General features: G+C 35.7%; 1 long non-coding RNA gene across 1 annotated transcript; it reads left to right on the top strand.

Annotated features, from left to right (window-relative positions):
• The first annotated feature begins 21063 nt into the window (after positions 1 to 21063).
• Positions 21064 to 51298, top strand: LOC121140912. The gene is made up of 5 exons (XR_005877861.1): positions 21064 to 21445; positions 42205 to 42364; positions 42667 to 42702; positions 44691 to 44786; positions 50813 to 51298. It is a non-coding gene; the product is annotated as an uncharacterized LOC121140912 (long non-coding RNA).
• The last annotated feature ends 20791 nt before the right edge of the window (positions 51299 to 72089 follow it).

Genomic DNA, 72089 nt, shown 5'->3' with positions numbered 1-72089 from the left:
GACTAGTTTCTAGGCAGCTTTTCTTACCATAAGTTATCTCATCTATCTTTTGCCTCTGGACTTTTTCCTTTTCATACTTCTACATATCTTACTTCTACAGTTACTTTGTGGTTGATTGTGTGACTGGGTGGCTTGTCCCAATCCTGCTCCTCTTCACTTTTTGTTCATTGAACTTTAATTCCTCTCTTCCCCCTTCTATTGATTCTATCTGCCTACCAGCCCTGCCTAGCCTTTCCCTTGCCTTGCTATCAGCTCTTTATTCGACCAATGAGGTATTTTAGACAGGTAAACTAGCACAGCTTTGCAAAGTTAAACAAGTGCAACATAAAAGAATGCAACACATCATTACATAATTAAATAAATGGTTCACAGCATAAACAAGATACAGCATATCTTAAAATAATATGTCAGAATGCCAAAGAGCTATAGTAGTAAAAATCAGATAGCACTGGCATAAAATCAAATACATCTATCAAAGGAATTTAATTGAAGACCCAGATATAAATCCATACAAGTATGAATATGAATACTTATTTTGGATAAAGAGGCTAGAAATGCACACTGGAATAAAGACAACATGTTCAACATATAGTGCTGGCCAAAACTGGATGTAGTTAAGTAGAAGAATGCGAATAGATTTATCTTTATTACTCTGCACATAAAACAAGTACAAATGTATCAAAATCCTCATCATAAATCCAGATACAGTGAAAGTGATAGACTAAAAACTTGGGAATATATTGAACATATTTGCACAGGAGACATTCGTCTGAACAGAACAATGATATTGTAAGCACTAAGATCAACAAATAAAAATAGGACCTCATGAAGCTTAAAAGATTCTCTGAGGCAAAGGACACTTATTTGAACACAAAGGAAAAATATTTTTACCAACTCCATATCAGATACATGACTAATATCCAAAACTAGATGTCAAAAAAAACAATAAAACAAAACAAACAATACAACAAACAACAACAAAAAGCAAATAACACAACCGAAAATTGGGAACAGAACTAAACAGAATTAGCAAGAGAGGAATCTCCAATAGCTGGTAAACACTAAAATAAATGTTCAGCAACCTTAGCCATTATGGATATGCAAATCAAAACTAGTTTCAGATTCCATCTCACATCTATCACAATAGCTAAGATCAATAACACCCGTGACAGCACACGATGACAAGGATCTAGAGACAAACAAGCAGTCCTCCGTGACTAGTAGGATTGTAAACTTATATAGCCACTGTTGTTGTCAAATACAGCAGTTCCTCAGAAAGGTGGGAATGGATCTATCCCGTGACCTAGCTAAACAACTCCTGGGCAAATACCTAAAAGATGCTCCATCCTACCACAAGGACACTTGTCCCAACATGTTCATTGCAGCTCTATTAATAATAGCCAGAAACTGGAAAAAACCTAAGTGTCCTTCAATAGAAGAATGGATAAATAATGTGTGGTACATTTACACAAGGGAGTATCCCTCATCTGTTAAAAATATCAAGCTGGGTGTTTTGGGGCATACCTTTATTCCCACAATTTAGGAGGCAGAGGCAGGTGAATCTCTATGAGTTCAAGATCAGCTTGCTCTATAAAGGAGGTTCCAAGAAAGCCATGTTACACAGAAAAAATCCTGTTTTGTAAAACCAAAAGAAAAAAATTACATCATGAAATTTTGCAGCCAAATGGATGAAACTTTTTAAAAAATCATCCTAAGTGATGTAACCCAGACCCAGAACTATAAAGATAAAGAAAATGTGGTATGTAATCATGTCTAAAGGGATATTAGCTTTTAAGCAAATAATAATGAAGCTGCATTTGTTAGATGCAGAGAGGTTAAATAAAGAGGAGGAATCTGGGAGTTGGAAACCGATTTTGTGAACAGACTAATATCAGGTGGGGGTGGAGTGTGTGTGGGAGAGAATGTGGGAATTGTTGGCTGGAATTGGAAGTTAGCATTGGAGGGTCATGTGGAAACCTAGTGTAGTGACAGCTTCCTGGAATCTATGAAGGTGATCCTAATGAAGAAACATAGTTACAGAAGATACAGAATCTGAAATGGCTAATTCTTCTAGTTTGCCTAGGTTTCCAGTCGTGGAACTTGGTTTCATTTAATTGAGTTGTTGGCCAAGGGATTCCATGAAAATGCCAAATCAACCTAGGCTGTAACTAAGACAAAACACCTCTCTCCACAACTGACTGTAAGGCCCTATTGCCAATAACAGCACTCACACAACTCCTCAGACATGGTGAAATTGAACTGATGTATATGTGGTTCCCTCACAATTATATTCTAGTTTCTTTGCTGAGGGAAGGTACTGTGTTGGGCACAGAAAGAAAAACATGAACACAGACCCAGACTCAAAACCTTTAACCAGAAACATGATCTGCTTGAAAAATATGCTAGGGCAATGATGGCAAACAACTTGTGGAACATGCCAGCCAGTGTCTGCTTTGGTCAAAAGCCCACTCCATAAGACAGAGCAACCTATACTCTGACCCCACCTTGTTAACCAAAGATCAAGCACTAGATAACCTGGAGAACGTGGGCAATCCAAACACAATAAAAGTAATTTCTAGTAGTATTCTGTTACACTCATATATCAGTGCCTTTTCTGGTCACCATCGGAGAAGCTTCCTCTGGCAGCAGGCGAGAACAGATACAGAGACCCACAGCTAGATATTATGCAGAGAGAGTCTAAATTGGAGGTGTCCAACAAATGCCTTTCCTCAGGACTTGGGGAATGCTGTGGAAGAGGAGGTGGAAAGATTGTTAGAACCAGAGGGGATGGAGGACACCAGGAGAACAAGGCCTTATGAATCAACTAAGCAAGTACATACAGGCACACAGTGACAATAGCCTCAATCACAGGGCCTAGTCAGGCCTATTCCTGGTACTCTTCACATTTTTATAGCTACTAGCTCTTTATTTTTGTGGAAATCCTGACTGTGAGAGTGAATGCTTCTTTGACACTTTTTCCTACTTTTGGGAATATTTTCCTCCTGTTGTCCTGTAGGATTGCACTGTTCAACTTTGATATGATAATGTTTGTTTCATCTCATTTTATTTTATTTTGTCAGGGTTGGTTGTTATCTCTTAGAAGTCTGTACTATTCTAATAAAAATGGGAAGTCAGTGGATCTTGAATGGAGAAAAGGTAGAGAAGATTTTGCAAGTATAGGGAGAGTAAACCTTAATCAGGTTATATTATATGAAAAAATAAATTTCTGATAAAAGGAAAATAACTTAAAACATTGTTTCCCCCCTCTGATATATAGTTCTTGAGCATAAGCTGTGAAGATTGCAGGTCCTGCTCTAATGTTGAAAGACTTGTGTTGTATGTTACAAGGGCATGGATTATATTCACTTCCACATTTACACACCAGAGCAAATTTTAGTATTTATTAACATGACTATGTTTGGAACAAAAGACTTTCGTGAAACTACTACCAATACCAGTATCCAAGCAAGTAGGACTTCTATTCAGCAGAGTTTTTGTTGTCCTAATAACCATTTTTCCTATGTCTTTTAGCATTGGTAAGGGGTTGCATTGAAGGCTTCACCACTACCTATGGAGACACTGGCATTTAAAGGTAGTTCATGACTAGTAGACGGGGAGAGTCAGTTTTCTTCAGTGAAACCTCCTAAATTGCCCATGAACCTATACTTATGCTCATAATGGATTGCAAACTGGACTCAATGGACTACAAAAAAAAGAAAAGAAGGCATGACATCAGAAAGAAGAGAGCAAGCAGAGTATCTAGCAAGAGCTGGAAGGGGAGTGGAGAAGGGATTTGAGTAAATGACATTGTATATATGTATGGATTTCTCAATGAATCCCCCTTCTAAAAAAGAATCTTAGAAGGCAGTCATTACCAATCCCTCTAATTTTTGATAAAAATGTTTTCCAGCCATTTATCAATTCCAGAAAGGAAAAATAATGATATTAGTATCATCTTCATTTCCTTCGTAAGAAAATGAATATAGATAAATACGAATGACTTGCCTAGGTCATGAAATAGTTGGCGGCACTGATGTACAAAAGAAAACTGCACAGCTTCCACACTGTAGTTTTAAGTAACCAATCTACTGAGTGCTGTTCTTGAAAATAGCAATTTTGCATTCATTTACAGTCTTCCTTTTTATTCCAAAAGCATAATTTGCGATTTTAATCATGCTAAAACTAGGTAGAAAATATGGTCCAGGGTAATGGTGACAGGAGGACAGGAGGGGAATATAGATAAGCAGTTGTCAATAACAAGAAAGATAGCTGAGCATCCAATAATGGAGGTTTTACTGGAGAGGTATCAACTGCAATTGGATCTACTTAACACTTAAATGAAAAACTAATTATACATCTAATTCATAAAGCATAAATAACTTTGAGCATACACCTGACTAAAGTGGCCATTTAATAGGTGATCATCTTCCTTCACTAAACAGCAATGGGTTCTTTAAGCTTAAGCACCTTGTAAAATGCACCTATGATGGTAGTGCATGGTCAGTTAAATCATGGGCTACTGGAGGTCATCTCCTTAAAATTATACCCTTACTGCCTGTCAGATTTTACCATTGGCTTCCTGAATTTATGGACGGATCACCGTTTTCTTTTCACAGCATCCATTTTGAGTTTGGGCTCCATGCTTTTTGAACAAAAAAGAAATCTTTAGGACATTTGTGTATATCTAATCCTAATCTGACATCTGACAATTGGAAAATTCTATTTACTACAGTGCCTACTAGCCATTCTTTATGGTTCTGTTCTTAAATGCTTGTTATCCGTTTTGCAGTTACCAGTATAATTTATAATGGAAACAGACACTATGAATTAGATGAATCTGTTGGACACTTAAATATCTTCAGTGAATTCTTTACATTTTGAGTAAAAGCCCAATACTTTCTCCAAGCCTCTGAAGCTGCCATGGTGGAGACCTGAAGACCTTAGGTACACTTGACTCATGAAGCTCTAGTCTTCCAGTCTTCCCCCTGATTACAGAGTAGGTCTCAAGCTTATCCTAGTTTTGTGGCTTCCCATTTCTCTTTCCTCTCTGATACCTTTTTTGCACCTGTCTCTTTCTTGCCAATTCTGTGAATCATCAGTACCTCAGAAGTGCCTAAGCTTACCCTCTTTCCTCCTCTCTGGTACTCATTTTTCACTTTTTACTTAGTTGGGGTTTTTTGACATTGTTTTAAAGGTAACACTTAAAATGAGCTGAAATCTTTTGTAGCTTGCAATCTGGTGTTTGTCTATACTACCTCTATTCAAATCCCCCACTAGAATTTCCAGTCAATGAAGCTACAGATTTGGCCAGGTCAGCTGTCTGAATCTAAGTTTCATAGCTATGAAAGTCAACACACAGTAAAAATATCACTGAGGTGAAAGACATTTTAATAAATGTTTAGTGCATAATTTTTGTCAAACTCTGAAGGCTTCAAACTCATGAATGAAGAAATGATATGCTATAGGGCAGGTCATATATTCTGAAATTCACAGTTTCCAACTCAGTAAGTGGTCACTAGAGGTCAAGACTGACCCTTCCCAGATGCTAATAATTCCTTGATCACAGGTATATTGCCAATAAAATACTCTATTTCCCTTTCTTCTTTTCCATCATGTTGTAAAACAGCCAGGGACTCTTATCAGATTGACCAGATGGGACAGCCTGGTCATATGTGTACCAGAAGCTATAATCACAAGCCAAATAATGCAAATAATCCCCTTTTCTAAACACAGAGCACAGACACAGATACATTGCTGTAGTATAACCCCAGTATCCATAGTAATGAAACGAGAATTTGAGAGAGGCAGATTAACCCTAAAGTTAAAGAGTCTGAGAACGAGGAATGCTTGCACACATGTAGTTTCACTGCAACTGTATTTTTAAATTTTGCATTGAAAACAGATTCTTCTATCAACAATACACCTAACCAAAGTTTCACCTGCCTCTATGCCTACCAGCTCCCCACTAATTCCTCCCTCCCCCATATCTATTCCCCAGGATTCTTCTTCAGAAAAAAAGCAGGTATCCAAAAGAGAACAGCCAAACAGGACAAAGCTAGAGATCCAATAGCTGGCAAAGAGTAAGAATGACAGCCACTCCAATTGCAAGGAATCCAACAGAATCACCAAACTATAAGTCATGACATGTATACAGAGGACCTGGCCCAGACCCATGCAGGCCCAGTTCTTGTAACTTTACTCTCTGTGGGTATAGCGCTCTGCTTAGTTCTCCTAGTGTCTTCTATAACTTCTGACCCCTACAGTCTTTCCTTCCCCTCTTCCAAGGGATTCCCAGAACTTCAAGGTAAGCATACCAAAGGAAACTTGCAAATACAGACTCTGTGGGTCTCAGTACCTACTCACATCTACTGTTCAAGGAAGCGTCTCAGATGACTACTTGATGTGGTTCCTATGTACGACTCTAGCAAAACATCACTAGGAATAATTTTATTGTTTTTTTTTTTGTTTTGTTTTGGTTGGGAGGCAGTCATGTTTGATTCTACCCTAAGTCTCTCAGCTATCTACTCTCCAGGTTCCTGGTCAACTAGGGGGAGTTGGTCATTGTTGGGGCTCAAATGTAATCGGATATTGGTTGGCCACATTGGTTCTGTGCTACTATTGTCCCAGCACATTTTCAGGCAGGGCAGATTGTAGGTTGAGGACTTTGTGGTTGTGTTAGTGACTAGGGTTCTCTTTCCACAGTCTGCAGAATTCCTTCCTCTGCTAAGAGATTAGAACATAGGTGTGAAGTCTCCTTTTAGGTACCAGTTTAAAGTCTCTATGATCAACGAGAAGAGTGTATGTTATCTGTGGCAATGAGGACCCACAGCTACTTTTCACAGAGCAACCCTCTATCTTAGCATCAGCCTACATTGTTTAGAAAGTATAAATAAATCTACCTTACAATTCAGCTATGCCATTCTTGGGGCATATGTCCAGAGGACTACATATCCTAGTCCACAGATACTTAAGATTCCTTAAAACAAACTCATATATGGACTCATTCTCTCACCCAGTGTTCATAAAAATTTGTTAACTAAATTCCTTGATTCTTTGATTATGATTCTAGAAATTAACACATATTAAAAAGGAAGCATTTATTACAAGCATGTATTTATGAATCTTAAGTCGTATAAATCTTTTGTGAGTAAAACTTGAAGACAATTAAAGCACAAATTCTGATTGTTAGAGTTTTTTAAAGGCCAAAGTGAATATGTATTCCTTATGAATACCCTTCAGTAATAATAGTATATCAGTAAGTTTTGAGGCAATATGCCATGTAATATTTATTTCAGTTCTTAATATGCTATAGTTAGTTACAAATATGTATTTTCCCACAAGTTTGGGTGAGACATATGTTGATCTATTAGAGAAAGTGTAAATAATAAAAAAGAAGTTAATTGGTCAAAGATTAGGCAAATTTACTTGTCATTTACAGGGCCTGTTACCTACGTTTGTTACCTGTTTACCAAAATGATATAATTTTGATCTGTGGAGTATTATGCTTCAGGAGAAGTATCTCAAAATACAATTTCTGCTAACTAATGGTCAGTGAGAACTGAGGGACTTAAAAGGCCCAAATTGTATCCTTCCTGGAGGACTCTGGAAAGAGCAATTAAAAAACCATGTACCTAAATTAGATATTGTTTTTCAACATGTAGAATTTCCTGGTTCCCCTGTTTACAAAGCTTGTTAATATGGACTTTTTGTTTAGTTCTAATTTCCCATGTAATCATTAGCTCTTGCCATGCAACAGAGGCTGCTTTGTCTTTTGACCTACTTTGGTTGATCTAATGAACTCCAAAGCGGCTCAGCATTACTTTTTAGAATTTGTGTGCTATCTTGCTTGTAGCTCAGGTATAAACAATGCTGAAACTTATCAACACTATTAATGTTGAAACCAAGGCATACTATTAGAGATCTCTTCTATTAGGCATGACATGCAATCTGTTCTCCACAATGGTTGAATCTCACCTTTTTCTCCTGTATTGTCCTTTGGTATTTATATTGTATTGTAGATTTTAATAACAGCAAATGATGGTATATTACATCACTGTAGCAACACTCGCCACTCAGTGTTTATCAAGGTTTTGTTTGGTAATTCAAACATATTATATTCTTTTATATTATCTACTAATTTTTATACTTAAAATCAGTTCTTTAACTGAAGTGTCCAACAAGAAATATATCAGACAACTTCTCGTGCCTAGTGTGTGACCACTTTAATAAGCACACAGTGAGAGGATTTTATCTCAAGACTTTAAAACTCCCAGAGTAACAAGAGGTTACATCCTTCTGTGGACTTCCCAGTCTCCATACTATGAGAAAATAAGTCTTTAATTTATAAAATATGGCATTTTAATGTACTATTGAACAGGTTATTGAGCAGGGGGATGTATTTGCTTCATTAATTATTCAAATATGATTACAACTATTTCCTAAAGAAGTCCCTCACAATTAAATGAGGAAATGAAATACTAATGTTTACTAAACTTTGAACAGATAATAATGTTAAAATATATTTTTTGAAAAAAATGGGAAATGAACCTTGAGTGAATACACATCAGTTACTATCTCTTCAATTTTAAAATGTTAAATTAGTTGTGATCTTACTTTTACTTTTGTGGAGGAGAGTGCTGTAGATCTCTGAGGCACTACGTACCAGGAACTACATGGACTTACTTTGAGACTCTATGAGAGGCTAGTTTTTAGAATTTTTCAGGATAAGCTACATGCTGTGTATGTGACGGATCTATCCCCAGTTTCTTTGGGTGTTTTGTTAAATACTCTATTCGGTTTTGAAGAAAGATCAACCATGTAAAAAGAAGAACCATGGTGTCGGAGAAACTGCCAGCCATCCTACCCATGTGCTTCTATGCCAAGAGACTGCTGACAAAGAGACACCTAACCAGAGACAGCAATGAGGAAAGGACAACACAGCAAGGTCAGCCACCTGAGTTAATGGGACCTTGAGAAGGGGTATAAAGTCAAGAGGAACTTCCTTAGTAAATGAATCTGTAGAATGCTCTGCTGCTCACTGACTCCCAGTGCCTGAGTTGTTCATGATGTATCTTCACATCCCATTCCCTAAGGGGTGTCTAAGCAGGATCACCTGCAAAACTGTGGTGATGAACTTAAAATCACATGCAGTTAGGTGGTAATTCATCCATTTTCTTTATTTTTCTATAATAATTACACAAATCTGTATTGGCTTGTAATGTTACTTTATATAAATTCATAGTAAAGATACTGACATTTCTAATAGCTGTGTAATTATGCTGTTAGTGACTGTTAAATAGTGCTTTACTGTACTTTTTATATTTATTATTGCCCAAAATACAGTTTCCACCTGATATTCTTAAAATTTATGAGTAGAGCATAAAGTAGAATTTTATTATTCTGCAGCATCATATATTTTCAGATTACATTTTCTGATTCTATAAAAAGTTATGGAGACAATTTCAAATATCATTTCCTTCATGCCCTGTTCTTCCTTCTTATTGAACAAGTGTTCACATTTTTCTTTTAATACTATCTCTGGGAGGGTAATAGCTTCCCATATTTGTGACAAGGTATCCTAAAATAAAAGCAGTAATATATAAAAACCACTTACAAATTAGGATTACTGAGTTTTTAAGAGTACTGAAAATATAATACATTAAATAATGTGTTCTCCACTATTTCCAATTCTATCAGCTCTGAAAAGCAAGTATCATTTCCTGTTTGTGAGTTCTGTGTTTATTGTTGGAGTTTTCACATATACCAGTTGACTGCAGTGAAAAACTTTATGATAGGCATTTTGTTTACATTTATGGACTACAATTTTGCTTCATTTTAATGCCTTATTCTATTTTTGTGACTTTCAATTTCCTTTGGGCCAAAGTGTGTGTGTGTGTGTGTGTGTGTGTGTGTGTGTTTATGTATGTTGCTAATGACTGAAGCTAGGAATGTATACATCAAGCAAATTCTTGACCACTGAACAACACTGCAGCTGGTCATATGGTCAGTTGTTTTTTTCTGAGACAGGGTTTCTCTGTATTGTTTTGGAGGCTGTCCTGGAGCTCACTCTATAAATCAGGCTGGACCCAAACTCACAGAGATCCACCTGCCTCTGCTTCCTAAGTGGTGGGATTAAAGGCATGCACCACAACCGCCTGGCTCAGATTGTCAGTTTTAATACGGGCAAAGTATTTTGTTCATTAGATTTCATGTCAGGACTCTAAGCACATGTTAGCCTACAATGGAAAATATGACTATGTACATAAACAGCACACAAGCAAACATAAATAGGATTCTCTCCACATTGTCCTTGTTGGCTCTTATGTCAGAACTGGTGACACAGAAGCTGTTCTGCTTAGGTAGTTGTTTGGGAAACTTTCTGGCAGGTGACCACTGAAGACCTCCAACATAGTCAGTTGTTTTTGGCATGTGTGATTCCCAGAAGGAGATAGGACTCTGGGAGATCCTTCAAAGGCCTGCAGCATATTTCAAGAGCTATTGCTTCTTCCTCTACTATGGTAGGCATGATTGATTGAATAAACATGGTTTCTTATTTTCCTCATACTTGTTCTCCTTTGAGATGGAAATATGAATGTCATGTAGGTGAATCCCAGTATTGCATTTCAGAATATATTTTACTATCATAAAATGTCTTTCCATTCGCAGATTATTATGTATTGAGCATCAATTGGTGTCTTAGGCACAGTACAAGACTGATGATTTCTCAGTAACTTTGGTGAAATATTATCATTAGTTCATAAAAATAAAACCTGAACACCAACATTTGAGGAGAACGGTTATAGACATTGCATATTAAGCATACTTATAAACATGGGTCATATAAAGGTAGTCCTTCAGGTTAATGAGCAATAGATAGGCATATTAGTAGGATTCTACTATTTTTGTGAGCACAATGACTTTTTCTGCATCATTTTCTTACCATAGGTAGGAAGATGGTACATATCTTATAAATTTTATAAAGTGACCTTCTATGTTTTGCTAATTATCTCCTACCATTCTTAGTCATAATTTGCGTTTAACAAAATCAATCAATAGAATGTTAATATCCACTAAATGTTACTGAGCTTAAAAATTATAGGAAAAATTGTCATAGGCAACAGGGAAAGCGAGTCTTGAGGTTGCTGCTGGAAGCCATTGGATTAGACTTGACTACATAGGTATTACAGAAGCCAGAACAGTATGTGAAGCATCAAAGAGAAATCCTATTAGGTAGATGTGAAGAACAGCAGAGTTTACTACTGTGGTATGTTGAAGGTGAAAGCCAAGTGAGTTAACTGGACTATATAAGGTTCTTTTTCCCCTTCAGAGTATATCAAAGAAATAGACCATGATAAATTTTTAGATCATGGGAAATAAAAGGTTTAGTACATAATAACATTTGCCTTGGAAGCATGAAGTTCTGAATTTGAATCTTGAAAACCCACAGAAACACCAAATGCATACAGGAATTTCTGTAACTTCAACACTTACACGGGTAGGCAGGAGGTGGAGGCAGAAGAATTTCTGGGAGTTTGCAGGAGTGCTAGACTGGCATAGCACCAGAACAAGAACAACAAAGATACCACACCCCAAACAAGGGGAAAACATTAGGACCAATGTCTGAAGTTGTCTTCTGACAGCAACATGTCTGTTACGGCACATGTGGAACACATTTCTACAAATACATACACACTCACACATACAGATAAATCATAAACCACAAACACAAAATAATATAAAACAGTTTAAATTGAGTTTCTATGACTTACAGTAATATGGGAATATATTTTATAATTATTTGTATTGTGTGATATATAATAAGAATCTATGTTAGGAATTCCCTTTGAAGGCACCAGATCTTCCCTTGTTGGAACAGAAGTAGAGAGGATATGTGAAATGCTCACAGTATCACTACTAGGAATGAAAGTTGTTCTTATGTCAGTGAGATAAATCATTAGCTTTTTAAACTTTTTATAGGCAAATTTCCTATTAATCACGTCATTTTGTTTCTTGATATGAGTGTTTCTGAAGGTATCCAGAAATAAGGCTAGGAGTAGCAATTAATAAACACTAATTTTGGAAGAATAACTCAATTTCTAATCTTATATCTTCCCAGAGTTAGGCCCAAGAGTACAAACCATACAGAGCAATGAAATATTCAGTACGGTGTTGGAGAAATAACAATGTAAGACTAATTGTGGAAACTGGTTTTGGCTGTGACTCTGAGTAAGTAAATTAGAGCCTCCAAGTAACCTATACTAAATTTAAATACTAGAGTTTGGATCTTTATGTACTTTTCAGCTCTGTGTAGAAGCAGATAACTTCTTTTATAGCTATAAAAGTTATTAAAACATATATTAAGCTGAATTATATATGATGCATGACCTAGCTCTATATAATAAAGTGATCACATTCATAGAAATTTATGATAGTAACTTAAAAAGACAAAATATCTAGTAAATTGCATTAAGCAGATATATTTTCTCTTCCTGCCCTTAAAAATAATATGCTTCTTCTTAAGCAATCTAACTGTCTCTGCAGCTATTGGATGCTTATATCACTTTCCCGACAGAAGATACTGGACATAAACAAAAACTTTCTCTAGCAACCACGAGTAAGATTTGTTGAAAACTCTTTAATGCCACTCTTAGATGCCATATAGAGTGAACTTTGTATTTACTTAATTTTGTGATATGCCTCAATATGTAGAGATATGTTTTCATTGTTTGTTCTCTAAACATTTATATATAATACTAGTTAGTATTATTTATCTTTATGTAGTCCTCATAAATCATTATAACCAGAGTCTTGCAAATTCTGCCTGAACTGCTAATTTTAAAATAACATACTTAGCACAGCGTCTTAATTCAAAGTAGTTTAATTCATTATATTTTAATAAATTTTTCAAATATTAAAGGGAAGAAGTAAATTTCATTTAATGTCAAATAATTCCATTCCCTATATAACCCTTTTAAAAAATCTTACCGGCAGAATTATACTTCCTAATTCCTGTAGGCACTGCCTTTCAAGTGTTAATCCCAAAACTTCATTTGTTCTTTGTTCTCTCAGGGAGAAATACATGTAAAGAAAGCTGAAACTAGCAAGTGTGTTATGCTTAACACCTTCAGGATTCTGATAATTTTATAAGGCCAGTGAATCAAGTGATTGGAAACATGGAAAGAATGCAAAATCCTCTGTGTTATTCAGGCTTTCTAGAGCCTTGGGAAGCAACTGCGCTAAAATTTGCTTTTCTCAGAAAACAATATGGGGACAGAATATTTTATTATGAAATCTCATGGTTACATCATCAGTGATTATAACTCGGTTATACTTCTTTTACATGTTGTAACTAACAACATATTAACTCAGAATATTAAATGCTAAAATAATTATTGTCCATTGATATTGTTTCTTTTCCCAAGGCAGCAATTTTAATGAAACTGCTCTAGGGCAAAAAAATTCATGGTGTGAATTTTATGCCAGTTTCCTATTATTTGAATCATTTTCTCTAGGAGGGAAAGGAACTCTTGTGCGACTCAGAAAGTAAACACATTTTGCATCCCTAGAGAAGCTGAAACTTAAAACCACTCAGGAAACCCTTTTCCCCAGGGTAATAGAAGCAGAGCACACTCCCCTCCTTTGGAAAGTGGCTGTCATAGTTGCCCAACTGTCATGAGGATAGGTACAAGACTACTGGAACAGCCACTAGTTGAACAGAGCTCCTTCGTTACAGTTTTGTAAGTCATTGTTGGATTGAGTGGCCCTTCGGTTATGCAGCTGCCTTCAAATCATCTGTACTTCTTGTAGGGACTTCCTCACCCATCTTCCTCCTAGTAACCCTAATAAATTCTTGTTGGTTTACCAAGGCAGACATTGGTAGAGTTGTTACTTATATTTATCTGATGTTCCTTCTCTGGGGTGAATACATGTATATGTTATGGCTCCACAGGAAATTCTCTCACATGACAGTATATTGGTTTTCATTTGTCTGTGTTTACCTTTAGTTTCACAGTTGCTTTGATTTAGGGTTGGTTAAATCTAGGAGGGTATTGTTAAACTCATTGAGTTATCTTTCTGATTCTGTGCACTGGTACATGTGCATGTCTACTTCAGTCATAGACTTTCTAAAATTAAACTACTGTCTGTTTACGGTCATCATTATTAATATTTAACAATCCTAAAACAAAGGAATTCCCATCTATTTTAAGAACTGGTTGTACCCACTTACCGTGTTCTTTTTCAGATGGAATTCATGAGTAAATGAAGTGTAACTTCTTCAGTTTTAGTAACTGAAATTAGGAGGTCAGAAACCTGGCTCCAAATGTCATGGATGTGAGTGCTAACAGACAATGGCACCCTGCCTCTAACCCACCAATGCAGCTCCATGACAAGGGTCCTGGGGTTGAAGCTTTCTCCTTCCAGTCAGTGCTTGGAGCTGACTCCAGGTAGCTACTCGTCCTGTGACAGACAACAGACACTAACTTCCTGTCTGCAGTCTCAGCTCTCCATAGCCTTTCGCCTTCCTTTGTAACCCTTTACCTCAAACTGTCTCAGATCTTGCCTCTGCAGCACACTCACAGCCTTCCCAGTCTTTGTTTTTCACAGTCTCTAGTCAAAGCTCCTTGAAGAATTCCTCTCTGTTGGGTTGTGAGCATAGCCTTTAATGGCTGAGCCATCTCTCCAGCCCCCTTGAGGAATTATTTAGCCTCTTTATAGTTGTAGCTGAGTTTTACAGAGGCTGGTGGTTCTATGAGTTATTTGGTTTGTTTGTTTGTTTGTTTTTTATTGGTGTTGTTTGTCTGTTCTGTTATATTCTTTTTTGCTTTTTTTGTTTGTTATTACTAGGACAGCCCATTGTACCTGTAATAAAGAAAACAATTAGTCAATAAATTCATTTATATTGGGCTTTATTGGGATCTAGTGTTGCAACAAAGAATATATTATATAGGATAATTTTATCCTAGACTCTGTCAAGGTAGAAGCCTGAGTCTTCACTGTATTCAGTCACACAAAAACAAAATCTGTATGATTTTATATTTTAGTTCAGTCTGAAACATCTATTGAACTGTATCTATTGAACCAGAGGTAGGTCCCTTGATGTTGTGGGGAGGACAGCGACTGAGAATTATCTGTCAAACAATTCAAGTTTTCTCTCATATTGGGAGCTTAAGATATCTGGAAGGGAAAATAGATATAAATTATTGGAAAAAAGTGCATATGACAAAGATTTTGCATAAAAGTCATATTCATATCCAGTGAAATATGCATGCCAGTTCTTGTTATATCTAAAAATTATTATTATGTGACATGGGTCCACCTAATTTATTCCAATGTCACTGGATCAGTTTTTAAAAAGTAAGTGAATATTTCTGAATATTTTTACTGTTATGGCTAATGGTGGTTTTTAACTTGACAGGATCTAGGACCACTCAGGAGGCAATATTTACCTATGCATTGCCTGTGAGGTCTTACCTACATAGGATGAGCCATGGAGTATGTATGACCCTGATAGATCATACAGATGAGCTTCATTGTGGAAGAAGATCCATTCAGAATATACCTAGCTTCATTAGATGGGTGGGCAACCTAGAATAAGAGTGGGAGCTAAGCAGTTGCTTCCTCACTATAGATGCAATATGACTGCTTGCCCCAAGTTTCATGATTTCAATTGTGCGCTGAAATATATCTTCACTTGGTATCATTGTCCACTAGAAATACATAACTTTTTAAATGTTATGAGCCAACAGACTAGACTTGAATTATTGGTTATAAGATAATATTGCAACTACGGAATTGTTTTGATGTGAGATTAAGTATGTTTAGTAACAGGCAATGGCCATGAATCTGTGGGAACTAAAGGGGGTGTTTGTGGTGAAAAGCAATGAAAGTGTGTCGACTTGACAGAGGGTGCAATTATGATGTATGATGGTTGTTTTGAATGTCAATTTGATAGGATCTAAAAAAATCTTGGTGCTAGATTTATGGATACAGCAATAAATAATTATTTAGATTATGTTATTCATTCAGAAGCTACTTAGTAACATTCTATGAGCAGGGGTCTTAGACAGAATAATAAACATTGAGCTGAGTGCCAGATTATCTCTTCATATTCTGCTTCTTGAGAGAAGATGTAACATATCCAACAGCTCCGCATGCTACCATGATTTCCCTTCAGTGAAGGATGACCATCTGAAACTATAATTCAAAATAAACCTTCCTTTCTTAAATTGTTAAGATATCAACAAATAACAGAAAGACAGACAGACAGACACATACACACAAACACATTATAGAAGACACACATTCTTCATTTGATAATACGTTTCAGATAATTAAAGTAAGAGGAAGAAGAGTTGTTTTACAACTTTGTAAATAGAGAAAAGCTTATGGTAAAACTATATTTAAATAAATAAATTCAGTATTTCATGTGGAAAGCTGTTTGATTTCTGAATTTCCTCAAAATTTTTGTTAAAGTAGATTCACTTAGTATCAGGTTAATGTCTCTCTTTCACACTCATACATAAAACACACACATATACACACTCACACACACAATCGTAAACACATCTGCGTGCATGTGTGTGTGTACATGCTCAAAGATAATTGAGAATATATATGTATCATGTTTTTGGAAGCTTATAAAACTGAGATTTTATTATTTACATACAGAACAGGATCTTCATGTTCTACCATGGCATACTAAGGTTGCCAAAGGTTGTAAAAAGATGTCTATCCAAGAGCCTGGGAGATGACACTTGAGCCTGCTTCTATTGGATTGGTACTGTTATAGAAAAATAGAGTCTCATCCTAATGAAAGACAGACATCGGTTGTGAATTGTATATTTCCATAACAAGTCCTGTTTCTAGGTCATCTCTAAATCTAGGGCTTTACACAACTTTGGCAAGGTCTGTGAAGAATTGTGCTGGGATTTTAATGGGGATTGCATTGAATCTGTAGATTGCTTTTGGCTAGATTGCTATTTTTACTACATTGATTGTACCTCTCCAGGAGCATGGAAGATCTTTCCATTTTCTGGTGTCTTCCTTAATTTCTTTCTTTAAAGATTCAAAGTTCTTGTTATACAGGTCTTTCACCTGTTTGGTTAGAGGTGGCCCAAGATATTTTATGTTGTTTGTGGCTATTGTAAAGGGTGATGTTTCTCTGATATCTTTCTCATTCCCTTTATTGTCTATATAGAGTAGGGCCACTAATTTTTTGAGTTAATTTTGTATCCTGCCACTTTGCTGAAGGTGTTTATCAGCTGTAAGAGTTCTCTGGTAGAGTGCTTAGGGTCACTTATGTAAACTATCATATCATTTGCAAATAGACCTTTTACTTTCCAATTGTATTCCCTTGATCTCCTTTTGTTGTCTCATTGCTGTATCAAGAACTTCAAGCACAATATTGAAGAAGTATGGAGGGAGTGGACTGCCTTGTCTTGTTCCTGATTTTAGAGGAATTGCATGGATTACCAAAACAACCATATTCAATAAAGCAACGTCCAAAGGCATCACCACCCTGACTTCAAGCTATACTATAGAGCTATAGTCTTGAAAAGAGCTTGGTATTGTTCACAAAAATAGACAGGTAGACCAATGTAATAGAATTGAAGACCCTGATATTAACTCATACATGTATGAGCACCTAATCTTTGACAAAGAAGCTAAAATTATACAATGGAAAAAAGAAAGCATCTTCAACAAATGGTGCTAGCATACCTGGATCAGCTGGCAAGTAAAATATTGCAGATAGATTCATGTCTATCATCATGCACAAAACTTAAGTTCAAATGGATCAATGACCTCGACCTAAATCCAACCATACTGAGCCTCTTAGAAGAGAAAGTAGGAGGTACCCTTGAACGAATTGGTAGAGAAGACCACTTCCTGAACATAATACAAGTAGCACAGACACTGAGGTCAACAATTAATACATGGGACCTTCTGAAACTGAGAAAGTTCTGTAAGGCAAAGTATACAGTCAACAAGACAAAACGGCATCCCACAGAATGGGAAAAGATATTCACTAAGCCCACATCTGAGAGTGGGCTGATCTCTAAAATTTATAAAAAAAAAACTGAAGAAACAAGTTTCCAAAACACAAAAGGATACAATTAAACCGTGGGCTACAGAAATAAATAGAGAATTCTTAATAGAGGAGTCTAAAAGAGCTGAGAGGCACTTGAGAAAGTGCTCAACCTCCCTAGCCATCCAGGAAATGCAAATCAAAACAACACTGAGATACCATCTGACTCCTGTCAGAATGGCTAAAATCAAAAACTCCAATGACAGGTTATGCTGGAGGGAATGGGTAGAAAGAGGAACACCCCTCCACTGCTAGTGGGAGTGTCAACTCGTACAGCCATTATGGAAATCAGTATGGAGATTCCTCAGGAAAATTGGAATCAGCCTACAACAAGATCCAGCAATTCCACTCCTAGGCATATACCCAAAAGATGCCCATTCATACAGCAAGAACATCTGTTCCACTATGTTCATAGTACCATCATTTTTAATATCCAGAAACTGGAAGCAACCTAGATGCCTCTGAACTGAAAAATGGATAGCGAAAATGTGGTACATTTACACAATGGAGTACTATTCAGTGGAAAAAACAAAAAACAGTGTAATCTTGAAATCTGCAGGCAAATGGATGGCACTAGAAGAAACTATCCTGAGTGAGGTAATCCAGTCACAAAAAGACAAACATGGTGGTACTCACTCATATTTTAGACATAGGTCACGGGCGTGCCAGCTTACAATTCTTGGGCCAGAGAGTCTGGAAAACAGAACCTTCATCCTGCGACTGATGGAAGCAGAGGCAGAACCCATATCTAAACACTGAGTTGAACTCCTGGAGCCCAGTGATAAAGAGTTGGGACTGATGAGCAAAGGAGTCAAGACTGGGCTTGTTTAACACACAGAAATAGTTGACCTGAACAAGGGGAAGCTCTTGAGCCCCAGACTGATTGCTGGGAGGACAGCATGGTACTGATCCAGACACTGTGAATGTGGGTGTCAGTGAGGAGGCCTAAGCAATCAATGGGGCCTTGGGTACTATATCAGTATTTATCCCTGGCATACAAGTAGACTTTGGGTGCCCATCCCACAATGAGGGATATTCTCTCACCTTGGACTCTTGGGGAAGGGCCTAGGCCCTGCCCTGAATGAAATGAAAGCCTGTGCAAATTCCCTATAGAGGGCCTTGCCCTCCCTGTGGAATGGAGTAGGGATTGGTGGGACTGGTTTCTTTGGTGGGAGGGAGTAGGTAAAGGGTAGGAAGAGGGAGCTGGGATTGACACTTCAAGCAAGATTGTTTCTAATTTAAATATAAAAGTTAAATAAAAGAAGCTTTAGCAAATGTATTAAATAGCACATAGTAATTCTTTTCAACTTTGGATAACAAAACCTTGCCTTAGATTTTTTTCTTTGTCTTCCCTAAACTGCTAATAATATTTCAAGAAAGGATGTAAAAATCTTCTCATTAGTAATCATCCCAATCCCATATCTGTTTATTTGTCCTCATAAAAAGAGCAAAACAAACAAATATTAACTATTGACAGGATTAGCTAAAATAAAGTCATGTAAATACTATTTACCTTATAATTGTATTTTTAAAACATTAAACAGTTCAACAAGTAACAGTAATCAATCATGGATTTTTAATTCTTTATGTTATTTCAAGAATGATTGTGTAGCTTATAATCCTTGAAATGTAGCTTGCTAGGCTTTCCCAGTATCAGGAAAACTGTGTGGTTTCTAGAAATATCTGCTCATTTGGGCTTGAGGTCTTGGATTTTTCCTTCTTGTCAACATAACACACTCTGCCACTAGATGCAGTGTTTACACCTTAAACTATTATAAAGGCAAATGAATAAACACGAGATTGTTATTAATTGAGTCTATGAAAGACGATAACCCATCTCATTGATGCAAGTCCTCATCTACTTAGACTTGAGGATAACAAACTATGAAACATGTTGTTGAACTGTTAGATATCATAAAATGAACTTTAAAGTTCCTGGCACAGGATCCCAAAGCTATATCCTTTATGTTCTAATGCTGAACAGGGACATACCACCTTTCATTCACTCTGGGAACATTTCTCTTTGAAGTAGCTAAACATCTAGTTGAGGTACTGATTATCCTCTGTGTAATTGTTTCAGGACCATGTGATTTATACAGAAAACATCCTAAGACGTTCATTTACAGACCAATACAAAGGAATGTGCCCCATATTTGAAACAGTTATTAGAGTACAAATAAAATAATTGTAAAATGTAATATTGATTCCTATTTCATCTCTAAATTCACAAATCTGACTATTTTTTCAGCATAAAGAAGCTACAAAACAAATGTTTTGAGGTTTAATTCGGTTTTCATTATTTGAATTTATTTTCATAGTGAAGAATATTGTAAATGATTATTATTTCCTATCTTGACACATACTTAGAAACTTCAGTGACATAAAGAAGAATAAGCAGTTACTACTGTTCAAGTTCAAAAACCTTATTGCATTGATTTTTGTTATTCAATAAGTTCACTCCTGTACTTCTGATTCACTGTATCTTGAACACACCAAGGAATCTTCCATTTAATCGATGTCTTCCTCATCTTGATGGGGATCTAGAAAACTCCTTTCTGGTGAGGTAGTGCTTGCTTCTATGACATTTATGAGGCACGAGTAGAATGTTAAGTTGTATTTTTATTTGTTTGTTTTTGATTGTTTGTTTTGTTTTGTTTTTGTCAGATGGTATTGGGAGATTTCATAGAAAAAAGGTGATCCAAGACTATAAGTGCTTAGGTCAAAAATTGCTAAACTTTGTTTCTTCTGAGGAACTAATGCACAGAAAGAAATAATTGGACTAAAAATTTATGCTGGTAATCTTCAGCTAGGTAGTGAGTCTCTCTGCCATGTATGAGGAGCAGCCAGCCACATTGGCCAATGAAAATGCATGCAACATTCAGACCAAAGTAGCTGAAACCTGATAATAAGTAAGAAAGTTTTAACGCATGCTTTCACTTTCTATTTTGGACCAAAGGATTAAGCCAAAGATTTCTCACCAACCCATCAGGAAGCATGTTGTCTATTAGTGGCTCTCATGCAGTTCTCTCATTTTAGCAACCTCTAATTAAGATACACAGGAAGCCTTCCCTGTTTTTTCCACGAAAAGGATTTTTATTTCTCTGTCTTTGAATCTTAAAGACATTTGATTCTGTAGAAGGCGTGAAATAATTCTTGGAAACATTTTCATGTCCTTGTATTATCTTGAAGAAAAAATAGTCTAGCATCCAACTAAATACAGGGAATGTGTGTTAGGGCATAGTTCTCCCCTTTCATAGCATAAGATGCTAAAATGTGCTGGAAATTGTATTCTTCTTCAAAGAGTATTGAAGACTTTATGTTCAACTGTCACTGAACCTACCAGTTAAGATGAAGATTAGGGTAAGTGACTCCAATCTTTAAAGTTTTCATTAATAACTTTAGATTAATGACTCATTGTGATTTACATTTATTCTTATTTTCCAAAATGATGGCTCTTAAATATTAAATATTAACTTTGGAAAATAATAGGTCTCTGCAACATGTTTCATTAACGATTCCATTAAAGCAGAGAATGAAAGAAATAAAAAGAAGTAACAAATATTGCCCACTCTTACTCCCGAGACACTGCCTCAATCCAACTTCATTCTGTGGCCTTCTAACCTATTACTTACTAGATTGCCCTTTCTCTTCAAGCTCAGGATTTCATTCTACTGAAGTGACAATATCTTATAATGAACTTTGATTCTCAGCTTTGAGGGGAAAAAAAGGAACTAGAACTAAATTCTTCACTTGGTAACATACTGTCCTTCCTGCCAGAAAGATGGAGACAATTTTCTGACTGATTTGAAAAGTTATGAGAAAGAAAATATCTGAAGAAACGGACCATCTGGACAAATGCTTCCTTAATTGTCTCTGTACAGTTAAGCTTCAATAAAATAACTGTGAATCTTTGAAGATTCTATGATCAGTGGAGATGTTAGTACATTTCTTTGTAGCAGCTGAGATGGTGTTTGCCCACACTCATTCAATAACTTTATATAACAATATGAGGCTGTGCTAGACTCACAGAACACTCATTGAGTTCTCGGCAGTGTGGTTAAAGTAATAATTAACAGAAACCATTTTATGCATGAGGGATTACTCTCTAGGCAATATCAAGGCAGAAGTCTGCTAGCAGAAGGCAAGTGAAGAAACAAATTAAATTGCTGAAATTACCTATAAATTCAAGGAATTAAAGGCACAGTGGGTGCATCTCAACCTCTGATTTGTGAACTTCTGTGAGGAAAAATAGACTATCTCAATTCCTTATTCCTTTATCGAGTAAGCTCAGCTTTATTCGAATATTGTGAAAATTTAAGATAAGTAACAGTTTAAATCTACTGTGGTAATTTCAAATATTTGCTGAGGCAAATGTGTTAGGTTCTTTGCAGTAATCACTAACATTTGACCATGTTTTATAACGACAGTACTCCTTATCCAAGGGGAGAGTGTTCATGACTTTATCTTTGCATGTTTATTAAGACTGCACTTTCACAGACACAGCAACCTACATCTCCAGTATAGAATGTAAGTTCATGGGATCCTCTTGGTGGTTTCCTTAATGAATTCAACATTCATAGCATTGGATTTATGTAAAAGAAGACTGAGAAATGCAGATTAATATTGCATGAAATTGAAAGAAAAGAGTATTTTCAATAAAGAATATATAAGTTTATTTTAAAATTTAAAATGTATCTCATATTAAAAACATCATAATATATAAAATCTAAAATTAAAATATCCCCCTAGCCAAAGCTATCAAAAGAGAAACATTTAAAAATTATTGATAATTTGCAAATTATGTTATATGCATATTTGTATATATATAGTGCTGTGACTCGTGTTTTCTCATGTCCCAAGTTCACAATCCATTTCTTTCTTTTTACCTATATTGATTAGTTGTGAAAAAAATTGCATGTATTTGTAATGTTGTCCACTTTGTTGAGAACAAAACCAGAATTATTTTATCTTGTTTATATTATTAACAGAAAATTGACTGCCAGATGTTTGCCTACATTCATTGAATATATATTTTTAATAGACTTTTAGAATTACTTGCTAATTGATTAACAAAAATTAGTCGTTCTCTTAATTTTTGTGTATATCTATTCTTTGACTCAATATATTTTAATCTTATCTTGCAGTATTAATTTAGAGTTGATTTTAATAGATTGTTTACATGAACCATGGTAGGATTTTACTTCATAAATGCTCATTTATAATCTTATTTCAAAAAATTGGTCCCAGAATCCCTGTATATTTTTGCTCTTGCAGGAACTTATATGTATATATGAATGACACAACTAATAAAAGTTAATATAATACTCTTTAAAATATTCACATGGACAGCATATTCCTGTGAGTGAAGAAAGAGATAGACTCATCAAGTGTGACACGTGGACTATTTTGTCATCCAGAACTGAATCACTGAATTACTTCTAATGAAATACCTTGTAATTGTATCAAACTAACTCAGTGAAAGTCTCACTATAATATAAAAGTAGAAAAAGTACCATGATAGACATGTTGAATAAGAAAACAATAATTTCTACACATTTCTACAAAAATTAAATTGAGGAAAGTCAGAAATGTGTTTACATCCTGAGTAACTCATGAGGTTCTCAATGATGATTTTAATTCCAATGTAATCGTCATTTCAAATATGTCCAATGCTTGTAGGTGAGTGACACAGTACTTTATTCTTCACCTAAATGTTCGCTCAAACTACACACCTTCATGAAACTTTAAAAAATAGCAAGACAAAACCTAGTTCTAAAGGGCAGATCCCAATGGAAACTCCTCACACCAAAATAATATACGATGTCTTTCATTCTGATCATCCATTTCTTCTTCTCCAATATTTGCTCAGTAGAAAGATATTAAAATGCTCCAGGTTCACCTTGTCTATCTCAAATAACAAATGACAATTATGTTTTACTTTTAGGGGAATAAAATGCTTGTTTTAGTTCCCCATTTCAGGTGACAGTCCATTTCTTAGAGGAAGTCACGACAGGGGGAGCTCGGCACTACTGGTCACATCACAACCCCCTTAAGTAATAGAAAGAAATGTGTCTATGCATGCTTTCCTGCCTGGCTGTTCACCTCGAATGCTCTACTCTCATTCAGCATGCTATTCCACATACACAGCTAGGGACTGGTGAGGCCAGACCGTGAACTGGATCTTCCCACATTAATGAAGTTAGCTGACACAACCTCTCACATTTATGCCTTCAGGTCAAGACTGTGTAGACAACACTTCACTGAAACTAGATGGTGTCAGGGTAAAAATGAAGACAGTCATCACATTGACTTACTTGTTCTTGCTGACTTTCTGAAGGAAAAGGGAAGACTTAGCACAGCAAAGCATGGAAACTTATGTCAAATTATGGAGGTAGTATGAAGTAGTGTATGATCTTATAGTTAACCCCCAGTTGTTTATAATTATAGTCTGACCCCTGAATCCATTTGACATTAATTAATGGATCAGTTTCATTGTATTTTTCAAATATTTCAATTATTTTTATTTATTTATTTATTTTAAATTTAGAAACAAGCTTGCTTCACACATCAAATTGAAATATATTAAATCTCTGTCCACAGAGCTCAGAAAATCACTCAGAGGAGGAGCTGTAAAGATTGTAAGGGGCATATGGGGATAGGAAAACACCAGAAGAACAAGGCTCTCAAAATCATCATTGTCAAAGCTCATGTGAACTCACAGGCAGCATGCACAGGGTCTACACCAGGTCCTTTGCTCTTATGTCTTCCAGTTTAAAATATGGAACTCTGGCTTTGGAGAACAAGTAGGTCCCTGACTCTGGTGCCATGTAATATGTTCCATTCCTTCTCTTGCTTCATCTCATCCAACACTGATGTGGTAGTATTTGTTTTATCTCATTATATTGCAATTTGTTACATTTAAAAAATGAACAAATGAATTAATGAATGAATACATAGGCAGAAGTGTAAAGGTTAACAAATCTGCTGTCATTGTTATGTATACCTCTTAGGAGAGGGAAAACATGATTTCTCCAATAAAGTGACATTGTGTATATCAACCACTCCAAGACAGGTCTTATGTTCAGGAGAATTTGGCCAACAAATAATGGGATTGTCAGTGTATGTGTGTGTGAGTGAGTGTGAGTATATATGTATTTGTGTGTATGTGTGTGTGTGTGTGTAAACATTTTTTGTTTCAATTTGGTGGGGGCATTTTATTGTTATTTTTTTTTAATTTTGTATTCGGTTGTCTAGGATTTCAGGGGTTTGTTGTTGAATTGGGTTTTAATTTGTTTTTGTTTTTGATACATAAATTTTGATAGGTAGGGAGGAAGAGAGGGTCTACACAGATATGGGGGAGAGATGAATGAATATATTTAAATTAGAAACAATCTTATTTTAAATATCAATTCCAGTTCCCTCTCCCTCCCATCCTCTCACGCCACCCATCAACACCCCCATCCCATCCCAAATCTACTCCCCAGGGAGGCTGAATCCTTCCATGAGGAATCATCAAAATCTGTCAAGTTATTTGGGGCAGGGCCTAGGCCCTCCCCTGTGTATCTAAGCTAAGAAAGGACCCTCCATGGGGAATGGGCTCCAGAAGTCCTTCCCTGCACTAGTAATACATCCTGGTGCCACAGACAGAGGCACATAGACGGCACAGTGCTCCCACCTGATACCCACCTTCAGGGAGCTTAGTTTGGTCCTATGTTCAGCTGTCATGAGTTCCCACTTGCTCAGGTCAGCTGTTTCTGTGGGTTTTCCAGGTGGTCTTGACCTCTTTGTTCATCACTCCTCCCTCTCTGCAGCTGAATTCCAGGAATTTGGCTAAGTGTTTGGCTATGGATCTCTGCTTCTACTTCCATCAGGTGCTGGATGAAGGCTCTAGGATGGATTTAAGGTAATCATCATTCTCATTATAGGAGATGGGTATTTAAGGTAGCCTCCCCACTATTGCTTAGGATCTTAGCTGGGGTCATCCATGTGGATCTCTGTACAATTCAGTAGTGCCAGATTTCTCTTTAGACCCACTCAATCTGCCTGATCCCACAGGTTCTCCCCCATCTTCCTCTTCTCCCCTCCTCTTTGTCCAACCTCCTTCCCCCTCATCCATTCTCCCACTTGTTCAGGGGTTCTTTTCCCTTTCCCGTTTACTTGAGAATCTTGCATGTCTCTTACATTTCTCCTTGTTTCCTAGCTTCTGTGGAGATGTGGGTTGTAGTACTGCTAATTATTTGTACTGTGTCTAATATCCATATATGAGTGAGTATTAACCATGATTATCTTTCTGTGACCGTGTTATCTCACTCAGGATGGATTTTTCTAGTTCCATCCATTTGCCTGAAAATTTCAAGATTCCATTGCTTTTTTCCACTGAGTAGTACTCTATTGTGTAAATGTACCACATTTTCTCTATCCATTCTTTGGTTGTGGGGCATCTAGGTTGCTTCCAGGTTCTGGTTATTAAAAATAAAGCTGCTATGAACATAGCTGAATGGTTGTCCTTGTTGCAAGAATGTGAAACTTTGGGTATATGCTTAAGAGTGTAATTGCTGGATCTTACGATAGACTGGTTCACATTTTTCAGAGAAACTGCAGTATTGATTTCTAAAGTCTCTGTTCAAATCTACACTCCCACCAGCAATGGAGAAGCATTCTCCTTTCTCTATGCCTTTCCAGAATAAACTGTCCTTTGTGTTTTTGATTTTAATCATTTTGATGGGTATAAAATGGTATCTCAGAGTTGTTTTTATTTGCATTTCCCTGATTGCTAAGGATGTTGAAAAATTTCTTAAGTGTATTTCAGCCATTTTAGATTCCTCGATTGAGAATTCTCTGTTTAGTTCTGTACCACTGTGTTTAATTGAATTATTTGGTGTTTTGGTGACTAACTTCTTCATTTCTTTGTATATTTTGGAAATCATCCCTCTTTCAAATGTGAGGTTCATGAAGATCTTTTCCCATACTGTGTGCTGCTGTTTTGTCTTGTTGACTGTGTCCTTTGTCTTCAGAAGCTTCTCGGTTACATGAGGTCCCACTTATTAATTGTCAATCTCAGTGTCTGTATTACTGGTGTCATGTTCAGGAAGTAGTCTCCTGTGACAATTCATGTGAGAACACCTGCCACTTTCTCTTCTGTGAGGTTCAGTGTGGCTAGATTTATGTTGAGGTATTTGATCCATTTAGACTTAAGTTTTGTGTATGGTGATTGACATGGATCTATCTGCAGTCTTCTGCATGTCAGCATCCAGTTATGCCAGCATCATTTGTTGAAGATGGTTTCTATTTTCCAATGTATAGTTTTACCTTCTTTGTCAAAAATCAGGTGCTCAAAAGTGTGTGGGTGCATACAAGGTTTTTTAATACCATTCCATTGTTCTACCTGTCTATTGTTGTGCCAATACCAAGCTGTTTTCAGTACTATATCTCTATAGTAGAGCTTGAAGTCAGGGATGGAGATTGATCAAGAAGTTCCCTTATTGCACAGCATTGGTTTGGCTATCTTGGGTCTTTTGTTTTTCCATATAAAGTTGACTACTGTTCTTTCAAGGTCTGTGAAGAATTTTGTTGAGATTCTTATAAGAATCGCATTGAATCTGTAGATTGCTTTTGATAAGATTGCCATTTTTACTATGTTGATCATACCTATCCAAGAGCATGGGAGATCTTTCCATTTTCTGTTATCTTCTTTACTTTCTTTCTTTAATGACTCAAAATTCTTGCTATACAGGTCTTTTACCTGATATGTTAGAATTACCCCAAGATATTTTATGTTGTTTGAGGCTATTGAAAAGTGTGAGGTTTCTCTGATTTCTTTCTCAGCTCCTTTATTATCTATATATAGTAGGGTTACTGTTTATTTTGACTTAATCTTGTATCCTGCCACTTTGCTGAAGGTGTTTATCAACTGTAGGAGTTACCTGGTAGAATTCTTAAGGTTACTTATATAAACTGTCATGTCATCTGAAAATAGTAAACAAATTGCTTCTTCTTTTCCAATCTGTATCCCCTTGATCTCCATGTGTTGTCTTATTGCTCTACTAAGAACTTCAAGACTTCAAGTACAATATTAAAGAGGTATGGAGTGAGTGGATAGCCTTGTATTGTTCCTGATTTTAGTCATATCACATTGAGTTTCTCTCCATTTAGCTTGATTTTGGTTTGCTGTATATTGCCTTTATCATGCTTAGTTATATTCCTATTATACCTGATCTCTCCAAGACCTTTATTATAAAGGGGTTTTGAACTTTGTTGAAAGATTTTAAAGCATCTAGTGAGATGATCATGTGGTTTCTTTTCCATTTTGTTTATTTACTGGATTACATTGATGAATTTTCATATGTTGAACCATCCCAACATCTTTGGCATGAAGCCTACTTGATCATGGTGGATGATTTTTCAGATGTGTTCTTGGATTCCATTTGCCAGTATTTTTTTTGTTTTTATGAGACAGGGTTTCTCTGTATTGTTTTGGAGGCTGTTGGTCCAGCCCGGCCTCGAACTCACAGAGATCCACCTGCCTCTGCCTCCCAAGTGCTGGGATTAAAGGCGTGCGCCACCACCGCCCGGCCAATTTGTCAGTATTTTATTGCATATTTTTGCATGAATGTTCATGAGGGAGATTGTTCTGTAGTTCTCTATCTTAGTTGTGTCTTTGTGTGGTTTGTATTCCAAGGTAACTTCATCCTCATAAAATGACTTCGGTAATGGCCCCTCTGCTTCTATTGTGTGGAACAACTTGAGGAGTAATGGCATTAGCTCTTCTTTGGATTTCTGGTAGAATTCTGCACTGAACCATCTCACCCTGGGCTTTTTTTTTTAGGTTGTAGACTTTTGATGAATACTTTTATTTTGTTAGGTATATCAGTCTGTTTAAATTGGTTATCAGTTCTTGACTTAATTTTGGTAAGTGATATCCATCCATTTTCTTCCAATTTCACATTTTTGTGGAGTACTTCTCTCAATTTCCTCAGTGTTTGATGTTTTTCCCCCTTTTCATTTCTGATTTTGCTAATCTTCATATTCTCTCTCTGCTTTTTGATTATGTTTGGTAAAGGCTTGTCTATCCTGTTGATGTTTTCAAAGAATCAAATCTTTGTTTTATTGATTCTTTGTATTGTTGTCTTTGTTTCTACTTTATTGATTTCACAATTCAATTTGATTTTTTCCTGGCACCTACTCTTGGGTGAGTTTTCTTTCTGTTGCTCAAGAGCTATCAGGTGTTCTGTTAATTGTCTAGTGTGACTATTCTCCAGTTTCTTGATGTGGGCCCTGAGTGCTATGAACTTTTGTCTTAGCACTGGTTTCAGAGTGTCCCATAGGTTTTGGTATGCTACCTTCATTTTAATTGAATTCCGGGAAGTCTTTGATTGCTTTCTTTATTTCTTCCTTAACCAGGAGTGATGCAGTTGAGTATTGTTCAATCTCCATGAGTTTGTAGGGTTTCTGTAATTTGTGTTGTTGCTGAATTCTTATTTTAAGTCATTGTGGTCTGCTTAGATATGGAAAGTTATTTTAATTTTGTTGTAGCTGTTGCAGTTTGCTGACTTGCTGAGTATGTGGTCAATTTTAGAGAAGGTTCCATGTGGCACTGAGAAAAAGATATATTCTTTTGTGTTTGGATAGAATGTTCCAGAAATGTCTGTTAAACCCAGTTGGGTCATAACTTTTATTAGTTATTTTGTTACTTTGCTAAGTTTCTGTCTGTTTGTCCTGTCCACTGATGAGAGTAGAGTGTTGAACTTTCCCACTATGTGTGTGGGGTTTAATGTGTGATTTGAGTGTTAATAATGTTTCTTTTATGAATGTGGATGCCTCTAATTTGTTAGATATTAAGATAGTTGCTCCAGCTTGGTTCTTAGGGCCATTTGATTGGAAAACCTTTTCACAAACTTTAACTTCAAGGTAACATCTGTCTTTGAAGTTGAGGTGTGTTTCTTCTATGCAGGAGAAGAACAGATTCTGTCTTCTTATCCATTCTGTTACTGTGTGTGTGTTTTTATAGGTGAGCTAAGACCATTGATATTGAGGGATATTAATGACAATTGATTGTTGATTGTTTATTGTTTTGGGTTTATTTTGGTGGTGGTATTGTGTGTAAGAATCAATTTTTTATTAAAAAATAAATTATAAAGCTGAAGAGATAGCTCAGAAAATACAAGTACTTGCTGCTATGACAGAGGATTCAAGTTCACTTCCCAGAACCCACAGGGTAGCTTACAACTACCTGTAATGCCAGTTTGAATGAATCCAGCACTCTAAGCAAACAGTGCATTAAGAAAATAGTGCATAAACACACTTGAGAGCAAAACACTTATACGTATAAAATGAAAATAAACTGAAATACATGAAACATAAATACACGCTGAGCTTTAAAGTGGGGTATAGTCAGGGTTGCGAAAAACACGGCTGGATTTCTGCCCTTTGAGAGCAGAAGAATAAACACATCTATTAAGCTAAATAAGCACATCACATTTCACAGGAACCTTCAATCCCATTTTGCCCTAACTGGTAAGAATTTATGTGATGAAAATGCTGAATGCTGCAGACCTGGATCTTGAATCACAGCACTAAAATTTTAAATGAGTAGTCTTTCCTGTTCTTGAGGGAAGAACTAAGTTCAAAGTAACATTGAGGACTCTGCATGAATCTTTTGAGATGTACAATACTTCAACAGAGTATAGACTTCATCAACAGAGAATCTTAACTCGCATTATTCCTTAACAAGGTATCCTTCCAGTTGGTATCTTAATGACTTCCACAGAAAGTGTCCATCATCCTTATTTGATGCTAAATAAAAATATTAGATTCCTGAATTTCTTCTTCTGCCTTTTTATTGTGTGTTTCAGTCACCAACTAAAACACTATGTGTATGTCTCAAGGCCCTCCTGTTTTGGATGCTAACATCACTAGAGTGTGTGGTAAAGAACTTTGCATTGCAGTCCATTATCCTTTATTCTTCAAAATGCTCCTTAGTCAGTAAAATGATAACTTCATGTGCTATAAAACTATTTCCCATAATTAAGTGCACTATACAGCATTTTTATTTTGTTGGAACTGGGACAAAAAACCTCAGATTGCAAAGTGCTTGCTATACAAGCATGAAGACACAAGTTTAAATGTAAAATTTCTGGTAGCAAATCTCTTATCCTGCTGGTGTGTTCTTGTAATCCTAGTGCAAATTTCAGAAGGGGGGTTAGGTAAACTGATCCCTGTGGGTCTCTGGCCAACCAAAGATTCACATTTGGCAAATTCTCAGCCTGCGTGTGACCATACACTCATTTGAATAAAGAAGCAGGAAGTGCTGATGGAGGAACGTCCAATGTGGTTGTGTGGCCTGCACACATGTGCACACATGGGTGCTCATGCAGATGCTCACACACATGCACCTCCCTCCAATGCAACATTCATTCTCTGTATCACTACCTACTACTTACACCGCATCTCCTGCCTCTTGCAACTAAAAGGAGGAGACTGATTTTGATTTAAAATAGCAGAGGATTTTAATCTGTGACGGAAGGGGAATCATTTCAGAACACCCCCTTATACTTCATGGTGGTCTTGGACACTGAGACAGCAGAATCCTTGCATTGCCTGCCCTTCTCCTACCTCTTTCATTCTGTTTTACCCAAGGACAGGTACCAGTCACATTTAGTCACAGTCATTTAAAGCACCCACACTGCCACTGTCCTGTACTCCACTAACTTTCTTGATTCTAAATCCAGCCAGGGTGACAATGAAAACTATCTTACATCCCAATTTCTATAAAAGTGGTGTCCTACAGTTCTTCCTAATGCTCGGCTACTGTATTGACTTTACTGGAGAACTCTAACAGAGCTCAGGATATGATTCAGGCTTTGGCAGTTAGTTAATCTACCTCACACAATGGTTCTCATTGATGAATATTTATTGACTTTTTGAAATCATCACAAGGAGCATCCCATGACGCTGTCACAATTTTCTTCTCAAGTGACTCTGAGAAGCTCTACCATCATACTTGGCACCTTCTCTCGGTCTACATAATCACCACCTGATAAATTTATGAGTGCCTATGTTTATGGGCTTGATATAGTGCAGATATGTATCTCTTGTCACTATTGAATTTCTAAACCAAAAATGATGAACCAGATCATGTCCTATGCATATTAATGCACCAGGTCTCCAATAGTCAGTGCTTCCCTGGAGTTTCTCTAACCAACAAGGTCAGGATTATTATAAAATATGAACTAATTTCTTTGACATGAAGGGACATTCACACATTATTTGAATTACATTAATTGAATATCATCACTATTCTCTATAATATTTTTTCAATATTTTCATACTTAAATAATTATTCCTAATTCTAACAAACAATATTGACTCACACTATGTAGATGTTGGAAGAGAGCTTAAGTAAGCATATTATTTTTTTATATTTTATTTTCCAGTTTAAATTTAGATAAGAAACGAGGTTGCTTCACAAGTCAGTTCCAGGTCCCTCTCCCATTCCCTCCCCTCCTCCCGTGCCCCCCCAACCCCCCCTGTTATCTCCTCATTCCCCCAGGGAGGGTGAGGCCCTCCATGGGGGTGTCCATAGTCTGTCATTTCATATAGGGCAGGGCCTAGACCCTTCCCCAAGAGTTCAGGGTGAGAGTGCACCTCACATTGTTCTATGGGAGTCCAAAGTCCGTGTGTATACATGGGATGGGTACTGATCTGCTGCCCAAGGATCAATAGATTACCTAGGCCTCCTCACTGACACCCAGATTCAGGGGGGTCTTGATCAGTCCCATGCTGGATTCCCAGGCTGATGCCTGGGATTCAAGAGTTAACCTTTGTCTGGTCAGCTGTTTCTGGGGGTTAAACCAGCCCAGTCTTAATCCCTTTGATCATCAGTCCTCCCTCTCTGTTACTGGCTTTCTTGAGTTCAGCTCAGTACTTAACCAAGGGAGTCTGCCTCTTATTCGATCAGCCACTAAATGTTTCTCTTCAGATCGTATAAATCTTTCGCCTTTACTAAAGTAAGCATATTATTAATAAATTTATGTTTTATCAAGATAACCTTTTTCAAAATTCTCTGTAATTACTATCTTTTAAAAAATACAGGTTCATGCCTTATGCACTTATAAGATTACATATTAATGAGGAGAAAATATAAGTTAGATTGTCCTTGCTGTTTTATGCATTATAATTAAAAACACGAATTTCATTATGGTTTTATGCTTACTCACAGTGAGAAATTTTCTTCTCTACTGTCATCACAGAAACATTTTCTGAGCTGGAGTAAGTTTTTGTTTTTAATTTCTGCAACATGTGTACACAAAATTTATGTCATTTCAGTTTTGTCACATAGGATATTAAACTATGTAATAATAATTTTCAGAAACATTGTTAATGCTTCATCAAGAGTGTACTTAATTAAAATTGCTTTTTATTTATTCTTCTGAGAGGACTCATTGATGCAGAATTCAGTGAGCACTGGTACAGCTTCTAGACTGTGTGTTAGTTCATAAGAACATGGAAGAAGCTTCATTTATGATTAATTCTATGGCATTAGTGAAAGCATAAACAGAATGGCGAAGACAATCTAGTTGTCTCAAGCAGGAAAAAGATAGCCTTCAGAGAAGTGCTGAAAAAGTTTAAACAGTATTCTCAGGGACCCACAGAGTCAAATTGAAATTCTCTCTTGATTTCTGATTAGATTTAGGAGTGTGTCAGGAGAGCTAAATTTTTGTTTGTTTTAATTTTTCCTACAGACATGACTTGATTGAACATGGTAACTGGCTACTGCACCCTTAGGTTTATCTTTATCTGGAGTCAGGTTGCTCCTTTTTGAAGTTATATCATTGTAGTCAAAACTATAGTCTTAATTGGGACCTTGTTTCTAGGGCACATATTTAGGTAAGACATCCACACCTTTTACCAAACATCCTTCTGTAGGGACACTTTAGACTGTTAAGTTGTAGGCCTTTAACCTTGAAGGGCAAGTATTATTTTGAACTCTGTGGCCATAAGTCAATTTGAAAGGGAGGAATTTTTATAGACTGCAACATTTTAGTGCTGCAATATACCTGAAAATTTACTCTTTTGTGCAAGAACTATCTGCTCCTTTTGATGGGTCCAATTCTCTGGACATGGATATCTAAAATTCCCCATACAACAAAGTGAATTCCCTTGTCTTTAGGTCTTTGAGAGTGTTTCTTTTAAAGTCTTTAAAATATTTCCATCATGAATCACAATAAAGTATTGATATCCTGACATTTTATGTTACATTTCACTGAATAAGTTACCTATTTTCAAAGTAGTAAATGTGATGGACAATTTTATGAAATAGACACAAACTGAATATAGACAATATTAACATTTTCATATTTAATTTAAACTTTCTCAAAAGCTGGAATGGAGTTTGACATTTTTGGTTTTGATCATGAGCCGTCACATCCATTATAACCAATTTCTGTAAAAATTCTGCTAGGAGTTGACATATCAGTAGTAATCTTAGCATAGTACCTGGATGCTCACCATCTCCAATAAATTAAAATAAAATTACGTTTGAAAATGTGGTAAAGAAAATGACAGCTAAATTTCTAGCTATACATTTACTAAACAGTAAGCACGCAGCAATTATTACAAACTTGGTGACTTGTTACCATTTCAAAACATTTACATCTGATGGATGATCTTGCTTACCAACATGATAAGATTAAGGATTATCTACAATATTAATAAAGCATGCCAATGCATTTGTGCTTTTCTGTGAAGTAGTTTTAGAAAGGACTTTGAAATCTGGGGACATCTGCAGTGAATGCAACCAAAACAAAAAAGGTAGAGTGGAGTCAGGAGAACGGATTGAGGAAATTTCTAACCCTCTTTGCCATGATGTTCAATGCTCCCTTTGCCTTGTCCTACACTCTATGAAAATCTGAAATCTCTGAAATCATGAGACAAAATACATCTTTTCCTACATTGTTTCAGTCTGATATGTGCTACACCAACAGAAGTTATTAGAAATGTATTTGTGCATAAAACACATAGCAAGGACATAGGTTCAGAGCAATTTTTAGAAGAATGTGTTGAGATTCATTTAAATATATACTCTGGAGAGTTTTAATTGTAAATATATGATATTATAGTTAAATTATTCAAACCGAGCTATAAACCCATAAAGCCCATTCATAATTTGACATATATTGACTCATTTTAAAAATAAAAACAAGAACATGGTGAAGGGGAAACACATGTAATCAGGACTACTTTTCAGTTTTTGTATTAAAATTTTCCTTGGAAAACAAACTCATATATGTTTTAAAAGTATATTTAGCTATTAATTATGTAAACTTGAACATGTGATTGCAATTAAGCAGACCCAAAGTCCTTTGATCTCTTGTTTGAAAGCCTAGAAATAAGGAAGGCCTAAGAACCGGAGATGCTTATGTATAAGAGAAAGAAATGTGTGATATAGCTCATGACCTAATATTCCTTTCTTCTTTTTTTTTCTCTAGTTAAGATTTCAATGGTATGGATAATTTATATCCACATTGGTGTGGTTAATATTCTTCACTCAAGTTTACTGATTCAAAGTCTCATTTCTCCCACAAACTGTCTAACAGATATACTCAGACAAGTAGTTATGTCTGTATTTTACCATCTATCTGCACATTAGTCAGACCTGTCAGTAGACACATAAAACTAAACAGTATAGTTATGTCAAAATGTGGACTTGTTCAGAATTACTTGTAGCAATTACTCTTAAGTTTTTATATTATAATAAACAGTATACAGAAAAGAAAAGGGGGGAGAGTATCAAAAATCATGAGTTTCTTGGGTAAAGTTGAAAATACTAGTATGAATTTACATTTAATATAATATAGACATAATTAGTTAGGGAATGATTATAAATGTGTACTTATGTGAGACAGAGGACACATGAATATTTTTTGTTCAGATACAAAAAGAAACAATAACACAGTCAGCACTAGTATGGGAGTAAAAGATAATTTCCTATCCTTTAAGAATGAGCTATTTAGAAAAGCTTGCTTCTATAATTTATCAGTAATCAAAATAATGTGGTTACTTTGGGGTAGAGAAACATCATAAACCTCTCATCAACAGTGTGATCAAATTAATATTCTCAGGGTAGTAATACAGTCATAAATATTAATGGAGGTATTGGCTTACATTCCTATATGCCCTCTACCAAACAGATTTACCACAGCCACATTGCCAAGACAAAACTTCAAAATAAAATAGAAGTTGAGGTGAAATCTTAGCAGTTCTCTCCAAATGTGTCAATGTCAACAAAACCAAGATTATTAGCACAGGAAGGCCTAAACACTATAATGAGAACACAATATGGTACCTTACATGCAACTTTGGAAGAGAAAGAGGGAGCAAGAGAGCAATAGGTTTAAATTTAAAAAAATTCATAACCTATTTAAAGGCTCAATATAACCTAACTAGTACTTGAAATTTCGATGAGCTGCTTGACTGCCTTTAGTATTGTAAGTCACAATACAGGTAGCATTGATTTGTTCAGTTAAACAGAACATGGGTCTATTCTGATTCTTGTAAACAGTAGAGTTTAAAAGGCTTCAGCATGATTGGGTCAGTTTGAGCTGCCCTAGGAGAACCTTTTAGAAATTCCTCTGAACCTTGCAGTTACATACTTTTTCTTAATGTATTGATGTGATTATGTCTACTCAGGTATTTCACATATCAAAATATCAAAATTCGCAAAACAAAATGATTATCACTACTGAAATATTATATGCAAATAATTACTATGACTGACAGACTGGTAGATAAGATTAGTTTAGCATTACAAGCTAGTGTTGATTTTATTTTGGATAAGCTTATCTTGATTTCTCCATATTGTCTATTTGCCACTATTTAAAAATGGGTAACTATGGAGTCACAAAGAATTTAAAATTTTTACCATGTGTGTACAATTTATTCATTTGCAATGCATCACTTTGGGGGAATAGAAAAATGTGATGAAATGAAAGCTAATAAAATTAATATGAATGAATAAGATTAGCATCAATCTCCTGTCTTAGTCAGTGATATATTATCTAGTTGATGGACAATTACTTAAATTTCAGTAAAATATGCATTTGATAATAAACTTTGCAGTACTAAATGAATAGGGAAATATTTTTTGAAAATCAAATATATATTCTATGCATTTAATAATGACTTTGGATAACACCTTTCAAAGTACATTGACAACACATTTATTTTCTCCATATTTTACAGTTATAAGACTTTTAAGATTATGGTCTATATAGGAAAAAGCATACAAATTAACCAGTTATATTAATGGTATTTATGATGTCTTACCTAGTAGTGACCAATTATATAGTTGCTTACTCTGTTATGTGCAGAGTCATAATCCCAATTTTACTTTTTGTTCCATTCAGTAGAAAAATATAAAACATAGGTATATAAACAGCTAACTCAAGGATTTGTATTTTTGCATAGAATATAGAGGTTGAAATATGATGTTTGGTGATATGAGCTGCTTGTAATGCACATCAATGCAGTACCTCAATTCTGCCCAAGTGAAAGAAAACCTTTCCAATTGTACTCAGCCATTACAAAGAGGAAGAACATGACAATATCTATGTTGACATGAGAATTTCAGGCATTAAGTAGAATTATCTTAGTGGAAATTATAGTTACAATTATCTATATACAGGGAATCCCTAAATAATGGTCTGAGTAGAATTCATCTGACGCTTATATTACAGAATGAAGAGTTCAGATGCATTTAAAGGGTAAAAGTGAAAATGTTAGGAGAATTGGAAAATTACTGAGAAGCATAACTAAGCAAAACTGGTATAGGAATTATTTTTTCTTTTGTCTTTGAGATGGTTTAGTTTCTTACAAAATAAATACAATTTGTTATTGTTATTGTTTTGTGGGTGAACACATACAAAACTATGAGCGCAAAATCACATTTGAAAATCGGCATATGTGGTTTTGGATAGCAACTTCCATCAAAATGAAATATTTCCTCATGGAGTGAAGCTCATTAAAACTCACAATATTCTGAAGTCTCTGTAAAACTTAGTAAACAACTGATAAATTTCCAAAGTGTCTCATACATATCTGATTCACAAATCCCCTCCTTCTCCAACTTTATGTTAGCAAAAAGAACTGAGAAAAAAAGGAAACTATCTTACATATTGGGCTACCCTCAAAGAGTGCAGAGACCACTAGGGTTTCAGCCTTTGTGAATTGTCACAGATTTATAGTTGGGATTTTGTCGAATTGATACAGTTGAGTTGTCTATAATTACTAGCCCATACTCCTGTAGGTAACCCAATAAAATTCACTGGATCACCAAATTTGACTTTGTGCTATCATTATCTGTCGTGTCAATGTTTCCAGTCTGTGATGAGAAAACATTTGATTCTGTATCACTGGAAATAATATGACAAATACAGCTGGCACCTTAAAAGAGACCAATAAAACCAAAGTTAAATCCTGGAATCCTGGAAGAGTGGTTGCATGTTCCCTTTAATGGGTACTGAGACATTAAAATATTGTGGAACATCTTTGTGGGAAACACAGATATGGCTACTTTTTACTTTGTGGTGCAGAACTGTATACTTCCTTGGTGTAATGCTGACTACAAGCTTTATAGATAGGTAAGAATTCTTTTTTAACTTTTTACGCATGTCACTTTCAGTTCCCTCTCCCTCCCCTCTCCTCCTCCCCAACCCATAACCCTCCCAAACCCTCACCTCCACTCCAGGCCCTCTCTGTGCCCCATGGAGGGCAAGGGCTTCCATGAGGGATTTTCAGAGTCTGTCACATCATCCCAGAAAGGGCCTAGGTTCTTCCCCATCCCTACACGTGGTATGGGTTACCAGAGTCCCTCTGTATGCCAGGAATAAATACTGGTCTACTCTTCAAAGTCCCACAAATTGCCAAAGCCTTCTCTTTGTCACCCAGGTTCAGTGGGAGGGATGTCTTGATCAGTCCTGTGCTGGCCCCTCAGTCATCAGTCTGGGGTCCATGTGTTCCTCCTTGTTTAGTTCAGCTGCCTCAGTGGGTTTCGCCAGCCCAATTTTGATTCCTTCGGTCATCACTCCTTTTTTCAACTCGGTTCCAGGAATACAATTCGGTTCACAGCTAATGATGACTACCTTATATGTCATCCTAGAGCTCTCATCCAGTGGCTGATTGAGGCAGAGGCAGACACCTACTACTGGTAATAATTCTTTTAACCAAGACCAAGCTGTCTGTGAGATAAACATCATTAAGGGGACTCCCTACATGGCTCCTTTCCTCTACTTAGTATTGTGTAGTAGGTGTCCTTTTAATGGGTTCTGTATTGGGAGTATAGGCATGCCCTCCAAGCAGGTGCTGAATTCATTTATGTATCATTGTCTCTGAAAATTCAGTTTGTGAGAAAATATCTTAAGCTGTCGTTGATTTTCAGTTACCTTCCCCTGATAAGGGAGATAATCCCAAACAGGCTCACCTACCTTCCCATAAGGAACATGTTTGTATAAGATAGTTGGAGTTACAATGGTAAAGAGACAATTCTAGCCTATATGTTAGCCTCTACTTTGGAAAGGGAAGGAGAAACATCTTGAAGGCCAGAAGTTAGAGTGGACACATCTCAAAACAATGTCAGGGTCCAACTTGGGATCTTAAAATTTGAATCTTTTGAAAAAAGTCACACAATGAGTAAACAGTGAAAGGGAAAATATCATAGAAGATATCCCCTCATATTTGAGCTTTAATGCAAGGAAAGGGAAAAACCTGATTTAATATCCAGATGGATTTCAAGAGAACATAATAGGTAGGGTTTGTTCTGGCTCTCAAGTGCTTGAATAGGGAAGACTTTCAAACAAGCAATGGAAGTCTATCACAGTTGGCTCATGGGGCTGTGGAATATGGGGATAAGTGGGATTATTTTCAGCTGAGTCCCCATGAGTTTCTGAGAACATAAGATATACAGAAATAACTAAATGCTGGCTCCATAGCCATTAGGTTTTGTTGTTATTGGAGGGGGGAACTATCTCTTATGGATCTATCCTCTGATTTGGGAGATTCTGTGATAGGGAACTGATGCATAAGAGTAATGGGTTTCTTTTTTATTATTGTTGTTTGATGTGTGTGTGTGTGTGTGTGTGTGTGCGAGTGCATGCATGCACACATTGGTATTTTTTCTGCATGTATGTCCGTGTGAGTACATCAGATGCCCTGGAACTAGAGATACATGTTGGTGCTGGGAATTTAACCCAGGTCCTCTGGAAGAGCAGCCTGGGTTTTTCACCTCTGAGCCATCTCTCCAGCTCTTGAGAGTAATGTGTAACGCAGACACCTGTCATCATTAATGAAGTAGTTACTGAAAACTCTCCTTATGACCTGGTTTTTACGGTGTTTTATAGTGTATTTATCATGTCAGACTTTAAAATTGGAGTGTTTCATTGGGGGCTAACAGAAATAATCAGCTATTGAAAACAGTGACTTCTTCATACTGACTACCTGGGTATTTAAAAGACTGCAATTAAACCAAATGTCTCACTTAGACCCCTTGACAACAGTCCAGCTTTCTCTGAAATGGTCAGAAGTTCCAAGAATGTTTTTTGTATGCTCTACCATGTGAACTTGCCTAAGTAGCCTGCCACATACCACACAATTTTAGAGTAATCAAATGAACCATCTTCAAAACATTTGATGCTGCCTTGTGTTGTAGACACAGAAAAAACTACCCTTACTTAAGAAATAGCTGTTAACATGTATCTAAAAGCCTGTGAATTCTGTCACTGAAATTTACTGCAAAAATGGTGTGTGTGTGCGTGTGTGTGTGTGTGTGTGTGTGTGTGTGTGTGCGTGTGTGTGTGTGTGTGTGTGTGTGTGTATTCACCAAGTGCAGCTTAGGACTATTTGAAAGCACATTTGCTTATAAAATTTTTGTCTTGTGACTATATGTTTTTTAAAACAGGGGAATCATATAATAACTACTGAAATTTAAAGAATCATCATTAACTGGACACAGTGGTTTACATCTGTGTGTAATTCCAGCACTTGGGAGGAAGAAGCAGGAAGATTGCTACAAGTTTTAGACCAGCCTGGTCTATGCAGTGAGTTCTAGACTACATAGTGAGACTACATCCCAAAACAAAGAAAACTCAGATTAAAAAACTGAAATCAAGCTATTTATGTGCCTATGCCTGGTGTTTTTTGCCCAGATGAGTTAGTGAAGGAAATTCCTTCATAAGCAATTAGAAAACACATAAACTACATCAGGACACAAGACATTTAGCACACAAGTAAACTACATCAGGACAGAAGACATTTTGCTCACACGGAGCATACATTAGGACACAAGCATAAACTAAATTGATTATAGTATTATCAAGATGTTCATAAGATAAACTGAAATTCATTATTTCTATTGACTATTTAAATCACTTCAGAGAAGCTAAATGCTTAAAAAAAGGATTGTGGGGGCTTTTATATATTACGACAAAAACATAAATTTGAGATAGGTTTTTAAACCTGGGGATTGGATAGACAACTCAGGGTTAAGGGAACAATCTGCTTTCCAGCGGACCTGGGTTCCGTTACCAAAACTCACATGGTAGCTCATAAGTATCCATAATTCCATGGCACAGAAACACATTTATACACTAAATTCCACATATTTTTACCAGTTAGTATCTGAGTGGGTGAGAACTTTGACAATAGTAAAATATCCAACTTTATCTTTGTTAAGGACTATGAACCAAGGAAATCCATATCTACTATATTTTTTTCCTGAAGATGTCTCATAAAACTTAAGAAGAGTATCCTGTCTGCACTGCAGACCCTGGTTGAAATGCTTTATTTTTGTCTGCATTACTCACATACTTATTACAAAAAACAGAGTCTTCAATGTAGACATAAACTCAAATACAAAGTATTTTTCAGGCAAATATAGCAAGTGTATTCTAAAATGGCTATGCAATTAAATATTAATTTGGCAGAGGCCTTGGAAGATTTATTAATTCTCATTCTATTGTGAGGATTCTAATTAAATGTATCTTATCTCCCCACGTTTAATTGTAATATAGTAATTTTTCAAAATAAGTCTTCGGTCTTGGTTTAATTCATATTTACTGTTTCAATTTTAGCTCACTTTGAATGGCGCTATTCTAAGTAAGAATAAGCCTAACATACAAAGACTTTCCTTCTCTCTAACACAAGAAGTAAGTGTGAAAATGTTAGCAAACAGAGAAATTGATGTCATATATTTGGAAATTCCTTGCAAAAAAGAACCCTGACAACATACTGGTAAGAAAATCATTTGGTTTATCTCTGAATTTACTTATAAGGAATTAATATTTTTCAGTTTTACAGGAGTTATAAAGATTTCTGAAAAATATATCAATTATTTTCTCTTTTTTACATACTAATCATTTCTTATTATGGATATGTCTTTTGGTCATATGATGTAACAAAATAACATATATAATGATCATTGGTGTAAAACTCTAATTATAACTTCTGGCTATTTTGAATGAAGAATATATCAACTTCTGACCCTTGTAAATAAAACTTATAACTTGTTGTAAACAATGTTCTATATTTTTCAGATTTTGAAGGTCTTTGAAAGATAATAGATGTATAGGGTAAGTCTTCAGTTCTCATAATTCTAATGTCAAAGTCAAAAATTTTAATTCATTGATGTTTAATAACTAGAAAGTTAATCAAATAGGTTACTCTATCTTTAAGTATCAAATATAGTTTTCTATTTAGAGGTCTGTTTTCATATGGTTTTGAATTTTTCATTATATTTAAAAGGCTGCAGGATAGCAACCAAGCGATTAAGTGACTAGATAATTGATACATTTATATAATAATCATACTCTTTTTTACTTAGTAATAAAATATTGTATCACAATATTAACAATGTGAGCAGTTATGCCGGGCATTGGGGGCAAACTCCTTTAATCACAGCACCCGGGAGGCAGAGGCAGCAGATCTCTATGAGTTTGAGACCACCCAGATTTGCAGAGCAAGTACCAGGACAGCCTCCAAAACTACACAGAGAAATGCTGTCTTGAGAAACAAACAAACAAAAAAGCAAAATACACAAACAAAAAAAAAACAATGTGAGCAGTTACTTGCTAAACTCAGGACATAATTAGTTTACATTAGGATTTGGTAAGTTTTTTTTCAATAGTCCGAAAAATGAAAATATTAACACTTTTACTCAGTCAGAGCTTCTCTCTCTTGCTGATGTGACACTGTCTTACCCGTAGGTACAAAACTACAATGTTATACCAGCCCAAGTAATCCCATGAAATTTAGCTTGATTGTCTCACTTTTATAATTTTCATTTTGTGATATATAATCTTGTATTTCTATTTCCCTTAAATGACTTATTGCTATCTATTCTTTTCAGAATATTTAGGACTGTACTCATTTTTTGTCTTGTGGATTTTTATTGTTGTTTTCTGTTTATTTGTTTGTTTCCTTCTCATAACTCTACAGGCAAAAAATGTTGAATTTATCCCTATCACTTCCCACCTTGGTCTTTTTTTCAGTAGCTTAATTGACTATGTGGTATGCAGCTTCACAGAATCGTCTTTATCCTTCTATTACATTGTTCATGCTTTTATCCCAATTTTGGCATTGAATGCTGTTCCTCTAATCATAGAATTATAAATTAATTATTTTTCCCATTTTTAAAAAATTGTCCAGGATATTTCCTTGATACCATTTCATTTTGGTAATAGTACAACTCTGTAGTGGTTTGAATAAAAATTGTCCCTACTGGCTTATATATTTGAATGCTTGGTTACCAGGGATTGGCAGGATTTGAAGGGATTGGAAGGATTAAGATGTGAGGCATTGTTGGAAGAAGTATATCATTAGGAGTGAACTTGAGGTTTAAAAAGCCCAAGACAGGCCAAGTGTCTCACTTTTCCTGCTTCTTATGGTTGCGGATGTCTACACAGCTCTCCACTACCTGTCTAGCACTATGGCTGCTTGCTTGCTGTCATGCTTACTCCCGTGGTGATAATGAGCTAATACCTGAAATTGTAAGCAAACTCCAATCAAATGCTTTCTTTTAGAAAAAGTATTATGTCCAAGTGTCTCTTCACATCAATAAAACAGTGACTAATACAGACATCATATCTCCTTTGCACATCTCTTACACTAAGGCCAATCATGCATCTGACTATTTCTAAAATTATCATGTTTGTATTTTGTCAGTAATGCTTACAGAGAAGCAGTTTTCAATTCTCATTCATCATCAACTTCGATCAACTGGTGACATTTGACAGGTTTATTGAATCTTTGAAACACTCCCTTCCTTTGGCTTTCAGCGCCATTAAGTTCCTTGTTTTTAATTTCCCATATCACTGTGTCTAGCTAATTTAGTATTGAGAATATTTTAATTAATAAATGATTAAATGCATCTTATTATGACTAAGTCTGTGTATTATTTCAGCAGTCATATCATGATGATGTTATTATTGAAAATTTAAAAACTCTCTGTAACATGACTAATCTCCTCTGACTTAATATTTTCTCTCAAGGAAGAAAAGTAATCCCCAACAACTGAAATAGTGTCTAATGTTTGCATTTCTGTTTTGTTATGTCAATTCAGTGCTGATGCCATCACTGTTTTTCATGCTGATGGGTGTTCAACAGATATGTCTACTCTATGAATTCGTATTAAGGTGAAATACTGTGTAATTGTGTGGTAGGTATTTAGTATTATCTGTGATTCAAAATAATAATGATGCTAATAATTATCACTTTATGCAAATATTTACCACTTAATTTGCATATAACAGTATCTCTCTCTCTGTGATCCCTGTATAATTACAGGGCTTTGGATCAACTGGCTACTTGCAATCATAATTATTTTCTTCAAAATTGATTCACTAACCAAACCTCTCTGCATGTTTGTTGCTGTCTCTTTTCACACCTCTTAATTGTATGAGTCTTTTGTGAAGAAAAACATAGCAGTTTTTAAATATATACATCAGCATTTGAATTTTCTGGTAATTAAAAATAATACATTCTATATATTTCAATATATTGATGTAGAACCCCCCCAGAATTTAACATGAAGCCTTAGAGTTTGTGAATACATGAAGCTACCAGATACGCTGTATTTGCTAGCACAGTTTCTTCAACAAAACAACATTCATAAGTGGCATAGGAATATATACATAAATTATTTGTATTTGTGCATGTGTCTGTGTGTGTATGTGTAAATACGGGTTTTACTAAAGTAGTTGCATAATTTAAGAAGTTCTAGAATTAATAGCATGCTTTGGCAGGATAGTGATCTATTTGCATATTTTTCTGTGCAAGCCCAAATCCTTATAATGACTAACCTTCATAAGAATCCGAAGATATAGTTCCTAAATTGCACAGCCAGCACTCTCCAGACTCAGGTAATACCGATGTTTCATTTTGAGTGTGAAAATTGAAAGTGCCATGACTCAGTTTGAAGGCAGTTAAAAAAGAGAAATACCTCCTCTTCATATCAGGGTCAGCCTTTCTTCTTCATTAATTTCTGACCACTGTAAAATGAAGGTTCTCTGCCCAAGGGTGAAAACAGCACCAGGCTACGGAGATAAAGCAATATTTAGAGGGCAGTTTGGCGACATGACTGTTTGGCAAGACAAAAGTAGTTGGTCCTCTCTCAGCATGTATGAATTCCCTGCTGTGGGCTTTTGAGCAGGTTTTCAGTTTAGATTTTTTTAATTAACATCGGCAATGAAGCAAAATATAACAGGTACATATAAAGTGACTATTGTCCAAATTAGCCACTATGGATAGGACATGGAATACTGTTGAGTTTATTATCCTATAGATCATCGTTTTCATGATTCATTGATTACGAGTACTGTTAACTTCTTCAAATTATATACAGACTTTACCCATATCATTCTGGTTTTGCCCTCTTAGCTTGCTTCAGAAGCTTTTTTCTTGAAAAAAAATCACTGGGGATTTCAAATTGGGAGCAGTTGATGGAACAGAAGTTTTTGTCTAAGTCCCTGGACAACTTGACCTAGTCTGTCTTCCTTTAAATTTCCCACATACCTAGCTTCTACTTTGGCATCTGAATTCATCGTTTTCTGTGTTATGTTCAAGATACTGCATAATCACTAGTAGGATCTCCTGGTTCAAGGAAAGTAATATTTGTGCCCTCACTTCTATTGAATACTTGGTTTAGGCCCAATGTCAGGTATCTCACATTGAGGACTGAACAAGGACAGAAAACTGAAGCAGCAAAGGTGAGGTCAGGGGACAAGAGTGACCAAAAAATTAGAAAGATACACTACAATGCAGGTATGAATGAGAGGGAATTACATGCTAAGTGAAAACTGCAAATCCGAGGAATATATACAATTGAGGACCATAAACCAAGAGGAATTTGGAGGACATTCACTGGATATATTTCAAGTCTAATGTAAAAAGTCAGCTTTTCTACGAGAGTGTAGACAAAGAAAGCCTTTTTAATGTCTATGGTCAGGCCTGAAAATTACAAGGTCTTTAGGAGTCAGACTCAATACTGAAACAGATAGAGAAATTGGTTATTGCAAGTGCATTTCGGGGAATACAGCCCGAGTGGAGAGGGCAATTCATCACATAGTCCCCATATTTGGAATTCAAAGGGTGTGTTATTATATAAGTTACTCATATTTAGATATGCCAAGACTATCCTCTATAGGGAATAGAATATTTATGCCTAAGAATAAACCAGAGAAGATACACAATTATTTCTCAACGAAATGTAGCAATTTCAAAAAACAGAAAAATTGAACAATACACTGTGACATTAAAATGAAGCAGATAAATATAAATTGGATAATAGCATCACATTATTGCAGGATAAGCTAAAGAATAATGTGATGATGATAATAAAGTAACAATATATTAAGCTGCAGTTCAACATTCTGCGGACTCTAGTTCCAAATTGTCTCTTTCGGTAATTGCCTCATTTTTGAGTTTCAGAAAACAATTCTTATGTTTTTCTTTTATACCATTGCTCATTATTCTAAATTCCCTTTAACTTATTTAGAAATTGTAATTCTTTTTCTCCATCTCCACGGTGTTACCATTTAGAGCACTTATGTTCTCAGAGAGAGCATTTATGATGACTTTACATAAGTTGCAGTCTTAATTTCGTCTGTGATCATGCTTATGTGTGTCACTTTTCTCACCTACATTCCTGCTGGAACATGAACTGACGAATAATATGCCAACAGAGACGTTAACATGGACAAAGAATAGCTCATGATACCTCAGCAGTTTGCAAAGAGGCACAGGCAACAAAGGAATTCTGAGAGCTAGAGAAGTATGCTTCCTTAGGGAGATGACACAAACTGCTTACCAACACAAAAAGGACACCCCCACCCCCCACACACATGTAATATTCTTTTCTGACTGAAAATTAGCATTCATATGTTTAGGATTACTCACACACAACAATAGAAAATGAGAACATCATTTTGTAAAAAGTTAAGTGTGAGAAAGTGACATGGAAGGTTTTCAGGAAGAAAAGAAATGAAGGAAAATACATAATTCGAATTTGAAAAATAGGTAAGTAAAAATAGAAAAATAATTAAAGAATGGCATATTATTACTCTAATTTTTTGAGATTATAATAATTACATCATGTTCCACACTCTTATTTCTTCTTTTCAAACCCTCCTATATACACTTGACCTCTTTGCAGATTTCAGGTCAGTGAAATCTTCAAATATGTTTATTACAAAATGAAAGTAATAATGATCTTAGTCAAAATCTTTGGTATAAGGAGTTCAATACACTTAATCCATTGTCAATTCAGACTTTAAAATGGAATGTCAGTAAGTATAAAAACTGTTCATTTTGTTTGTATAATGAAAGAACACTTTGGACTGAATAGCAAAAGTATTAAATATAGCACATTATTCTTTAGGATAGAATTACTGTTGGGTGTATTAAAGAATACAATTTGTCTTCGGAATTCTGGGGTTACTTTCTCAGAAGTTTTTCTAAATTTCAAGGACAAGGTTGTTGGTTTTTCTACCTTTATTAATGTGTAATCACTAAACTAAACTGAATATTTTTCAGACACAATTTTTTGGGTAGGTGTACGAATACATTGTGAAATAATTACCATCATAAGCCAATCAACTCGCCTATTGTCTCACAGGGCACCTTTCTCCATATCCTTTTTTGTTAAAGTTTTTCAGAGATATTTTCCCAGGGAGTCAGAAGGATGTCATATATCATAATTGATCATTAGTCATTATGTATATTAAAAGAATAGTTTTATATTTTATGTGGTCAAAGATTATTAATTTCCTAAATTTACTAATGTTTATAAAACATGTTATGTTGATCACTATTTTTGGACTTGAATTTTTTGTATTTCCATAGGGTTTACAAATTCAAAGATCAAAAAAAGTTCATTTGTATTTTACTTCTTTTTTCTTTGTTTAAAAATAGATCATTTGTTTTTCAGAGAGTATATTCTGATTAAAGTTTCCCTTCCCATGCATATACAAAACCTTTCTATATCTTTCTCTTTTCAGAAAACAAGTAGGTATCTACAGAATAATAATGAAACGAAGGATGATAAAAGAAAACCAAGCAAATCAGACTAGAATGGACTAGGACAAAACAGAATAAAAGCACCCGCCAAAGTAGAATGTAGTATATAGACCCAGAGACAACCATGTTCAGAGCCTATAAAACTCTCATTTTATTTTAGTTTTTAACTTTCACAGAATTTAATATGAGATTATGTATTTACATACATTCTATACCTCTCTCACTCCAAATCCTATTATTTCGCTGTGAACTCCATTTCCAATCCATGACCTCTCTTTTGAATTATACACACACACACACACACACACACACACACACACACACACGCACACACACACGCACACACACACGCACACACACAACGGCAGCTTGTAAAACCTACTTAGGAATCCTCCTTGAGGAAACTGATTCTTCCACTCTCAGCAGGCATGACTGCCTGTGGCTGTTTGTTGAGCTTCTCCTCTCAGTACGACTAGTAAATGCCTCTCAGTGGCTACCTGGTTTAATGTCCACGTAACACTTGTGAGTCCCCCCAGTCTCCAGGCAGCTCCAGGTGGTCTGTATTCTGCACCCTTCCCCTGTTTTCCCGTCGTCCTCGGTTGCTGCTGCCTTAGCGATTTACTATGCCCTTCTAATCATTCTTCTTAGCAGAGCCTATCCCCTCTGATGATCTTTTCCATGATAAATGCTCTTTTAGTTTGGTTACTTTCTCTTTGTCATACAAATACTGAGTATCAGGAAGAAAGTTTAACTTCAGATTTATCCAAGATTTTGTGAGTATTTTCATTGCCAAAATCATGTGTGACCAACTCAGAATCTCAGTGATGTGTAGATTTTCCACACCTTCATGTAGCCCTCACTTACGCTGACTCTCCTTATGTTTTAAAGTAAGTCTATTGTTTGTCTCAAGGGTTAGGCATAATGCAAGGAAACTGAGATGTTAGAACTTTTAACAAGTACCTGTAGAGAAGCCTTAGTTGCAAAATGATTTTTATTGATGTTTACTGACAGATTGCATGCTTGAGTAAATTTTTCAGAAACCACAATACAATTCACTCGATTTTTTTCATTAAAAACAATACTTGGAAAGAATTTCAGTTCCATCCTTCTCTCTGGAGGACATCAAAGCAGACTCTGACAATCACAGCTGCCAGACAGCAGAAGATGGAGAAACTGTACCATAGGCATTACCACAAATGCCTTGACTAAAACTGGCATATTTTTTAAAATTAATTGTCACATATAGGTGTGCCTTTGTGTTTGATTTGCAAGTGCATTTTTAAGTGTATGAGGTGAGAGCACAAATACTACACACAAGTATAATGACTAGGAGGCAAAGGCAATGTAAAATTCATTTTCTAAAGTACACAAATACTTGGCAATCATACTTTGAATCTATTGAATCCATTTTGAATGTTGTTTTATGTACATGCACATATGTATATATATACATATATATGTATATAGCAATAAACTTTGAAATATAATGGGCACTACATGCATATATATGTATATATTTAACAATATTCAGATTATGTATGTCATATATTAGAAATAAATCATTTCTACCATGTTCATTGAAGTGCATCAGCAAAGATTGTTGCTCTCACAGATTTGTTCTATCTTGCTAGATTTATTATTACTATACATGCAAAGAAGAGTTGCCAGGATATGTGGAGGGTTGAAATTTCTCACTGAGGATGATTTAAATGGTTTGCTAAACTGAAAACTATCAGAATAGTACTTAACATTTTTCATAACTTTCAAAATAATTGGAAATATTAGTTATTCAAGGCATTTTAGCTTTACTAGTGAAACAGTATAAAACATGTTTTTTAAGCAAAGCAGGTTTCCATTAATTTTATAATATATTTATTTTACTTAGTGCTTTTTATGGCACCAGAGACCCCTTGGTAGGTGTAATTTCAAAAAGTTCATTCAGATTTACCTTAGATTCTGACACATCATGGATTGAAATGCTTATAGAGATAAGGGGACATTTCAAAGAAAAAAAATGTGGTATGTCTCAGTCCTCTTAAGGACAGCTTCTCTTTGCAGTAGATAGTGATTAATATAGCAACCAACACACAAGTTTTTAAGGTGCGGAGAGCAAGAACCAGGGATACTAAATCTTAAATTCGACATCTGTATCATATTCTCTCATTACAGGACTCAGTATCTATGCTGAAGAGCCAGAGGCAAGGGATGACTACAAGGAAGCAGTCTCATGGGCACAGTAGGGCTGATGAATATATCTATTCACAAGGATTGTAATAACACATGTATAACCTGGGAAAGCCTAAGCCAGACCATATATTGGAACAGAGATGGGAATTGAGTACAAGTTCCACCCACAGCCAAATAGCTATTGACAGTAGTTTCTGCAAGGGAGTCCATTTTTTCTAAATGTATAATTCCAGTAAATTAACAATGTTCTCACAAAGGACACAGATAGAATAATATATGAGAGTACAAAGTGGTCTTGATTGGTTTAAATCCCAAAAACAAATGGAGACAGATTGGATGGGCAAGTTATTTAGAATGGATCTGGAAAAAGTTGGAAGAAAGGCATCAAGTATATTAAAAGCCCATCATATAAATTTCTCAAAGAACTAAAGCAATAAAAATAAGTAGAAAGAAAGGAAGAGAAAGACGGAAGGAAGGAAGGAAGAATGGAAGAAAGGAAGGAAGGAAGAAAGGAAGAAAGGAACAATGAAAGGAAGAAAGGAAGGAAGGAACAAAGAAAGGAAGAAGGGAAGGAAAGAAGGAAGGAAGGCAAAAAAGGCTTGGCTCTTTAATTACCCATCTTTGTCATCATCTCTTATTTGTATTCTTGCTGATACACACTCTAACTGGAGTGAGGTAAATAGGATATCAGTGGAGATTTGGTGTACATTTGTCTGAGGTCTAAGAACATTGAACATTTTTCATGTATATTTTCCAACAGCACTTATCTTAAATGATTTTCTGAAAGTCACTCTAGGAAACAATAGTAAAATCTGACAAATTGGATAGCATAATATTAGAAAGTAATAAAGCAGACTGAAAAAAAGCCTATAGATTGAGAAAAAAGTCATTGTCAGCTATAGTTCTGACAGAAGGCCAATATCTAGAGTAGATGAAGAACTCAAAAATTTAGATACCACGGCCTTAAGTACTACAATCAATAAAATAGACAAATGAGTGCAGTGGGCTGCTTCATAAACAATGTAATCACCTCTAATTTGCAGCAAGATGTTTCACTTCAAACATCACAAAGAACCAACCCCAAAAAAGCTGTTGAATCAGAAAAAACTTTTAAATTACTCAGTGTTTGTCTGATATTCTTTTAAAACAACAAAGCTTTATTTGTTTCTATTGTTGGCCAAAATTGATTGCATGGCTATGGCATATTTTGTGGAGCGATTGCTTGACAGTCAGTTGTGTTATATTCTGTTTTGCTAATTATGAAATTTTCTTGATTAATTTGTACAAATTGATTATGTGAACATAAGTTTCTACATCGCAGCTGTAAATATTCAATATGGAGAGTGATACATACAGTTCAATCATTAAATATCAGCTAACTTTAGAAGAGAATGAATATAAGACATGCATCCTTAATTTTTAAAATAATGCTAATATATACAGGAATGACTTTAAATTTATAGCCATTCTAATGATGTGTTTTATGATGATGTTTGTTTATTTATTTAGCTATTTTGTAGGTTTAGTTTTTCAAGACAAATCTGCAAAACAAACTGGCCATGAACTGGATATGTAGCAGAAAATAACTGAACATTTGATTTCCCTCCTTCTACCTACCCAGTACATGATTAAAAGTTTATGTTGTCCCCTTTGGCTCTGGTCAGGTTTAATTATCAGCCATGGATTCTATGTTGTTAGAGGGTAGGATAATCTTATGATATAATCTATCCCGGGATTTCTGTACTGTACTCTATCTCTAATTGAGATCCATGTGTTTTACCATCAATACGCATTACTCCTCATCTTTAACTTTGACACTCTATTTTGGAGATATTTATGTAAAGCCTTGGCAAATACTGTTGGACACATTTCCTTTTAGATACTTCTGCCTTGATTTCATAAGGTAGATTTTCTTCTCACTTTTAATTCTCAAGGTTTACAATTTGTTTCACTTGCTGCAACTCCAACTTTGCTCCACCTAACTTACTTAGTTTTTCACAGTCTTCAATATCACAATTATTTTTGTATTTTAAAATGTATTCTACAATAAATTTGCACATTTAAGATGTCCAAATACTTTGTTATGTGTTTCCAAAAGCAATTCTTTTACTCTCTGTACACATTTTTTTTCTGGGATAAGTGATTACACCACCCTTTTTTTACTCATTAAAGGAAAAGAATCAATGTAAATTCATATTTGCTGAAACTGCATATGTTATTTATAGAAAACACTGTAACAATCCAATTGCATTCTATTAGCATCAGCCTCTCTAATGCTGTAGATAAAGTGTCTGCCTGCTGTAAATTTTGAAAGCCACTCAATTATCCAACCATCAAAGAAAGCTCACTAACATCCAGGACCACAAGATTCATTTTGTAGTCATTTAATGCATTTTATTTCTTTGCTAAGAGGTGGTGGTAGAAGCCATATTTTTATTCAACCAATTCTGTTTCTCCCCAATTAACATTAGAGCCACTGTCCTCTGCCTCCATCCTTTTCATAATCCTTCCCTTGAAGAAGCCATACTTCATTAAGAACCAGTCTTTAATCATATATGGTTTTGCTTCAGGCAGTGCTGTAAAAAGTCACATCCTCATCACCGCCACAGAAAGAGCTAAGTGACATGTGTGCAAATAACATCACTGAAGTTTCTTTAACCTTGTGGATTTGCGTTTGAGGGTATTACACTTCTTATTGAACACAGCATTTTCAATAGACAAAGTAGGAAGTCTGATTTATTCCTAGATTGTGCCATTCTGAACTGCATCCAACTGACTGTCCATCAATGACATAAAGCTTAACGATTGTATGTCATGACGTTGGTTGTTGCAATACCAATAAAGGAAAGTTGTGGGAAATGAAGGAAGCCTTGAGTGAATACGCAAGTTGTGGATGGAGTCCTTTGTGAATGTTCATTGCTGACATGAGTATGGACATGATCATGGCACTGTCAGTAACCCCGATGTCTCAGACCCATTAGAATAGCACAGAAATGCCTGTATCAGGATCAGGAAAAACTTCAAGCTCTCCCCTCATCCCCATGTGGATGCTGAAAGTGTGTCCATAAAATGAGGATTATAGCTTCCTCCCACTGCGTGTTTTAAACCTGAGACTGCTGCTCTGCAGAGAGCCCCTATGGAATTCACTTAAATCAGCCTACTTGTTCAACAGTGCACAATAAACTGGCCTCCTCAATTCATCTGTATTAAATAATTGTAATGAGTTTCTGGGCTGTTGTTGGTGCTTCTTCAGGACAGAAAACATCTCCAGCCCAGCTTTTCTGCATATGTGTCTGTCTTCTGTTTCTTTATTCCCTGTTACTCATGGTAGTTCAGTCCCTAGGCCATGCAGTTTGAGGTGAAATGCCATGTTTCAGTCAGCAATACTAGTATAAACGTCATTCTTTAGTTTGAAACTGCGATATTTCAAAGAAACTGAAAACAAATCTATCATGTTTCAAATTATATCACTGTTAATGTAGAAAAGAGACATTTTAGATAAAAGTACCTTTACCCTCTTTATACATTGTGTTTACTGTTTATTAACATTATTGCATGTATGATGAAAGTAGAGACATAAATGGAATGCATATTAGTGATAATTGTAAAAGGGAAGGACAGGGTAAACAGTTATCAGCTCTTAATTTGACCAATTCAGTATATTAGAAAGAATAACACAATTTTGCAAAATATATTTAAAAAGAGAACAAGATATGTTTTGTATTTTGATATAAAAATTTTAAAATACATTTAATGAAAGCTAAGACATCTTTTAACTCTAATATCAATTCTTGTTTACCTGATATTCTGTGTTTTTGAGTACTATATATTTTAGTAAAATTGTAAAATTATACAAAGAAAAACAACAAACCTATATCCTGTAATTGTTGCATAACTGCAAAAAATATAACACGTCGAAGGAAAATACAAAGAAAAATAAAAAGGGAAAGTATTCAAAAACTTACTATAGCAATCGTTCAATATTTTAATTGAGCAACAGATTCTGAAATTTTAGAGAATATTGAAGAGAATAAGTTACCAACACACACCTAACTGTAAAATTTCTAAATTCCAGATAGACAAATACAGGGAATATAACTTGAAACAACATAAGAGGAAAAAAAAAGGTCCCTATAGGAATGAACCCAAGAATTGTTTCTCAATTCTTGTTGGAAAGTGTGTAAGCAAGAACATGGTGATGTAAAACGTTTTAAGTGTTGCAAAAACAAACACATAGTGTTTGGTGTCCTGTGAATTACATTTCAAAGCAAGAGATAAAGAAAAACTTTCTCAAAATACATAAAAAATAAATGCCGGTAGATGTGTTTTGCAAGGAGGATTAAAGCATAGTTTTCAAAAGGAAACCATCTATGTGTCTGTCACAGCTGTCATAACTTTATTATACTCTGGGTTCCTTGATGTTTCATGCAGGTGTTGTAACAAATGGATTAGGTAGTTAGTTTTATGAAAATGCATCATATACAGTTTTCTACATTGTATAGCACTTGGTCACAAAATACATGACCACAACAATCTTTTGTTTTACACTCTAAATAATTATTTAGAAGCTACCACTGTTTAAAGAAGAATTGTATCTCTAGAATAGCTTTGGGAAGCATTTCAGAAGACATTATTAACCTAAATTCCATCGTCCTAAATGGCAGTGCCCTGAACACTCAGCACTTGGACAAAACAGAGATTGGAAGACAAGAATATTAAAGATCTCCTTTTTACTTTTCATTATAAACCAAAGAAAGAAAATGTAAATAATAGAAATAGGTGATATAAAATAATCCATGAACATGTTATGCTATACTGTTGAGATTCATAAATTTCAATACACTGGAATGTTCAGTTAAGGAAATCCCCAGTAATATAATATTTTTGCCACAAATTAAATGATGTTTAAGTATATAATATGCATTAATTACTTTGATTTGTTTTCATATTCTTTTTTATTTAATTAAATTTGCTTTTCATTTTACATTCCAAGCCCAATTCCCCCTCCCTCCCATTGTTCCACCTTTCCACTTCTCCCATCCCCCATCCACTCCTCCCTTTTGGAGTCACTGAAGTCCAGGATCTCAAGTTCTGGCAGGACCAAGCTCCTCTTCCCTGAATCAGGCTGAGGAGGGTATCCCACCATAGGTAATGTGCTGCAAAAAGTCAGGTGATGCACCAGGACAAGAAGATCTGGATCCATTGCCTGCCTCTCTACCCCCCAAAAGATCAAGCCATAATGCCATCATACACATTCAGAGGGCGTGGTTTGTTCTCATGCAGGTTCCCCAGCTGTCACTCCAGAGCCTGTGATCTCCCACTAGCTCAGGTCAGCTCTCTTTGTGGTTTTCCCATCATGATCTTGACGCTCATAGTTCATATGATTCCTCCTCCCTGTCTTCAACTGAACTCCAGGAGCTCAGTCCAGTTCCTGGCTGTGGATCACTGCATCTTCTTCCATCAGTTATTGGATGTAGAGTCTATGATGGGAGTCTTGACAATTATGTGTAAAGTGGTATGCTTATTTAACTAGAATTACTTTAACATTCTATGATTCCCGCAATATTTGTGAAACAGGATGTAATTGCATTTGAGAGACCGATTCATTGCAAACATGTGCTGTAAAACCCCTAATATAATCATTTAATATGTAAAACTATTGATATATTTCATTGATAAAAAGGAAAGGAAAGTAAGATGTATTCCAAACTTCATTAGAACACATGACAGAAAACATGTGACTGTGCTATCATTGAATGTGCTTCCCTCAATAACTCATGCTTACTGTTACACCCTTAATAAAAGCCTGTAATGATATCTTGTTTATTCACTAACAAATAAAGTTTTCCTGAAGATCTGAAGTCAGAGCTAGCCACTAGTTAACCATAGATGTCTGGACAGACAGACAGATAGGAAGTGATATGGGTGGGCAGAGACAGGAAGTGATAAGGAGAGAGGAGACAAAAGCTCCTTTTTTTCTTTCAGCTGGGAAGTTGAGAGGGTAAGGTGTGGCTGTGGTTTGCTTCTTTATCTCTCTGATCTTTCAACCTTTCCCCCTATATTAGACTGGGCATTTATTATTAAGACCTACTAGAACTCATGCTACAGAAGCCTGATTTCTGACTTCTATCATGTCCCTCCTTTTCTCCCTAGTTCTCCTCACATTCTTCTCTCTTGAGCCTAAATTTGTCCTCAGATGCAGTCTCTCTGCTTTCCAGCCCACATATCCCTCTCCTGCCTCACTACTGGTCTTTCAGCATTTTCACTACACCAATTAGGTGCCTTAGGCAGGCAAGGTAAAACAAATGCAATGTATCCTTTCCTAATTGGACAAACGTAGCAGAAACAAATGTAACACACCTTCCCATAGTTTAATATTCTGCAGCAAAAAGAATGTAAAAACACCTTTACTAGTAAAAGTAATATTCCGCAACATAGGCATCCAACTCCAACTGATAAGTCTACAACATAGCACTTTTACTTAATGTTAAGGAGCCTTGTGGTAGAAGTGGTGGAAAGAGTATATGAGCCAAAGGAATAGGTTGTCTGATACAGGATACTGTGTTTTATATATGCCTGGGAAGCAGAAAACTGTGCATATGAAGTCTCCATAATGAGCTAGCCTATATAAACCTGCACAAGGACAACACCAATTGGCATTCAAATGCTGGTGGGGGTATTCTTATAAGGCATAATTCCTAGATAAAGTACTAATTAGGCTAAGTGCTTTATTAAGTGCCTAATTAGTGGCTTCAGAGAGAGAAAGTCTTCTCCTGAGATCAGGTTCCTCATAGTCTATAGAATATCATGTGTTCAACAATATACATATGAATAACAAAGATATACACTCAGAAATGTTATGCTTTGTGGTTTGGAAAGCATGTTTGTGAAACAATAATGAGTAAAGAATGATCAGTTAATAATTTAAGATAGAATGAAGGGGAACAGAAGAAATTTAAAAGAAAAGAGCGCTCCCACTTGTTCCAGTCACCTGTTTCTGTGGGTTACCCTAGCATGGTCTTGATCACTTTGTTCATCAATGCTCCCTCTCTACAACTGGAATTCAGGAGTAGGCCTTCTGCTTCCATCAGTTACAGGATGAGGGGTCTAAGGTGGCATTTAAGGTAGTCATCATTCTTATTATAGGGGAAGGGAATTTAAGGCAGGCTCTCCACTATTCCTTATATTCTTAGTTGGGGTCATCCTTGTAGATCTCTGGACATTTCCCTAGTACCAGATTTCTCTTTAAGCCTGCAATGGCTCCCTGTATTAAGGTATGTGTTTTCTTGCTCTCCTTTATTCAACCCCCCAAAATCTTCCTGATCTTTCATGTTCTCCTCCCCACTCTGCCTCTTCTCTCCTCCCCTTTCTCCTACCTCCCTTCCCTCTCCCCATACTCCCAATTTGTTCAGGAGTTCTTCCTTCACCCTTCTCTGGGGGACCATGTATGTGTGTCTCTTAAGATTCTCCTTCTCTGGAGGTGTGGATTGTAGTCTAATAGGCTGGTAAACCATTGCTCTATATCTAATATCCCTATATGAGTGAGTGCATACCACGCATGTTTTCTGAGACTTGATTACCTCACTCAGGATGGTTTCTTCTAGTTCCATTCATTTGCTTGTGAATTTCAAGATTTCATTTTTTGTTGCTGCTGTTGTTGTCTTCATAGCCTCCCACCCACTGAGTAGTACTCCGTTGTGTAAATGTACCACATTTTCTTTATAAATTCATCAGTTTAGGGGCATCTAGATTACTTCCAGTTTCTGACTATTACAAATAATGCTGCTCTGAACATATTGGAACAGATGTTCTTGTTGTATGAATGTGCATCCTTTGGGTATATACCTAAGAGTGGAATTGTTAGATCTTGAGGTAGACTTATTCCCATTTTCCTGGGAAAATACCATACTTATTTCCAAAGTGGCTGTACAATTTTTCATTCCTGCCACAAGTGGGACACCAGTCTGACAACTGGGGAACCAACACAGGAAGGAACAGGTGCCCTGAAGGTGGGTGTCACCTTGGAGTCTTGGGAAGTCTATATTGTCTCTGCCAGTGTAACCAGTATTTATCCCTAGTTCACAAATGGACTTCAGAAACACATTCCCCATGGAGGTATACACTCTCAACCCAGATACACAGAGGAGGGACTAGGCCCTGCCCCAAATGACTTTACTGACTTCAATGATCCCTCATGCAAGGCCTCAACCTCTCTTGGGGGTGGATGCAGCATTCAATTTGGGGGGGAGGGGAGGGATGGCATGGGAGGGTGGGAGGAAGAGGGAGCTGCGATTGGTATGGAAAATAGATTTTTTTCCAGTTTAAATAAAATTTATAAAAAAAGAGAGCTGAGTAGAACTGTCAAAAATTCCAAAAATGAAAAATAAGGGAGACATATCGTGGAGGTAAGGAATCAAGAGGTTGGATCTAGAAAGTTTTGGGTGTTTTAATATAATCAAATTATAATGTACGGAATTCCCTATGAATCAATTAAAATTGGTTTTTGTTTGTTTGTATTGTTTTTTTCAAGACAGGCTTTCTCAGTGGCTTTGAGACTGTCCTGGAACTAGCTCTTGTAGACCAGGCTGGTCTCAAAATCATAGACATCTGCCTGCCTCTGCCTCCCAAGTGCTGGGATTAAAGGCATGGGCCACAACCATCCTGCAATAAAGATTGTTAAACAAAGGAAGTTAAATACTCCTCAATACAAGCTCTAATTACAAAAATATTTTTAAAGTATAACTCAGAAGGGTGATGTAATACATCCAAGAAGAGCAGAGATAATTATTCATGCCAGTTACAACACACTTGATAATTTATATTCTACTGTTAATGTGCAATCTGCTATATTATATTTAATACAATGTGATTCACATCATTGTATGGATTTCCTAACTTTACATACAATGACTGCTGGTGAAAACCAAAATCACTTTAATTCCAAACTATATTTTTAATACATTTGTATTTATAGTAAATTTTAGTGTTCTCATTGAGTGTGGCATTGGAATATATTTGAAACTTTGATTGGATTCTATATTTGCTGTAATAAATGCAAAATAATGTCTTCATTAGTAATTCATTCAATGTTTATGACCTTTTCCCTAGAAAAATAAATATAAAATTCTTTACTCAGCAGCTGTAATTTGATGAGAATCTAAAATGGAACTAGTGTTGTTTATCTGAAATACCATTCTCACAGCTGGCAAGTGTCAGAACATTATCTCTTGGAACTGATGTAATTTTCTTTAAAACTGGAGAAAATCAGTATCTATTGAGGCCAGTTTCCCCTAATTTTCATTTGTCTGGTTTTTAGATACTTTGCTGACAATCAAATGTATATATGCATGCATATTCGTATGTACTCACAAGTTCTACATACTGGTGACTATATTCACTGCTTTGACCACACATACATACACTTAGACTTTCATTTACCTTTCTTCTCAACTTATTTCCATTAGGTTGTCAATGATTCTTGATATAAACTATTCAATAATTAGTTTGTGTCATTAATAAGTGGATTACCCTTTCATTTAAAGAAATAAATCTGCAAGGATTTTGGAAAACCCTATCTGTGATCCTCAAGTCTTCTGTTTCCTGAGTATTGTGTTTGATTTTATTTCTTGATTGTTAGACAAACTCGTATTTTCTCATCTGTCCTTCACTCCTTCTTGTCCTTAGAGTAGTAGTTTTTGCAGTTATTTTCTAGTTATAGTCCTGCATTTCTACTGGGAACTGTGTATATGTTAACCGATTCAGTCTTCAATCCCTGATGAGTAGAAGAGATGCAGTGCAGAAGCAAGTCCTTGGCATATCCTTTTCTCGTAATGAGAACCATGATTCAATTAATCAGATGGATGAACAAAAACTTGTGTCATGCCCAGCTGAAGCACTTCACAGTCTACCCCTCCTGATACTGAATCGTTTATAATGTTGGATCTCTGCCTTGGCATGTTCGCCCAATTATCAAATTTGAACTGTTGCCTAGGATGACTTGTTTTTTTATCTTTTCCTTTTTAGTTTGGAACTCGGGAGACCAATAATTACCTGAATAAGATCCAAAGTACTAATTTCTTAGACCATATTCATTTGACCACTTGGCTGTCTACACAGGGATCAACCTTGGAAATCATAATAACTCCCACATCTCTTGCCAGTGCCTGAGTCCAGGCTCTCTGAAGCCATATAAGCACAGGATTAATTGATTTATGTGTGAACTCTAGACTATATAAATTCTATATGCAAATATCAATTATATACACTGTGTGGTAATATATGCATCTGTGTTTAATTAGATATATGAGACATGTAGAATATTAATATCTGAATAATCTAGGGTTATTCAATACCAAGCATATTCCAGGTGTTGTAATTTAAGGAAAGTGATGTGGGAGAGAAAGATTCCATGCAACAGGGTTCAAGCAGAGGGATTATTTTAAAAGGTAAAGGGATCATAAAAAGGGGAAAGGGAAATAGGGAGACTGGCCTCTGCATATAAGAACAGCAGGATTGAGGAGAAAGGAAAGAAGGCTACAGAGAGGAATTAAGAGGAGGAGGAGGAGAGAGAGAGAGAGAGAGAGAGAGAGAGAGAGAGAGAGAGAGAGAGAGAGAGAGAGAGAAAGATGGGAGGTAGACAGGGCCCTTTAAAAAGGGAATGTATTGAATATGCACAGGTGGTTCTCTTAGTGGCTGCATCTGAGGGCGTATCCTGTCAGAAACCGAAGAACAGGCCAGTACAGATGCCTGAATATTAACGTCAGGTCTTAATGCTTGAAATATAAATGCCAGAATAAAATTTTAAGTTTTGAATATATCTACTAATTCATAATTTCAAATTTTAAAAGTATTGTCAACCAGATAGATTTTCTATATAATTGGTTTAATAATTCCAATTTATATGTTTATCTACATAGAAATGGTAGCATTTTCAACAGAATTAAATGGATATTTACTTGCAAATGCAAGTGATGATTAAATGATGCCTTTAAATATACCATATAAGTAATTTTCTATTGATATTAATTATATTTATTGGCTTTTGTTAGAGGAGCAAAAGAGTTTTAGTAGAAGCTATATTTTTCTCAAAGTGTTACTTGAATGCAATGATCACAAATGACTTTTATGTACTAAGCAACTGCTCAAAGTTCCTTGGCCCAAGAATATTGCTCTGGAGTTCATAAACTTTCCTTTAATTATGTCACCATTCTCCAAAATTTTTTTTAGTTTTCCTTAATTCCACCTTATTTCTTATTCATACCTCACGTTGATTCTAAATGCTATCTTGATGTTGGATGTCCTTCTGTATGTTGCATATATGTGTTTGTTTATTAGTTGATGAATAAATCTGTTTTGACCAATCACTAGGCAGAATACAGCTGGACAGGAAATCCAAACAGGGTTAGAGAAAGAAAGAAGGCAGAGCCAGAAAGGTAGCCACCAAAGTGATAAGATGCCTGAACATTACCACGTGGTGTTACACAGATTACTAAAAGTTGGTTAATTTATAAGAGAGAGCTAGCCAGTAGTAAGCCTGAGCCATTGGCCAAAGAATTGTATTTAATATTTTCTTCTGAGTGACTATTTCATAAGTGGATACATGGACCTGTGAGCAGGACAGAAACCAGTCCAGGGGGACCAGCAGTATAGAGAAAACCATTAAATTCACAGATGTAAATTATCTCTATATTACGACAGAGCATGTGTGTTAACTACTAGTACAAACAGTTTGAAGTAGTTCAAGGGATCTGGAAATAAGATAAAGTTTGATCTCTGTTGCTTTCTTGAGGAAAGCATAAACATTGGAATATTTTATGATTTCTAAAAGAATAAAAGGCTTGAACTGGCTGGAAATGGTGGCATGTACCTTTAATCTCAGCACTTGGGTGCAAGAGGTAGGTGGATCTCGATGAGTCTAAAACTAAACTGGTCTACAGAGAAAGTTCCATGACAGCCAAAGATACACAGAGAAACCTTTTCTCAAAAAGAAATGCTTGAAATGATGAAAAATTGGGTGTAAACTATTTATAAAAGTGCAACTGTGTAATGGATCCTCTTATAACTTCATAAAGGAATGAAAGTAACACTGATTTAGTAATGAAATGATAATTCCATAAAGGCAGATAAACAGCTATCATATGAAATTTGTTGTGATTGCTACATCTGTTGGATGGGATGATAGTCATTGATGCTCCTTTAAAGATGGTGTTTATGCCTTTAGTGGTAATTCACGATAGCAAAATTGTCATTGTCTTCTATTTCCAGTAAGGAATTGGATAAGTAAGATATTTGAAGACTTGGGCAAAACACAAGACAATGATTTATCTACAGATATTTTGGTCATTTTAATGTATAGATGACAATTTACCTGAAGTAAAATATGTAGTGGATGCATTGACTTGCAATTTGATAAACTATACTGCTGAACAATTTCTAAATTTAAAGGTTGGAATTTGTTGAAGTTGAAATGCCATGTTTGTACCTCTAAATGGTGCCCAAGAGCTATAATTCTCAACTCAGGATTCTTGCCAGGAAGGAAGGCAAGAAATGGATAAAAGTTGTTGTTATATCTTAACCTCAGGCAATAACAGGAGCAATTTTAAGAATTAATTATCAATACAGTTATTCAGTAAAAAGTTTCCATTATGTGTATGAGAATTTAAAATTGATAGCTACCCCTGCAAACAAACAAGTCCCTAGCTGAATGCTGTATCCGTGTCACTCAGGCTTCTTAGAAGGACCTGTAGATACCCTCTGTGATAACTTCACCAGGAAGGGAACTTTCCATGCTCAAGTAGACACAGATTTGAATTGTTTTTCTGTGACTGGTGACAGTGTGATTATGTCCACTCATCACAGTAGAATTGAGTAGACATAGGTTAATCAACCTAACTAAGGACTAGTCCCCAGTGTTAGTAGGTCATCAGTCAATAAAACTGATCTGCCACTAATTCACCAGTTCTTGATTAGTATTAAGCTTTTTAGAAACAGACAGTTCCCTCATCCATTAATCAAATGAAGGGCTGGTGACCTGAGTGAAACTGAAAAAAAAGTGTCTTTGATCTCTTCTCTTCACCAAAATAAATACCAGGTATTAAATTAAATCACCGCATATCTGGGCCTCTTCAAGAAATTGACACTATGAACACAACAGATATATGTACATAAGCAAAATCACCTGCTTGTATGCTTTCCAAGGAGAAGAGTATTAGTTTAAATTATTTTTTAAATTCTGTATGTGGCGATTTTACTTGCTTGTAAGCCTGTATACCATTCAAATGTCTGTTGCCCATGAGGCCAGACATCCAGAGCCCTAGAAGTTTATTTCCAGCTTTGTGGGAGACGTCCTGGTTGTTCTGGGAGTCAAGTGAATGTTCAATGGCAGAGTAGACAGACCTCTTAAATATGAGACACCTCCCAAATCTTGGAACGTGTAAGTCACATGATCATTATCTTATAAAGGTAAATAAGACCTAAATTTTGAAACTATTAAAAAAGTATTGAGTCCAAAGGACATCTCTAAATGCTTATCAGACTTCAGACTTGTCTTTATTTAGGTGGTAGGTCCAGCTCAAGTGGAAATAACTTCACATTTGGAGAAGTCTCTTTTGCTTTGAAAAGGGAGCAATACATTTCACTAACATGACAGAGGTCAATATTAATACCGATGCTCCACTTAGAGTATATGGAAAGAGCTTGATTTTATGTTCATAGCAGAATAAAATAAAGATAATTTATAGCATTGTGTAAGTAAAGAACTAGGAAGAAGCAAATAAAATAATGAACTAGCAATGCATGCACGCTGGAGGTGAAAGAAAAGCTTTGAAACTTCATGGTCTATGTACATCATTAAAAGTCTAAGTGATATATGAGTTTTCAAATGTGTGGTGGCATACTTTCTGGATGAGGCCACACATTCTTCTGTATATGAGTTATTATCCATTTGAAATCACATGGAATTAGATTGCAATAAAACTATAGGCAATATAGTGCTTTCAGGGATGGGAGAGTTTTACACTGGTAAACAAGAGTGCTACAACAATTCTAGAAAACATTAAATATTTTTCATGTACGCAGACACAAACACACACACACATGCACACACACACTCACATATGTTTACACGTACCTTTTACTATGAGATATGACTTATTAAGTGAAAATCTCATTACCAGCCACAGGGTATTTCTTTTGAGTTATTGGTCAAGTAGGCCCCAAACACACACACACACACACACACACACACACACACACACACACACACACACAAATAGGTTCTTTGTTGCTAATCATAACTAAATGTTAAGATCTTATTAGAGAGACTACAACCCAAGTTAGATTGAGGACATACAAAAATCAACTTTGGACAAAACAGAAAATGCTTTCCTTGCTGTCTAGCTTCCATAGGACCAACAATTCCTATGAAGGCTAGTGAGGGTACACATAGTCAATGGTCTTACACATCAGTGGTCCATGCATTCTGTAACACTAATTGCCTGGCAGGATGTCTCCTTTTATGCCATAGTGGCATGAAGAATATTGGGGTAACTTACAACTTTCCAATCAGAAATGAAGTCTGCTTTACAAGAAGGAACTAGTTCCACGACAGGCTCCAAAGTCACAGAGAAACCCTGTCTCAAAGAAGCAAAATAAAATGAAAAATAGGACATGAAGGTTGGAGCAATATGTGAGGCACTAGGTTGACTGAAGGCAGAAGTAGTGGATGGACATAATCAACATATATAATGTAAACTTTGAAATGTTATTTAGAAATAGACTCTTCTACAGGTGATACAAAACCATCTATAATAGAAGGATCATGAAATCTTTAAGTATCCGGTCTCTTCCCATGTGTGTCATACTTATCATAATTTCACATGTATGTCACATGTTAGTAGGTTCCCATGCATGTCACACTTATCATAGCTTTGATTCAGCATCCTTAAATCTCATAGTGACTCTTAGGACATAAAGTGATGATGCACAATCAGGCATGATTGTGTTAATCTAAAATTTAATTGTCATTCTGAGCAAGAGAATTCCTAAAGTTTATAAAAGTTCGTAGCTGTGTTCTTAACCAGATTTTCAGGGCTAGCTCAGTCAGTGCAGTGCTAACGAAATTGGGTAGCGTGAGTCATATTAGTAGCACTAAGGAACTGAAGAAACTGAGGCTTTGACATTGCTGGCTAACCAGCATCTAATTGGTAATTTGCAAGCTGATGAGAAATGCCACAACAATTTAGATATGCTACCCAAGGAACAAGCCCAGTGTTGTCTTCTGGTTTTCCTAAACATGTATACACATTTGGACATGCAGCTTGCATAGACATAGACATTTATACCAATATGCAAACTGTATATCTCTTTCTCACCTTTCATTAGCTGTCTTTTTTCATCAAATAACATTTCTCTGTTTTCTTATCTGGATTTCTTTGGTAGGTATCAGAATAAACTTTTTCTATGTTCTGTGACATATTTTGATACTAGGAAGAAAAATTATACAGTTATAACAGGAACATTCCTAAGAGGCATTAATGAAGACAAAATCTTGTATTTACATACACATTTAGAAAACAAGTTAGTGATGGGCATGTTGAAACAAAAATTAAGGGCCTGAATGAAAATGAAGTAATCTAATCAGCGGATACTCAGTTTGCAATATCTCCCAGGACTATCACTGAGATATTTGGGTTGACATTTTGGGATATGAACAGAACACATATATTCTGTGGGTACACATACACATAAATGTAAATGAAATATATGTGTAAATAAATACTTTTCTAATAACTATATGTACATTATTTCATTCTATATTTTATGCTTCCTTATATGACATTTATTATACTTGTCTATCATTTCAACAATTCTGTTTTAAAGAGAATTTAAATTCAGTTTAGAATATACAAAAATGTATAATATTAGATATGCATATTTATACATACTTTTCTCATTTATGTATACACTTGTTTCATATATTTATAGAAACCTCTACATACCATAAATAAACAATATGATGCAATGTTCAATAAACATGTTTGGAAAAGCGTAAGATCTAAACTGGTTGTTATGTTTGTAAACATGTTTCCTTTCTGTATTGCCATCATTTGAGGAATCTTTGAATGATTTTTACACATACTCCATATTGAGACCTTCTTGAAAATGACATTGGAAATATTGTAGCCTTATGATGTGGAAGGTCAATGCAATATGGAATATAATACATTTATTTACCGGAATAAGAACTTACACACAAGCTGGCAAGTCAGTAGCCTGGCAGGATTCCAATCAAGAACAAGAATAGAAGAGAGATTAGTTTCTCTTTCACTTCCCTTTATTTCCACCTGTCCTAAATTTCCATTCCCCACTCTGAGGTTGGATAGCTTTATGGGGCTCACCCCTATATCCTCACACTTTTATCTTTTTCATAATGTAATTCACTGCTTCATAATTTTTGTTACATTCATTCACCAAATAATAGCTTTATCACTGTGAGTTTAGCTTTCAGGTAGGTACTAATTAAACAGCGATTACTTAGATGAACTTTAAGGAAAGAGAATTTGCTAGAAATTTTACAGTCTTAAGGCATGGTGACACAAACCACTAATACCATCATGAGGGAAGAAAGACAGAGTCCAGTATTTTCTACGTAGTGATTTCCAGGAAGCAATGGATATATATACAGCCAGTCTCAAAATAAATAAAGAGGCAAAGAAAGAAAGACATACAGAATGAGAGTGAGAGAAAAAGTAACAAAGAGGGATTAACAGAGATCGAGGGAGGGAGAAAGAGAGGAAAAGGAAACAGAACACATATCAAAGGAGAGGAAGAGAAGACATTGCATAGACACAAGTGTGGCTATGGATTTGCTAGCAATTTATGACTATATTCTGAGTACAACTTTTAATTTCACAAAGTACCGGATTTCACTTGTAAAACAAGGAAAAAAGGTGGTGGTGCATGCCTTTAATCCCAACACTCGGGAAGCAGAGGCAGGCAGATCTCTGTGAGTTCTAGACCAGCCTGGTCTACAGCCTCTAAAACAATACAGAGAAACCCTATCTTAAAAAAGAGAAACAAAAAATTGGAGAAAAGAACCATTTTCCCTAGAAATACGTGTTTGCCGAAGTAATATGTTGTAAAAGATAAAGGGATAATAATCTCCTTCTGGCTCTGCAGCGTGAGTCGCAGGAGATGACACATGTTCCTTCCTGCTTGCTTGTTTTCTTCATATGACTAACATTGACTTAGCAGACATAAGGTTATTAGTCATTTTCCACATATCAGATGTTAAGAATGTTTGAAGACTGCAATAACTATAAACCAAAATTCTTGTCTTCTGCTGATTCATCTCAAATCACACTTTACTTAGCATAGCTTATTTATATGTTATTTTTCTGTGCGTGAGGTTTCTGTATTTAAGCTGCATGGGATATCAAGCTGTGTATTCAATTAACTCCAAAAAATCTTCTACTTGGAACAGCAAGAAGTCCCATCACAGAGGCTAATATACAAAATCTGTTTTTTCATATAATAATTACACAAAAATCTCGTAACAAAGAAATGCTCAAGAGAGACAAAATCTAGCATAGCTGCACATAGAGGTAAAGCAGATCATAATCATCTTGATTTTTTAAAGACATAAATTATGGAAAAATATCTCTTCATATATTATTTGTTGACCATAATTTCATCATCTGCCCAGTGGAATAGGAATACTAGTATCCAAATGGCTTACACTCTTTCAAAGATACTCATTTATATATAGTAGTACATAGTATTTTGAAAGGTACTTGCCCTGACTTACATATACATTGTTAATATGTTGCATATGATGCTTTCAGAACAGGAGAGGACAGTTTTTCAAATACCTACATCAGTCTGACATTATCGGTAATATAGTACTTGAATCAGTATGTGTAACAACAGTTACAGTCAGATGAATTCATTTCAGGACTCTTTTTTCACTGTTAAAAGAATTTACTTGTAAACAAATCAGTAAAGGTGACATTGCATAGATGCATATGTAATTATTTTTGTCTTTGAAATTATGACACATTTTCAGCATTTCTCCCTTTCTTTTCCTCCTTTTAAACAGTTGACTCTATGTCATATAACTCTCTCCATACTCTTTCAAATTCATGACCTCTTTTACTACAATTGTTTCTGCACACAAATATATGCTTATACATGTGTATGTATATATGCACATATATGTATATATGTATGTATATATATATATATATGAGTGTAACTCCGTAAATCTATATAATGTTACTTGTAATTATGTTTTCAAGGTTAGTGCTTGGCAAAGGACAACCATTTGGTTTGTCATTTTGGTGAGAATTACTATGTGTAGCCTCTAATGTTTCTATGAGGTGCTATCTCACAGCAAACTTTCAGATCCTCTAGTTCTTGCCATATTTCTATCACCTCTTCTGCAGTGCTTACTGGACCCCAAATATGCCTTTTACATTTACCTTTTAGGACTGGAATCAACAATCCTGAATTATAATTGGCTGTGACTTTCTATGTGGCCTACATCAGATACAAAGAGAAGTTTCCTTGGTGAGGGATGAATATCGCCCTTATAGATGTGGGTAATGTTAACTATGCTTTCACTAGCATTGAGTAGTAGGAAGGATTGGTTTCCAAAACTGGTCATTATTTTCCTTTTGGTGAGCGGGTTTTAATTCCAATCAGAGGATTCATTCTAAAACTTAAACCAAACAATTTGATTTTAGAAAATAATATTCATCCACCATCTTGTATATCTCTCCTCTCCTGTATAATTTTAATTCCAGCAAAATAAAATAACTTAGTTTCTCATAGATGTAATTTTGTCTTTGAGGTTGTGTCTGTGTGAGATGAGTCCACAAAATTTAATTTGGAGAAATCTCCGGGTTTTGTTTGAGTTTCATTTACTCTGTGATAATTTTTGCTTTAAATATTAAATCAGCATGAATGTTGAAAACTTCCTTTTCATGCAATCTGTCTGTCATATACTTTTAATAATTCTCTTAGCAGACTTTTTATTCAGTTACATAATGGAGAGTAATAATTGGTTTATTTATATGTATCCATATTTTTTACTATTATAGCTAATTTTTGTTTAATTGCTAGGCGTTAATGGAACACAGCTTTAATCCCAGTACTCAGGAGGCAGAAGCAGGTGGATTCCCCATGAGTTTCAAACCATCTTAGCCTAGAGTGTGAACTCCAGGACATGCAGAGCTACACAGAGAAACCATGTGTCAGAAGAAAAAAAAAAAGGAAATCTTTTGCACATTGGGTGGTGAAGGGACTCTGGTAGGCTTGAGAGTAGCAAGCATAATTTTGACATGCCTTGCCCTTCTCCTGAATTCCCTTTTCCTTGCTATAAACCATGTGATAACCTTCCAAACGCTAGCCACCATGATCTACTCCTTTATTAGGTCACTTCCTCCCCCTGAGGAGTTACAAATATCAAAGTATTAAAGTTCACTGATAAAAATCTCCCTTTGGTCATCTAATGAACATGTCTAATCAATGTATAGAACATGCTAACATAGGCCTTCCCTTTTTCTCTTCATAAAAATTAAACGTGCGAGGTCATTTGCTGCTTTTTTCCTGACTGAGTCAGAAAGCCACCACTGTAACTTTTCTTCCCTCCTTAGTGAAGTGCCTCTATGTGAAAACAGGAGTTTGGATAGGTTTTGTGTCTAATCCAGGGGGTCAGGGAAGGTGCTGTATTACTTCAGCTGGTATATGGGCAGAATCTTAGTCTACACAATTATTAAAATATTTAATATTTTTGTGTTTGATGTGGGTGCCAAAATTGAATCCTGCTCTCCAGGCAGAGCAGTCAATACTCTTAAATGCCCAGTCACCTCTCTAGCCCTTAAAATATTTTTCATCTCCTTTCTATTTTAATTAATTACTTTTATTTAACATTGTTTTCAAGTGGTTTGCTATTGTAGGTTTCAGGGCTTTCTATATTTGATAATGACGACTACATTTTTCCCCTATGATAGCATGACAAGTCAGTTCCTAGAACAATGAGAACTAGTTGGTAACAGTGAAGCTTCTTTATTGGACAGGATATCACCTGTTCTGTTAATTGACATAGCTGCTTCCTCAACCTTACCGTGCCTGGGCATGTGGTTCTGGGTTATATAAAAGCAAGTTCAGTAAACAAGGGAGTTCAAGCGAGGAAGCAGCATTTGTCCATAGCTGCTGACTTTATGCCTACTAGAATTATTATCATGATTTCTGTCAGTGATTGGTTGTGACTGCATTATGTATCTTTCCTCCCTGAGTTGCTTTTGGTCATCATGTTCACACTCAACAGAAGGTAAATTAGAACATGCAATTTACAAATTGCACAAAAGAGATGTAGACATTTTAGTATATAGACTTGGGATACAAATGAAACACATGAGTTAATAGTGGGTATTCATGTCCATATATATGAATATATGAAGTCAAGGAGGTGCATATCAAAGAAAAGAGATGATACCATGAAGTCTAATTCAATTATGTATATATGGGCATTATATCTATTAAGATGACTGACTACTGAAGTGTTTTCTCTGGAAAATTTAATTTTCAAATATGGGTCTGAGGGGAAACGTACCTCCTTATGCAAAATGAATTAAAAACTAGGAAAATAATTATCGTAAATACCAGGATGTTGAGCCGGGGGAAAGGAGCTATTTGGAAGAAGTACAAGATGATTATATTTAAATTAGAAATTAAATTTAAAGTGATGTAACACTTACTACCCCCAGTCAATAACAAGTCATCACATAGAACGGAAAATCCTAGGAATGCCTAAATATGTATGAACAAATTCTTTGTGACCAATAAATTATAGTTGATATCATTGTGAAGATTCTCATAGAGAAGGTGAATGATGGTAGAGAATCCCGGTATTTTAAAGTAGTAACGGAGGAGTGAAATTGAAATCCCAAGGACTAGGGGGTTCCCAGTAATTAGGAGCCATTTAGTCCTCTCACAGAGGACTTGAGTTCTACTCCAAACTACATCATGCTGCTCATAAGTGCAAGTCCAGTACCAGCAAATTTGAGGTCTTCTAATGACTTCTTCACTACATGCAGGCAAACACACACACATGCACACAGGCAAATGTATATACTAGGATATTCACATACAAAAAAATTCTAAATGAATTTTACGAAGAAATGAAAAATTTATGGTGGGAATACAAGTCAGAAAACAAAAGAGGTGAAATGAAAAATCAATGAGTAAGAAACTTAGA

Source organism: Mesocricetus auratus, unplaced genomic scaffold (genome assembly GCF_017639785.1).
Source record: "Mesocricetus auratus isolate SY011 unplaced genomic scaffold, BCM_Maur_2.0 Super-Scaffold_2245, whole genome shotgun sequence".
NCBI classification, from domain to species: Eukaryota; Metazoa; Chordata; class Mammalia; order Rodentia; family Cricetidae; genus Mesocricetus; species Mesocricetus auratus.
This window is presented reverse-complemented; position numbering and strand designations above follow the sequence as displayed.